We start from the raw sequence: 72089 nt of genomic DNA, 5'->3' as shown, positions 1-72089 counted from the left end.
GGGGTCAGGAACTGTCCACCCTGCCCCCTTTTCACGTTCTCCACCTTTGTTTTTCACCCCCTCAGACTGCGAGAGACAAAATGGCGGCCGACACTTCCTGGTTTCGACCGATTTGAATGTTTACTGAGATCTAACAACCAATCAGAATCGCGCTTGTGCACGGCGGCGTGCGCGTACTGTAAGCTTACGGTACGCGCTCAGAGCGCGCCTATAGATATATATATATATTGATTTAAATGCTATTTTCTCAGGAAATACTGAACAGATTTACACGAGACCTTCAAAAGGCACATCCCTGACCTGAGGGCTACCTCTCTGCCAAATTTCAAGTAATTCTGTTCACGGTTCGGGCTGTAGCTCGGACTAAAGGTCCTATGGAAAAATGCATGGGGAAAACGCGTTTTGGGACCCCCCCTTTTTCTCAGTCCCCGCTTGACGAATCCCCCCGAGACTTTCAGGGAAGGAGCGGAACGGAGCGCCCCACCTATTTTGAGAATTTCGCGAGGATTCGTCAATCGGCGCCAAAGTTATTCCAAATAGAATGTTGCGGATTTCCTATGGAAACACGGTCCTAACTATAACTATCTACTGGCGACCGCCAGTAGATAATATATATATGTTTCCAAAAAGTCCCCCAGATATGAGGCCGCACTCCAGAGCAGGTAAGTGTCACCACTTTAATGAAAACAGACTGATTCTCACCCCGTAATGGTGCCCCCCTGGCATGACGCGTTTCGAGGCTTCCAACCTCTTCCTCAGATGCCAGACACACAAGCAGTCAATATCGCGTTCATCTGCACTGTCCTCACACGCTATTTCTTCAAGTGCTTCAATTTCTAATTGGCCTCTGGTGTGCCGTTTCACCGATGCATGCTGGGACCTGCAGTTTGATTACGTCTCACTCGGGGGCTCATTGGAGAGTCGAGGATTGGCCCCTTCATTTTGCACAAGCACTCGACCCACCAGAGGGATGAAAGCGACGTAATCAAACTGCAGGTCCCAGCATGCATCGGTGAAACGGCATACCAGAGGCCAATTAGAAATTGAAGCACTTGAAGAAATAGCGTGCGAGGACAGTGCAGATGAACGCGATATTGACTGCTTGTGTGTCTGGCATCTGAGGAAGAGGTTGGAAGCCTCGAAACGCGTCATGCCAGGGGGGCACCACTACGGGGTGAGAATCAGTCTGTTTTCATTAAAGTGGTGACACTTACCTGCTCTGGAGTGCGGCCTCATATCTGGGGGACTTTTTGGAAACATATATATATATATATATATTCACTGAATAAACCATAGGTTTCAAGGCACGTTATAGTTAGGAATTAGCATTTAAAAAACCTTAGAAAGTCACTGAAAAAACCATAGGTTTCAGGGGCGTTATAGTTAGCTAGACTCAGTGATGTCATGAGTGATGTCACTGACCATGTCATGAGTGATGTAATAGGTGACGTCATCAGCAGTGCATTGCGGGCGCGCGAGTTATAGTTAGCTGAACTAACTATAACGGGGGAATTTCAATGGTTTTGTACGAGTGAAAAGTCCAGTTAAATATAACGCCCCTGAAACCTATGGTTTTTTCAGTGAATTTCTAAGGTTTTTTAAATGCTAATTCCTAACTATAACAAGCCTGAAACCTATGGTTTTTTCAGTGAATTTCAAAGGTTTTTTAAATGCTAATTTCTAACTATGCCTACAGAGATAGGACATGTGAAGAAAGAAGAAAAAACGCACAGAAAGAAAAAAAAGAAATGCAGAAAGAAGCAACAGAAGTCTTCAAAGACGAAGAAAAGTGCAGGAAGAAGGATAACGTGCAGAAAGAACAAACAGAAGAGCAGAAAGAAGCCTTGTTGCAAAATCATCCTGTACCCTCAACTTTTTCAGACGGATACTGGTGGTAACTGAGTCTGACTAACCAGTCCTAGAGCCAGTGCTATGTTAAAAGACACTCAGAATACAGTGAAAACACTATACGTTGGGGTCCCACTGTGATCAGCATGACCTCCTCTGTAAGCCCCTAGTATATAATAGGGCAGGGGATTAAAACTACCCACAGGGCGTGTTTGCACACGTCACCTCAGGCCCGTCCCCTCACTTCCCCACTGTGTAAACACGCCCTGTGGCCGTTTTTAGTTGGGAGATTGAGTTCATTTGAATCCTGAGGGTCCCTAGGGTCCAACTAGCCCACTAGGTACCTCCAGTAAGTGCCACAGAGCTGCGTTGCAGAGAGGTGTAAAAAGTGGCACAGCCTGGACCACCTCTCTGCAACGCAGCTCAGTGGCGCTTACTTGAAGCACCTGGTGGGCTAGTTAGCCCCCAGGGGCCATCAGGATTGAAGGGGAATTATTTCCCCAACTTAAAACGCGCCATAGGGCGTGTTTGCAGACGTCACCTCAGGCCCCGTCCCCTCCCTTCCCCACTGTGTAAACACGCCCTGTGGCCGTTTTTTAAGTTGGGAGATTAAGTCCCCTTGAATCCTGAGGATCCCTAGTGGCAAAATAGCCCACTAGGTACGTCCAGTAAACGCCATTGCAGAGTGGTGTAAAAAGGGCACGGCCTGCACCACCTCTCTGCAACGCAGAGCAGTGGCGCTTACTGGAAGTACCTGGTGGGCTAGTTGGCCCCCAGGGTCCCTCAGGATTGAAAGGGAATTATTTCCCCAACTTAAAACGCGTCACAGGGCGTGTTTGCACACGTCACCTCAGGCCCCGTCTCCTCCCTTCACCAGTGTGTAAACGCGCCCTGTGGCCGTTCTAAGTTGAGAGATTAAGTCCCCTTGAATCCTAAGGGTCCCTAGGGTCAAACTAGCCCACTAGGTACCTCCAGTAAGCACCACAGAGCTGCGTTGCATAGAGGTGTAAAAAGGGGTGTGGCCTCAGAACACCTGTCTGCAACGCAGCTCCCTGGCGCATACTGGAGATACCTGTTGGGCTAGTTGGCCCTCAAGGACCCTCAGAATTGAAGGGGAAATAATTCCCCAACTTACAACTGGCCAGGGGGCGCATTTGCGGAGTGCTGAAAGGAGGAGGCGTGGCCTCCGGCGCGATGCCGGTCTTTTATTTATTTTATTTTTTTAAGAAGGAGGGCTGTGTGGCCCACCTTCTTTTTCTAATTTACTGGCCCTGGGGACACTATCCCCCAGGGCCTGCACCCTAATTTTTTTTGTTGAAAAAAAGAAATTTGGCCCTCCCAAGGCCTTAATCGGCCCCGGGGTCCCCAACCCCCGGGTCACGGCCTTTGTTTTAAAAAAAAATCTTTAGGAGGGGGCTGCGTTGCCCCCTCCTCAAGCCACTTATGGCCCCGGGGCCCCATCCCCCGGGGCCGGCCTTTGTTTTTTATTATTTAAAAAATATATATATTTATAGAAACACCTAGGACATGCTGGACAAACCGTATGTACCTATCACCATAACGATTTGCGTGATATTCATTAAAAGGCGACTATGCATAGAATGAATCCACATGGAATGTATTTACACCGCTAGTGAAGCTCTGACGTGTCTGACGCCCTACCATGCCTAATACCGGCACCCCCGCCGGTGGGTACTCTCCAAGTAAACACCCTTGTCGTTTATTTATACAAACATGGGTAGCTATTAACAAGCACATTTAATATACACGCACACCAAGCCATTCAAAGGGGATTCGACAAAAATTCGACCAAACTATGCAAGAAACGCCCCTCACGGTTAATAAAATACACATCCACCGCCGGATGTGTAATACTTTTTTATTTTACTCTCTGGAAAGGAGACAAACCTCACTTGAGAGTCACAGCGTGCTCCGCGCTGATCCCAATGCTGTGTTACACCCACCAGTGCCCGCCGAGTGCCTCACACCTCTGTGTTGTATTACACCAGCTAGTGCGTATGCTATGACACTCTCTAGCCCATGTGCACTGTAACACCACCCCGTGAATATGTCATGCCACACTTGCCTTCGCATGGGTTATATTGCCCCATCTAACGTGCCTTCCTTGATGCCTATGTTATAACGCACAGCGATATGCCATACATATTACAATCTGGGATCCATATCTTTGTCACAGTGCATATGCAACATTACACTCCCCAGCACATATTTTATATTACAACTTTAGAGACTAGTTAGGTTACACAACACTGCCCTGTGCATATTACACTCCAAGGCGCATATCGCATAGCATGCGCTAGTGCCTGTGCTATCTCGCGCTCTCCAATGAATCTGTCATTGCGCACAATGTATTGCATATTATATTTCACGCCCCGGTTCATCTTATATCACACTTTTTGGTGCATAGTTTATACCATATACTATATCTAGTTTTCATTTTCAATCGTGCTCTCAGGACTATGTTCTATATAACACTGCGTCCACCTACCCTTTTGTCGTGTTTGCCTCGGGTTTCCTCTCCTCAGGATGGCGCTGGTGCTCTATAGGGGTCCACCTCCCATCTGCCCCTAGTCCGGAGAAGGTATAACGCACTCGGACTAAGGAGACAGGTGAGCGAGGGAAGGAAGGGTAGGAACGGCAGGGAGAGAGACCTGTAACGAGACAAGCAAACTATGAGGCAAATGACTCTCCCACCATCTCCCCGCTTAACACCCACTCTTTGTTTTCTCCCACTTTACCTGTTGTCTCCTCCAGCAACCTATGTCCTCTCTGGACGATGCCGCCTGTTGCCCCTATACAGTTACACAACACTGGTGGGTGGCCTTGAGCGGAGTGTGTAGTTGAGAGAGGAACAGTTGAAAACACAAGGAGCGAGTTTCTCTGAGCAAAGAGCAGCTCAATCCTGCTTGAGCTTCATGCCCCGATGTCTCTGCTTCGTGGTGTAAGTAACGCACCACTTTTTCTTCCCTCTAGTCGAGTAGCAGCGCGAGCACCACCTCAGGCGGAGGTGGTGCTCGCGCTGCTACTCGATGCTCAAGGGGTAGGAGAGCAGAGGAGCGCGCACTCGGTGGTCTGGGGGCCCGGAAATCCTTGGGCAACGAAGGTTGGCGTTCGCGCTGCCACTCTATGCTCCTGGGGGGTTGTGAGCAGAGGAGCGCTTACGCGGTGGTCTGGGGGCCTGGAAATCCTGGGGCAATGAAGGTGGGCGTTCGCGCTGCCACTCTATGCTCCTGGGGGGTTGTGAGCAGAGGAGCGCTTACGCGGTGGTCTGGGGGCCCGGAAATCCTGGGGCAACGAAGGTGGGCGTTTGCGCTACCACTCTATGCTCCTGGGGGGTTGTGAGCAGAGGAGCGCTTACGCGGTGGTCTGGGGGCCCGTAAATCCTGGGGCAACACGGGAAGCCGATGGACGAAGAAACAGCCGAAGGGAACCAGCAAGAACGCTGTATGCCGAAAGCAGGAAAACATCCGGGAATATTCGGCGACGCCCCCTAGGCGTCTCGGCCTATATCCGCTCTTCCGAGGGTTACGTCCATCACGTGGAGCGTGCTCCACTCGGGCATCATGGGAATTGAAATTTGAGCGGGGTTCGAGCTGCTGCTCGGGAGTCCGTTTCTTTGGTGCTCAGCGCATTCCCGGGCTGCGATCATGACACCTTTTCACGGGCATTACATTTTGCGATGGGGGGTGAAGGGTCAGGGGGTGTGTCTGCCAAGTGAGCCCGGAGTCACAGTCACAAGCGTCCTCTTCTTCCTGAGTGATGGTGAGATTATGCTGTGTTGGACCCGGCCTCGTAGAATGGCCCTCCGTGCCCCCGCACCCCCGAAACCTGGTGCCCGCAGCCCAAGCACGCGACCCAGCCGACCTTTCCCACCAGGACACCTGCACCAACCCCGGACATCCCCGTCCATGGCCTCTCTCCTTTCGGCCACCCCGGGCCCGCGTGCCCACTCCCTGCAACAAGATGGCCGCCCGGCTCCAGCGCGACCCGGGCCTCGAGGCGCCACTCTGGCTGGAGGACATCACGCTTCCAGGGGATGAGAGAGGGAGGAGCAGTTTCTATCGCACCTCTGAACTCCCCTGGGACGATGGGTTTCGATCGGCCCTCCGGCCTCCCTGCGGGCTGGCTCCGTGCCTGCTGGGTGTCTGAGACTCCTCCCGACCCGGCCCTGAAAGGATCAAAAGACAATAGCAGGAAACCCCGACAAACGGCCCCCAGGTGACAAGACCCCTGCCTGCGCAGACTCCGGACATCAAAGCGGGGTCGACCTATAACAAGGGGTGCTCTGAGACTGTCCGGCAGATTCGACGCTGGAACAACGAGAGCCTGCTGACGTGGTCGCGGCTCCTGGAACTGGAACCCACCTGAGCCCTGCTGAGTGACTCGCGGCTCCCTGAAGATCGTAAGACCTCCGAACTTGTACCTGAGCCCTGCTGAGTGACTCGCGGCTCCCTGAAGATCGTAAGACCTCCGAACTTGTACCTGAGCCCTGCTGAGTGACTCGCGGCTCCCTGAAGATCGTAAGACCTCCGAACTTGTACCTGAGCCCTGCTGAGTGACTCGCGGCTCCCCCAGACTCTCACGGTCCCGCCGGACCCCGACTCCGACCACGTATCCCCCAGCTCGAGGATTGTGAGCTGTGCGCCGGATACGTCCCTGCTGGGAACCGTTACCAGAGACAGTCCCGCTACCCCCTACCTTTCCGAGACTCTTGAGCCCGTGCTCACCTTGTACATATTTGCAGTGATACCTATTTGATAAAGCTTGTTTCTGAGAATACCCAGTGTGGTCTCTCTGTGTCGTGTGGCGCCAGAAGTACGATCCTAGTTCCGAGATTCCTCCCCCTGGGGAATCTCTCGCCAGTGCCCGGCTACAATACTACGCGGGTGGGACTCAGGGAAGTCAGGACCCCTTTCCGGGCTCCTCTGAGGTCGCCGTCTAACATTGGTGGCAAGCGACGGGATTCGGGCCCATCACCTAGAGATCGTACAGTGAACAACGGACGCACGACCAACAAAGATGGCAGAAGGAAGCGCCATGAGCTCCGCAGAAACCAACACCAACAGAAAGTTCCAGGTGGAGCATCTGGAAGAATACACACACAAAGAGCTAAAACAATTTTGCAAAGAACTTAAAATAGCTACCACTGGCCTCAACACTAAGGAAGACTTGCAGAAAGCACTGAAAACGTGGGTGGAGACCGGGGCATCCCGCCCGGAAGGCACGGAGGAGCGCCCCGACGAAACCGAACCCCCTCCAAGTGAAAGCAGCGACAATCAGGTGCAAGGCATTGTACCAGACGGGGGCCTATCCCCGGGAGAACTCGCGGACAGAGAGAGACGCCGCAGTCATGAACTCGAGTTAGCCAAACTCAAAATCGAGGGCGAATTGAAGTTAGCGGAGAAAAAGCTAGCGGTAGAGCAAATGCGCGTACAAGGCGAACTAGAAGAAAAGAAGCTCCAACGGGAGCACGAAGGAAGAAAGCTCCAACTGGAGCACGAACGCAGCTTAAAAGAACTCGAGCTCAAGGCCCGAAATGAGGACGGGAGGCCCTCGGGGAACCGAGAGACGGCCCCCCCAGCGGAACAGAAGGTCCACATCCCCAAGGATGTGGTCAAAGAATATTATAAAAACGATGACATTCAGCAATGGTTTCGGGCCTACGAGGTCGCCATGACCTCCCATCGGATTCCACAGAAGGACTGGGGGGGCGGGGTTGTGGGGGCGGTTTCTGAGCGAAGGAAGGGACACCCTGCTCGACCTACCCCTCTCCCTGCAGACCTCCTACAGCCACATGAAAGAGGCTCTCCTCACAAGATACGGCCTCACCCCAGAAATGTATCGCCAACGGTTCCGGGACTGCAGGAAGATCCCGGGCACCACCTGGGTGGAGTATGTAAACTTTTTTAGTCGGGCCTTCGATGGGTGGGTCAAGGGCAGCAAGGTCACCACCCTTGCCGAACTCACTGACCTCATGTTATGGGAACATCTGGCGGTGAACTGCTTCGTAGAGCTACGTCAACATCTGCTGGATAGCAAGCTCACAGATCCCCGGAAGCTGGCTGTGGAGGCCGACCGCTGGACCAACACCCGGGTCTCCCGGGGCATGGTAGGAGAGTACCCCCGAACCAGTCAGGGACCACCCCGCCAGAGAGGGGGAGGGAACCAGGGAGGGCCGAGAGAGTCCCAGCCTAGCCCCCCGAAGACACCACCTCCACCTTTCCCGGCGCCCCCCCGCCAGTAACAGGGCCCCCTGGGAGACGAGGACACCGGGTGAACGTCACATGTTTTCGTTGCCAGAAACCCGGGCACTACGCCAATGACCCACAGTGCCCCATGGCCACCCAAGTCACCCCTGCGAGACAGATAGCCAACGTAGCCCTGGGGGAGGAGGTTGAGGAAGCCGAGGAGTGGGAACCCGCCGCTATGGCCCTAGTATCCCTGGGAGATAGGGAAATGATCCCTGGTAGCCTCCTACCGTCCAACACACAGAAATATGGGCAGCTCGTTAAGATCAATGGCCACCAGGTAGAGGCCCTGCGGGACACCGGGGGCAGTATCACCGGTGTCCTCAGGCACCTAGTTCCCGAGAGCAGATCATCCCCAATGTCTTTTGCCCCGTAATCTCTGCGGACAATAGGGAAAGTATGTGTCAGGTAGCCCTGGTGCCATTTGAGTGGGGAGGGGTGATAGGTAAACTCAAGGTGGCCGTAAGAACCTCCCAGCCGGTCGACTGCCTCTTAGGGAACGACCTGGAGAGTTCTCCCTGGAAGCACGTAGAGCGCAAGGCCCACCTAGGAATGATGGGACTCCCCGAGTAGGTGTGTGCCACCACCCGATCCATGACAGCCCGACTCACTCCCCGGAGAGAAGTCGAGAGCACCCCGGTCGAGGAAACCCGTACCGTCCCCGCCGAGGGTCCTCCCGTTCCCCAATCGGAAGGGTCCGTCGCCAGCGACGAACCCGCACCATCCGACCCCGCCCCGGTCCCCGAGTTGGGGGATCTACCCGAGTTGGCCCATTGGCGCCCCGAGGGCGGGCCCACCCGGGAAGAATTTTGCCGGGAGCAAGCCACCTGTCCTTCCCTGGTCGGGCTGCGGCGCCAGGCCGAGGGCCAAGCCGCAGGTGACCAGACCGGAACGCACCGAATCTATTGGGAGAATAACATCCTGTATAGTGAGCAGAAATCAGTGGAGCTGGGATCCGGACGGGTACTGGTGGTACCCCTCCGCTTCCGGGATTTCCTCCTGGGCTTAGCCCACGATGTCCCCCTCGCCGGTCACCTGGGTCAGGACAAGACCTACAGCCGTCTCGTGACCCATTTTTATTGGCCTAAGATGAAAGCAGCGGTAGAGGCACACTGCAAGTCCTGCCCCACGTGCCAAGCCAGTGGGAAGAGTGGGGGGAAGCGCAAGGCTCCCCTCCAACCCTTCCCGGTCGTCAGTACCCCCTTCGAACGAGTCGGAATCGACATCGTGGGGCCACTGGACCCCCCCACCTCCCAAGGTCACCGCTTCATCTTGGTCCTAGTAGACCACGCCACCCGCTATCCAGAGGCTATTCCCCTGCGCACCATTACGGCCCCCGTGGTGGGCCGGGCCCTGATGGGGATCTTTTCCAGGGTGGGTTTCCCCCGCGAGGTCGTGAGCGATCGCGGCACTAATTTTATATCAAGGTATATGACGTCCCTGTGGCAACAATGTGGGGTGTCCTATAAGTTCACCACCCCGTACCATCCCCAAGGGAACGGCCTAGTAGAGAGGTTTAATAGGACTTTGAAAGGGATGATCGCTGGCCTAGAAGAGCCCCTCCGGCGTAAGTGGGACGTCCTGCTCCCCTGCCTCTTGTTCGCTTACCGGGAGGTCCCCCAGAAGTCCTTAGGGTTCAGCCCGTTTGAATGACTCTATGGGCACCCCGTCCGAGGTCCCCTCAGTTTGGTTAAGGAAGGGTGGGAGGCAGCACCCCAGACCACCCCCCGAGATGTGTTCCAATATGTCCTGGCCCTCCGGAACCAGACCAGCAGGTTCCGAGAACTGGCCGAGGCCAACCTGGAGGCGAGTCAAGAAGAAATGAAGCGCTGGTACGACCAGAATGCTACTCTGGTCGAGTTCCAGCCGGGCCAGCAGGTGTGGGTCATGGCCCCCGTGAAGCCTGGCGCTCTCCAGGACCGATGGACTGGGCCCTACAAAGTGGTTGAGAGGAAGAGCCAAGTCACCTACTTGGTGGACGTCCAGTCGCCTCGGGATCCCCTCCGGGTCCTGCACGTGAACCGCCTCAAGCCTCACTTCGTGCGGACAGAACTGAGCCTCCTGCTGGCCACCGATGACAGGGCCGAAGATGAGTCGGATCCCCTCCCGGACCTCCTGTGTGTCAAGGAGCAGGATGGCTCCGTGGAGGGAGTGGACCTCTCCCCAGCCCTCACTGCCCAGCAACAAGCGGACTGCCGCCAGCTCCTCAGACAATTTTCTGACCTCTTCTCCCTGACCCCCCGGGTCACCAACTGGTGTGTTCACGATGTGGACACCGGGGACAGCCCTCCGGTGAGACACCGAGCCTACCGGGTTCCTGACCGGGTCCGGTCCTGTATTCAAGCCGAAGTCTCGAAGATGTTGACCCTGGGGGTGATCGAGCCCTCTGACAGTCCCTGGGCCAGCCCCGTGGTCCTGGTCCCGAAGGCAGCAGCCCCCGGTGTCGCCCCCGAGCTCCGGTTCTGCGTGGATTACCGGGGGCTCAATGACGTTACCCGAGCCGATGCCCACCCCATTCCACGAGCCGACGAGCTCATTGACCGACTAGGGGCCACCCGGTTCCTCAGCACTTTCGACCTCACCTGCGGCTACTGGCAGATTGCGCTCACCGAAGGGGCCAAGGAGAGGTCTGCTTTCTCCACCCCCGATGGGCACTACCGCTTCCGCGTGATGCCCTTCGGGATGAAAAATGCCCCGGCCACTTTCCAGAGACTGGTAAATAGGGTCCTGGCCGGGCTAGAACAGTTCAGCGCGGCCTATCTGGACGACATCGCTGTCTTCAGTTCAGAGTGGAGTGAGCACCTCCAGCACCTCCGGAGAGTGCTAACCGCCCTGCGCCAGGCAGGCCTCACCGTAAAAGCCAGCAAGTGCCAGATCGGGCAAGGATCCGTAGTCTACCTGGGGCACCAAGTCGGGAGTGGCCAGGTCGCTCCTCTACAGCCAAAGATCGACGCCATCCTGGCCTGGGACCCACCCATCACCCAAACGGAAGTCCGAGCCTTTCTGGGACTCACGGGCTACTACCGCCGATTCATTCGGGGGTATGGCAGCCTGGTCGGCCCTCTCACTGAACTCACGTCTAAAAAACAGCCAAAGAAGGTGCAATGGACGGCTGCCTGCCAGGAAGCTTTCGATGCTCTAAAAAAGGCCATGTGCACGGCCCCCGTCCTCCAGGCTCCCGACTACACCAAGGAGTTCATAGTCCAGACCGATGCCTCCGAGCATGGCATTGGGGCCGTCCTGTCCCAAGTGAATGATCAAGGCCTAGACCAGCCCGTCGCCTTCCTCAGTCGGCGGCTGCTACCCCGAGAACAGAAGTGGAGCACCATAGAGCGCGAAGCCTTTGCCGTGGTCTGGGCACTCAAAAAACTACGACCCTACCTGTTCGGCACTCATTTCAGGGTCCAAACTGACCATCGGCCCTTGCGATGGCTCATGCAGATGCGAGGAGAAAACCCCAAGCTACTGCGGTGGTCAATCTCCCTCCAGGGAATGGACTTTGCCGTAGAACACCGCCCTGGTACGGACCACGCCAACGCTGATGGCCTCTCCCGGTTCTTCCGCCTCAGCGAAGAGAACCCCCCAAGGTGATGGGCAGTTCTCTCCGGCTTTCAGCTGGGGGGGACGCGTGTTGGACCCGGCCTCGTAGAATGGCCCTCCGTGCCCCCGCACCCCCGAAACCTGGTGCCCGCAGCCCAAGCACGCGGCCCAGCCGACCTTTCCCACCAGGACACCTGCACCAACCCCGGACATCCCCGTCCATGGCCTCTCTACTTTCGGCCACCCCGGGCCCGCGTGCCCCCTCCCTGCAACAAGATGGCCGCCCGGCTCCAGCGCGACCCGGGCCTCGAGGCGCCACTCTGGCTGGAGGACATCACGCTTCCAGGGGATGAGAGAGGGAGGAGCAGTTTCTATCGCACCTCTGAACTCCCCTGGGACGATGGGTTTCGATCGGCCCTCCGGCCTCCCTGCGGGCTGGCTCCGTGCCTGCTGGGTGTCTGAGACTCCTCCCGACCCGGCCCTGAAAGGATCAAAAGACAATAGCAGGAAACCCCGACAAACGGCCCCCAGGTGACAAGACCCCTGCCTGCGCAGACTCCGGACATCAAAGCGGGGTCGACCTATAACAAGGGGTGCTCTGAGACTGTCCGGCAGATTCGACGCTGGAACAACGAGAGCCTGCTGACGTGGTCGCGGCTCCTGGAACTGGAACCCACCTGAGCCCTGCTGAGTGACTCGCGGCTCCCTGAAGATCGTAAGACCTCCGAACTTGTACCTGAGCCCTGCTGAGTGACTCGCGGCTCCCTGAAGATCGTAAGACCTCCGAACTTGTACCTGAGCCCTGCTGAGTGACTCGCGGCTCCCTGAAGATCGTAAGACCTCCGAACTTGTACCTGAGCCCTGCTGAGTGACTCGCGGCTCCCCCAGACTCTCACGGTCCCGCCGGACCCCGACTCCGACCACGTATCCCCCAGCTCGAGGATTGTGAGCTGTGCGCCGGATACGTCCCTGCTGGGAACCGTTACCAGAGACAGTCCCGCTACCCCCTACCTTTCCGAGACTCTTGAGCCCGTGCTCACCTTGTACATATTTGCAGTGATACCTATTTGATAAAGCTTGTTTCTGAGAATACCCAGTGTGGTCTCTCTGTGTCGTGTGGCGCCAGAAGTACGATCCTAGTTCCGAGATTCCTCCCCCTGGGGAATCTCTCGCCAGTGCCCGGCTACAATACTACGCGGGTGGGACTCAGGGAAGTCAGGACCCCTTTCCGGGCTCCTCTGAGGTCGCCGTCTAACATGCTGCATACTTGTTCATATTTTAAGTAGTTCGTACAGACACATATTTTAAAAACAATAAAGTTCCTAATACCCACCTTCTCTGAACAGTTAGCTTGCTGCCCCATCCACCTCCTCCCTATCCTCTGTTGTCTGAATCCATGGACTAGCCTCCTCCCTCCTGCCATGCATGGTCTGATGTGCTGCCACTGCCCTCCATTTAGCATGATGTACCAGTCGACTCCTCCTGCCCTCCATTGCCCAATTCTATGGCCCATCATTGACCTCCTGCTTAGCCTCTGTGCTTAGCTTGCTGCTCCTATTCTCCTTTCCCCTGCCCTCCGATGTCTTTGTGCATGCCCCTGCTCCATTCTTTTTGCCCACCAAGTTCCATGGACCTGCCACTCCTATCTACTCTGAGTGTTCTGTTGAGCTGCCACTCCCCTCCCACCTGCCTAGCATTGCCAGATGACTGTAACCTGTATCTGCCACCTCCACCCTGCCTGTCCACATGCCATGCCCCTATCCCCTTCCTCCTGTTCTCCGTGGTCCATTTTACTGCCACACCCTTCTGCCCTCCCTGGTCTGTTGTGCTGAAACTGCTCCTCCTGCCTGCCCAGCGCGGTCTATTGTGAGGCACCTTCCCCTGAACTCTCTTTTCTGTGCCCAGGTCCTGACCCTCCCTTCTATCCTCCATGGTCCTTTGTGCATGCCCCTGCACCCTCCTTCTTGCCCATCATAGCCATTGTGCTGCGACTAACCCTCCTGCTTGCCATGCATGGTCTTCTGTGCTGCCATGGCCCCTCCCACCTTCCCTGTGTGGTCAGCTAGCTGCCCCTGACCCCCTCCCACCTTCCCTCCATGGTCTGTGTGTATGCCATCATAGTCTCATTGTTGCTCTCCATGGTGTGTCTTGTTTCTAGTGCCCATCCTGCCTGACCTCCATGGTCATCTTGCTGCTCCTGCCCTGCCCCCTTGCCCCCAGCCTCTGTTTCCATGTGCAGACCCCTATTCCCTCCCTCCTGGCTTGTCTGTTCCATTGTAATGCCCCTGATCCGTCCCTCCTGCTATGGTCTGTTATGCTGCAGCTTTCTCTCCTGTCTGTCCATTATGGTCAGCTAGCTACCATTGCCTCTTTCCCCTCTGTTCTCTGTTGTCCATGTGCATGGTCCTGTCCCCTCCCTATTGCTTTCTATGGATTGTTGTGCTGCACTCCCGTCCCGCATGCGCTGTGTGGTGTATTGTGCTACTGTAAATCCTGATGCCTGCCCTGTAGGGTCAGTTTGGTGCACCTCTCCATGTCCCTCCTGTCCTCTGTTATCTGAGTCCATGTCCCTACCCCAACTCCTCCTGCCTACCATGATCCAATGTACCATACTTGCGAACATTTTGAACTTGGTAAGAGGGAGATTTTGAAAAAAAACTGGGGTATTGATTTTCCCCTTTAAGTTACATTGAAAAAGAGGAGATTGTAGACAGGAGGCGGGTTCCGATATTGGACGTTTCCTGGCTGAAACGGGTCTGTTGGCATGTATGGTTGTACTACCACTGCCTCTTCCTTCTGCCCACAATGGTCTATTATATTGCCACAGCCTCTCCTGCCAGTCCTGTATTGTTGGTTTGTTGCCCCTGCCCCCCTTTCCACTGCCCTCCATAGTCTGTTGTGCTGCCACTGCCCTTCCTGCCTGCCCAGTGTGGTAAAATTGTTGCCTCTGCACTCTCCAACCTGCCTTCAATTTTCAGAGTCTGTGTCCCTGGCCTCTGCCTCTCAACAGTATCCCAATGAACAACTAGATTGCTAACATTCTATATTTATTACAAAATTGTGGAACGCCTGACGTCATCTTGATGTAATCAAAACTGTAATACCTAGAGTATTTCCATTAGAAATTACATATATGAAAGGGTCTTATTTGCATCAAAATTATGGTTAGTGCTCTAAAAAACTAAAACGAGGACATATTTTCTGAGTTTTCAAATAGCGACAAAGAACTTTTAAATTATTTGTAATCTTTATGTTTTTTTATCCAGTTGACCACTTGATTAAATGTTGCACCTAGGGGAGAGGATGTGGTGTTACTTCCAGAGCTGCAGACTTTGCAACTGGAGAACCAGGTTGGAGTTTCTGCTTCAGCTCAACATTCTGTGATTCTGGTCAAATCACTTGATCTCCCCATGTCTACAACCAAAATGAATCTGATCTTGTGTGATGTAACAAATGCGCATGTAAAGCACTCCAATACCTGACAATTCTGCACTATATAAAACTGCAAATACACAAAAAACAAGTGTTTTGCACACTTCTGTCATTGGGCTACATGTGGGCTACATCTGGGTGATATTTGTGCTGCATTTGGGCTCTTTTGTCTCTGGTGGCCATCTTGGGAGATTTATTTGTTATGAAGTTTCCTAATTTCCTCATTTACTGCAGTCTCCTCAGTAGGAAATGCTTTCAGTTTTTTACTTTGATTCCATCAAGAAGGTATTCAGATATGTCACACATTTGCCATAAATTCTGAATGTTAGCACTCTAGTTGCTCATTAGATCACTGTAGTAAAGCTACTGCTCACCACGGAAGTCTGGTGCTGGCATTAAAAGTGCATGTTTCAGTCTGCATATCAGAATTTGTTAATGAAATAGAAGAGAATTTGAGAAGTCACTCAAACTGTGCCCTAAATTTTCTTTCTTCAGCACTAATCATAATTTCTATGGCAAAATGAACCCCCTCATTGTGTTCCTTTTTAAATTAAATGTTTTAAGTGTTACCAGTTTATTCCAATCAAGATGGCTTCAGGTGTGCCATACTTTTGTCATAAGTAAGACAGTAAGCGCTCTAGTTGTTCGTTAGAACACTCTGGGACATTCTGTCATTGGGCTATACTTGGGCTACATCTGGGTGATATTTGGGCTACATTTTGGCTCTTTTGTCTCTGGTGGCCATCTTGGGAGATTTATTTGTTATGAAGTTTCCTAATTTCCTCATTTACTACAGTCTCCTCAGTGGGAATACTTTCAGTTTTTTATTTTGGTTCCATCAAGAAGGCATTCAGATGTGTCACACATTTGCCATAAATTCTGAATGTTAGCACTTTAGTTGCTCATTAGATCACTATAGTAAAATACTGCTCACCAGGGAAGGCTGCAGCTGGTATTCAAAGTCCATGTTTCAGTCTGCATGTCAGAATTTGTTTATGAAATAAAAGAGGATTTGAGAAGTCAAAATGTGCCCTAATTTTTCTTTCTGCAGAACTAATCATAATTTCTATGGCAAAATTAACCCCCTCATTTTGTTCCTTTGTAAATTAAATGTTTTAAGTGTTAGTGGCCATTTTGGGAGACTTATTTGTTATGATGTTTCCTAATTTCCTCATTTACTACAGTCTCCTCAGTAGGGAATACTTTCAGTTTTTTACTTTGATTCCATCAAGAAGGCATTCAGATGAGTCACACATTTGCCATCAATTCAGAATGTTAGCACTCTAGTTGCTTATTAGATCACTGTAGTAAAGCTACTGCTCACCAGGGAAGTCTGCTTCTGGTATTGAAAGTGCATGTTTCAGTCTGCATGTCAGAATTTTTTAATGAAATAGAAGAGGATTTGAGAAGTCACTCAAAATGTGCCCTAAACTTTCTTTCTGCAGCACTAATCATACTTTCTATGGCAAAATGAGCCCCCTCATTTTGTTCCTTTTTAAATTAAATGTGTTAAGAGTTACCACTTTATTCCAACCAAGATGGCTTCAGGTGTGCCATACGTTTGTCATAAGTAGGACTGTTAGCGCTCTAGTTGTTCTTAAGAACACTCTGGGAAGCTGCAGTAGAACACAAAGGAAACAACTGACAGTCTCTGCCCTTGTTGGATGTACATGTTTTACTGAGAATGTCAGACTTCATTCTCAAATGACTGAGAAAGAAAATGTGAATTTACAGAAAATATGCTCTTAGTTTAGCTTATAGATCACCTTCCAAATCTCTGTGGGAAAAGCATGAGAAAATAGTTTTCTCTCAAACATGATTCATGATATCACAGCAGAAGGCTTTTTCACATGGTAAAATCACCTTAGAAAACACCACAATTCCTAAAATGAGTATGGTACCATCAACAAATGATTTAGAGTGTAACTAAAGTCTTAAAACCTTCTATTAACTGCAATGCTTTTTAATGAGGTGCTATCATGTACATTGGTCCCAAGATGGCTGCCAACACTTCTTGGATGAAGTGCTGACAGCCAATCAGATCTCACGATGAGATGTGTGGTTAGGCTCCGCCCAGATATATATGTGATTTTACTTTTGATTTTCTCAGGAACTACTGAACGGATTTACACCATTTAAGCAAAAGGCACGAGTCTGTACTGAGGACTACCTCTTTGCCAAATTTGGTGTAATTCTGTTCAGCACTGTAGCTGCGTCAACAGGTCCTGTAGGAAAATGCATGGTGAAAACGCGTTTTGGGAACCCCCTTTTTTCTCGGCCCCCCTTTACGAATCACCATGAAATTTTCAGGAGAGGAGCGGACCGGAGCTGGCCAAAACTTTCGCGAAGATTCATCAGTCAACGCCAACGTTATTCCAAATAGAATGTTGCGGATTTCCTATGGAAAATAGGTCCTAACTATAACTACCTACTGGCGACTGCCAGTAGGTAATATATTTATTTATTTATTTATTTATGGTATTTGTAGAGCGCATCACTCATCCCGAGGGATATCACGGCGCTTAAGCCAGATGGACACAGCTGATAGCTATAACAGAAGGATATTAGTAGTAAGAGGGAAAAAGGTGCGTTTTCAGCTTTTTACGGAACAGGAGGTAATTGGTGGTGTGTCTGAGATCATCTGGAAGCTCGTTCCATCTCTTGGCCACTAAGTAAGAAAAGGAGCGTCCGCCCGTTCTGGCTTTATATATGCGTTTCGTCCTTGCTAATGCTGATTGAGTGGAGCGTAAGTTTCTGGTAGGTACATAGAATTCCATTTTGTCCTGGAGCATGATGGGACCTGTCCTGTGCAGGGCTCTGTGGGCATGGCAGAGAAGTTTGAATGCGGCCCTCTGGCGCACAGGGAGCCAGTGAAGGGTTTTCAGGCATTCTGATGCCGAGTCTAACTTGCCTTTATGGCAAATCAGTTTGGCGGCCGCATTTTGCAGTACCTGTAGGCGAGAAAAAAGGTGTTCATTCATCCCTACAAATAGTGCATTCCCGTAATCAAGACGACTAACCAGTAAGGCTTGGGTGACTGAGCGTCTGCAGTTCAACGGTCTCCATGGAAATAGCCTCACTAGAAGTTTCAAGATGGCGAAACCCTTGCCACAAAGGGATCGCACATGATCTTTCATGGATAGCTCATCATCCATGATAATTCCCAGATTCCTAGCGTGTTGTTTGGGGGTAGGGGCCAAGCCCAACGTGGGAGGCCACCACGTGGCATGCCAGATTCGCTTGGCTCCCCCGAATAAGAGAATCTCCGATTTTCCAGCATTTAGCTTCAGGCAGTGAGAGTCCATCCATTGAGCCATTTCCGCAAGGCAGCCTTGTAATTTAGTTTTAATAATTTCAGGTTTTTCGTTTAGGGCCACCACTAAATGTTGTAGACTTGTAAAGCGCACAGCTGCCCCAGCAGCGGGGCGTCCCGGCGCTGTAGACCGCTGGGGAACCCGTCCTGGCTATCCCTGTGAGATGGTCCCTTTCTGGGTATCTCCAAGGTGAAACCAGGCATCCCTGGCGTCTGTGGGGGGCCGTTGTAGAGATGAGGCAAGCTTAATGTCCAGAGTTGCCGAGTGTGTTCCTGGTTAGCGTAGGTACCGAGGCGAGAATTATCGAGTCCGTTTTGACCCTGGTCCACGACCCTGCGTGTCGTCCGCATATGAGCACATGCCGATGCCCCACTTCCTTCCAATGTCAGCCAAAGATGACATATAAACATTGAAGAGGGTGGGGCTCAGCAATGCGCCCTGAGGGACCCCGCAGTCAATGGAGGTAGAGCTAGAATGAGATTGGCCCATATGTACAGTCTGGGTGCGGTTACTCAAGAAGGAATGCAACCAATTCAGAGCATTGGACTGCACTCCTTTGTGGCGAAGTATGTTCAACAGACATTGATGGGAGACCGTATAAAATGCTGCTGACAGATCGAGCAGTATTAGTGCCACTGATCCTCCTTGATCTATGGAGGACCTAATACTGTCCGAAACTGCCTGCAACGTGGCCTCAGTGCTGTTGTTAGTTCTAAAGCCTGTCTGGGTAGGATCTAGGAGAAAATTAGTTTCCAAGTATTTGGTCAATTGGACATTGACCAATTTTTCTAGGACTTTAGAAAGATATGGGAGCTGAGAAATGGGTCTATAGTTCTCAGGGTTGGCAATATCGGAACCCGCTTTCTTCAGGAGAGGGATCACAGCTGCATGCTTCCAGACATTAGGAATATGGCAGTTTTGAGAGATTTGTTAAAAAGTTGAGTGACCAAGGGGCAAAGTGTGAGTGCAATCTTGGAGAACACAAAATAAGGGCAGGGGTCCAAAGGAGAGCCCGATTTAACTGATTGCATAGCTGTTGAAACGTCTTCCACTAAGAGTGGTTCAAAATCAGCTAGACAGGGGATAGTTCCCATATCTGGGGTATCTGAATCTAGTATGGTATTAGGGGATTTTACTATATTAGTATTAACAGATCGGGGGGAGAAATTTGAGTAAATTTTCTTGATTTTCTCTGAGAAAAAGGTACTAATGCGGTTACAGGCCTCAACCGTGGGGGTAAGTGTTTGAGAGATGCTGGCAGGTTTACTCAGTTCTTTCACTATCTTATATAGTTCCTTCGCGGAGTTACTGTTCTCCTCTATGCGCTGAGTAAAATGATCTCTCTTAGCGTGCTTGATGGCTAGAATATACTTTTTCCGATTGTGGATATAGTTAAGTTTAAGTTTGGCTCTCTTGTCCTTGGATTGCCTCCAGAGATGTTCAAGCTTTTGGCATTCCCTTTTAAGACGTTTAAGATAGGGGGTATACCATTTTTCTGTTGGGGCCTTTTTCCTAGTTACCCGTGTAGGGGCTATTTTATTTAAGGTTTGTAGTATACCGGCATCGAGGGAAGCGATGTCCGTACATACGGGAGAGTCGATAGGGAATTCAAGTTCGACCTCCTGAAAATGTGTGTCGAAATTCGATTCCTCGACTAGTCTCCATGCTCGTTTGGAGATTCTTTGAGCTTTATTGGGTTTCTGGGGTTTACAAGGGACATCAAGTAGAAAGGATATAAGAAAGTGGTCTGACCAAGACAGAGGCTGAACCTCGGATACATGAGTTGATTCAATGTTGGTAAACAATAGGTCCAATGTGTGGCCAGCTGTATGAGTGGAGCCTACAACCCATTGCTTCAGGTTGTTTTAATTGGGAGGTTCCCAATGCCTCCGCTTTTTCGTAGTGAATGTTAAAATCGCCAACAATGAGGTAATTCTTAAATTTTAGGCAGAGTGGCAGGAATTGATTGAGCAGTTTGGCTCCCAGATTGGTTTGTTGTCCTGGGGGGTTGTATATTACAGCTCCAGCCAGTATGGTAAGGCCCTCGTGGAGGACTCTGAAAGATTGAGTCTGATGTTCACTATAGGAGACTATTGGTTCCACTAGGCAAGTTAACTGCTCTTTAAATATCACTGCCACCCCTCCTCCTCTCTTACCAGATCTATCTTGTGTGATAATTTTATAGTTAACAGGGAGAGCATTGGCTAGATCTGGGGCATTATGGTCGGACAGCCAAGTTTCAGTGATGAAGAGTAGGACCGGAGTTTTAGAAGTAAGTAGGTCCCAAACATCTAAAGCGTGTTTGGGTAGAGATCTAGCATTGAGATATAAACAACTAAGAGCCATGTTACTGGTGGCGTGAGTTGAATGAGTGCCCAGTGGAGAAATACCCATACTAGACCAATGGCAGGCATGGCAAGAGAAGGGCCCATAGGATAGGCCTGGTTCCGCTCTAAAACAAGGCCTTCCGGTATTACCCACTTTGCCTGCATATGCCAGTAGGTCATGGCGAGAATAATGAATAGGTGGGGAAGGGATTTGGTTATGTCCCGAAAGAGATATGGCCCCTTGCCCCGGCCGGTCGCGGACGGGCGCAGACGGGCTTGCCTTTGGCGCGCCTTCGGCGCGCTGGCGGCGCGCCCGCTGCGCTCATCCGCTGCGCGTCCGGTGAGTGCACATGTTATATCAGAGAAGGAGGCGAGGGGGCGTGGCCAGATGCAGTGGGCGTCGCCTGGTCTGCCGAAATGGCGCCAAGTTCGAACCCTCAGCAGCGCTCAATTCAGCTGCGCAGGAAAGCCCTGGTCGAGAAGGTAAGGGGGCGCAGAGAGGGGATTACAGATCCAACAATATCACAACAATAATTTTTAAAACGTTTAAAAATGAGTATGTGCAAAATACAAGCGTGCTCCCGGCTGTGCCTCAGGAGTTCTAGTGTCCACTGTCTGATTCGCGCTAGCAGTTAGCGCTCTTTCGTAACGTCGGTGGGGGGCGTGGCCAGATGCAGTGGGCATCGCCTGGTCTGCCGAAATGGCGCCAAGTTCGAACCCTCAGCAGCGCTCAATTCAGCTGCGCGGGAAAGCCCTGGTCGAGAAGGTAAGGGGGCGCAGAGAGGGGATTACAGATCCAACAATATCACAACAATAATTTTTAAAAAGTTTAAAAACGAGTATGTGCAAAATACAAGCGTGCTCCCGGCTGTGCCTCAGGAGTTCTAGTGTCACTGTCTCTCTCTCTCTCTCTCACTCTCTCTCTCTCTCTCTCTCTATATATATATATATATATATTACCTACTGGCGGTCGCCAGTAGGTAGTTATAGTTAGGACCCCTTTTCCATAGGAAATCCGCAACATTCTATTTTGAATAACTTTGGCGCCGGTTGACGAATCCTCGCGAATTTCTCAAAATAGGTGGGGCGCTACGCTCCGCTCCTACCCTGAAAGTCTCGGGGGGATTCGTCAAGCGGGGGCTGAGATAAAAGGGGGGTCCCAAAACGCGTTTTTCCCATGCATTTTTCCATAGGACCTTTAGACAGGGCTACAGCCCGAACGGCTGAACAGAATTACTAGAAATTTGGCAGAGAGGTAGTCCCTAGGTCAAGGAAGTGCCTTTTGTAGGTTTGGTGTAAATCTGTTCAGTAGATTCTGAGAAAATAGCCTTTAAATCAATATATATATCTGAGCCAGCTTACGGTACGCTTACCGTAAGCTTACCGTACGCGTACGGTGGCGTGCGCGAGCGCGATTCTGATTGGCTGTTACATCTAAGTAAACATTCGAATCGGTCGAAACCAGGAAGCGGCGGCCGCCATTTTCTCTCTCGCACTCTGAGGGGGGGCTGTAAACAAAGGCAAAAAACATATAAAGGGGCTGTTTAGACAGCGCCCATGCACATAGCCATGTTAGTTGAGTCCTCAAAGATCCCCTAAGGCCAAAAACGGTAAATTTTTATTTTTTGAAAATTTCGCCGATTACGCTTACCGTACGCGTACAGTGCGCTTACGCTAAAAATTTTAATAATAAAAAAAAAACACTCTCTGTGCATGGCGTATTATTGTCATCACTTACAAATTAAATTTAACAGATTACCTATCACAAGGAAGCGCATAATATGTCCTCCATGTGCGCACGGTGTGCTACGCGCACCGCGTGCCGACCTTGCGTGTACGGCACTAACTACGTAAAGTGGGCGCGCGGTGCGCGAAGCAAGGTTTTTTAAATGCTAATTCCTAACTATAACGTGTGTGAAACCTTTGGTTTTTTCAGTGAATATATATATATATATATATATATATATATATATATATATATATATATATATATATATATATATTCACTGAAAAAACCATAGGTTTCACTCACGTTATAGTTAGGAATTAGCATTTAAAAAACCTTGCAAATTCACTGAAAAAACCATAGGTTTCACACATGTTATAGTTAGCGGAAATTTTACTGATAAAAAACCAATGAAATTCCCCCGTTATAGTTAGTGCAGGAAACTATAACTCACGCGACCGCAATCCTCTGCTGATGCTTATACTGTATTTAGACACTTATTTGCCCATGTCTTCTTCCATAAAATTACAAATATTTTTTTTTCATAAAGACACATATGTCATCAGCAGAAGATTGCGGTCGCGTGAGTTATAGTTTCCTGCACTAACTATAACGGGGGAATTTCATTGGTTTTTTATCAGTAAAATTTCCGCTAACTATAACATGTGTGAAATCTATGGTTTTTTCAGTGAATTTGCAAGGTTTTTTAAATGCTAATTCCTAACTATAACGTGAGTGAAACCTATGGTTTTTTCAGTGAATTTGTACGGTTTTTTAAATGCTAAGTTACTTTACGCCATTCGTGGCGTGCGCGCCCACTTAACGCAGTTCGTTCCGTGCGCCGCGCACCGCGCACTGCGCGCCCACTTTACGCAGTTAGTGCCGTGCACGCACGGTGGGCACGCGGTGCGCTACGCGCAACGCGTGCCCACGTTACGCTAGATGGGCCATGTACGCACGATGCGCTTCGCGCACCGTGCGCACATGGAGGACATATCATGCGCTTCCTTGTGATAGGTAATCTGTTGAAATTTTTTGGGGAAATGCTGTGTGCTTATACGCCATGCACAAATGGTGCACACGGGGGGGAGAGAGTGTGGATTTTTTTGTAAAAAGTTTTTTTACCGTACGCGTACGGTAAGCGTACGGTAAGCGTAAAATAAAAAATTACCGTTTTTTGCCTTGGGGGATCTTTGAAGACTCAACTAATATGGTTATGTGCATGGGCGCTGTCTAAACAGCCCCTTTATATGTTTTTGGCATTTGTTTATCAGCTACCCCCTCAGAGTGCGAGAGAGAAAATGGCGGCTGCCGCTTCCTGGTTTCGACCGATTCGAATGTTTAATAAGATCTAAGGGCCAATCAGAATCGCACTCGCGCACGCCACCGTACGCGTACGGTAAGCGCACCGTAAGCGCACCGTAAGCTGGCTCAGATATATATATTGATTTAAAGGCTATTTTCTCAGAATCTACTGAACAGATTTACACCAAACCTACAAAAGGCACTTCCTTGACCTGAGGACTACCTCTCTGCCAAATTTCAAGTAATTCTGTTCAGCCGTTCGGGCTGTAGCTGTGTCTAAAGGTCCTATGGAAAAATGCATGGGAAAAACGCGTTTTGGGACCCCCCTTTTATCTCAGCCCCTGCTTGACGAATCCCCCCGAGACTTTCAGGGTAGGAGCGGAGCGTAGCGCCCCACCTATTTTGAAAAATTTGCGAGGATTCGTCAACCGGCGCCAAAGTTATTCAAAATAGAATGTTGCGGATTTCCTATGGAAACGTGGTCCTAACTATAACTACCTACTGGCGACCGCCAGTAGGTAATTCACTGAAAAAACCATAGGTTTCAGGGGCGTCATAGTTAGCTGGACATTTCCCTCGTACAAAGCCCTAGAAATTCCCCTGTTATAGTTAGTTCAGCTAACTATAACTCGCGCCCCCGCAATGCACTGCTGATGACGTCACATATTACATCACTCATGACATGGTCAGTGACATCACTGATGACATCACTGATGACATCTCAAATGACATCACTGATGAAATTAACGGATGACATCATCCATTGAGTATGTGTTTCTGAACAGTTTTAATATGTTTAATATATATAGGGAAAGGCCTGTTGAAGAATAAGTGGGTGTACAAGTGTGTGAATGGATGATTTTCTAGGTGCGTAACTGACTCTATAAGTGAGTCATTAAATGTATCTTACTGCAGACTAGTGACTAAACTGTGTGAATGTCTGTATGTGTCTGTGTGTTGGTGTATAAGTGGCTGCATGGTTTTGAGAATAGCTATATGAGTGTCTATATGGGTTATTGATTGGTTGTCTGAGTATCTGTATGGGTGCCTGAGTGTTTGTGTGGGTAGGGTGTGTGTGACTCTGTGAGTGGGTGATTCAGTGGGTGCATGGTTTTAAGAGTGCATCTGTGATGGACTGTATGGTTGGGTGACTGTATGTAAGGGTGTGTTAGTGATTGAATGTATATCTCAGTTGTACATGTGTCAGTAACTACATATGTGAAACGCAGTGTATATGTGTGTAAGAGTATATAACTATCTATATGTGAGAGTGTGTGATTTTGGGAGTGGCTATATGCGCCATAGTGCAAGGATATCTGTGTCATGTGCTGTTTGTTTTTCTGCAGGAAGACACATAATTTGTTAGTATTTTTATGAGTAAGTGAACTTGAGTTTGTTTAACTGTATAGGTGAGTAAATTGGACTGTGATTAATTATTTGCATGAATGACTAGATGAGTCAGTACCTCAATGGATGATTGGCGGTGTGTGAGTGTCTATATTGGTGTATAAATGCACAGAGTGACTGTAAGTATGAGTGACTGTACAGGTGAGTGAGTGGACATGTATGTACACCTAAAAGTCAATGAGTGGGTGTGTAGTTATTGGTATTGGAGTATCTATGGTTGTCAAAATGGCCTTCTGAGTCGGTGTATCAAAGGTTATATTAGGGTGTGAGAAGGTGCACTAATTTGTCACATGGATGACGTCATCAGTGATGTCATCAGTGATGTCATCAGTGATGTCACTGACCATGTCATGAGTGATGTAATATGTGACGTCATCAGCAGTGCATTGCGGGGGCGCGAGTTATAGTTAGCTTAACTAACTATAACAGGGGAATTTCTAGGGTTTTGTACGAGGGAAATGTCCAGCTAACTATAACGCCCCTGAAACCTATGGTTTTTTCAGTGAATTTCTAAGGTTTTTTAAATGCTAATTCCTAACTATAATGTGCTTGAAACCTATGTTTTTTTAGTGAAAATATATATATATATATATATTCACTGAAAAACCCATAGGGTTCAGGCCTGATATAGTTAGGAATTAGCATTTAAAAAACCTTAGAAATTCACTGAAAAAACAATAGGTTTTAGGGGTGTTATAGTTAGCTGGACATTTCACTCGAACAAAACCATTGAAATTCCTCTGATATAGTTAGTTGTACTAACTACATCTCGCGTGCCCGCAATCCACTGCTGATGATGTCACATATTACATGGTCAGTGACATCACTGATGACATCTCAAATGACATCACTGATGACATCACTGATGACGTCATCCAGTGAATGTGGTTTGGTTCGTTATTTAAATATGTATTATATACATATATCAATTTGCATTGAAGAATGAGTGGATATATAAATATAAATATCTGGATGGAGGATTTAGTAGCAGTGTGATTGACTGTTTACTTGACTAATTTATAGTGTCTCACTAAATATATTGGGTAGTGACTAAACTGTGTGAATATCTGTATCACTTTGTCAGTTGTTGTATAAACTGCTGCACTAGTTGGTTACTAGCTACGTGAAAGTCTATATTATTTCTTGATTAGTTAACTGAGTATTTGTATGGGAGAGTGAATGTGTGTGTGGTTCGGTGTGGGGTGTGTGACTGCCCAAAGATGTGTGAATAGTTGATTCAGTAGGTATTTGAAGTTAAAACTACATGTTATAACAGTTGTTTGGGTGAGTGAATATCTTTATGGGTGTGGCGATGAGCAAATATATGTCTCAATGGTACATGTCCAACAAACTAGAAAAATAAAAGCCAGTGTATGTGTCAGTTGGTGTATATAAATAAGTATACATAAGGCTCAGTGATTGTATGAGTGACTGTATGGATAACTGTATAGTTGTAATAGTGATTTTATAACACACTAGGTATGAGCTATTATCTATATGAATAGATGAAGTGGTGTTTTTATAAGTGTATAGCTAAGTAAAAGTAAGTATGAACCATTGTTTGTATAAGTGAGTAGGATGACTTCATAAGTGATTAGGATGTGTGCTGGTGTGTAATGTCGATATAGGTGTATAAGTATATTTGATAGTGTTCTATTGATCATTGACAGCATGTATAGGTAAGTGATTAGATGTGTGTATAGATCTAGGAATCACTGAGTGGGTGTTTAGAAACTTGTATTGGTGTGTCAATGGTTTTAAATCTGGCACTCTGTATTTTACAGTGAGTGATGAAAGGTTATACTAGTGTATGATGAGGTGTATCTGATTGTCACGTGGATGATGTCATCAGTGATGTCATCAGTGATGTCATTTGAGATGTCATCAGTGATGTCCCTGACCATGTCATGAATGATGTAATATGTGACATCATCAGCAGTGGATTGCGGGCGCGCGAGATGTAGTTAGTACAACTAACTATATCGGAGGAATTTCAATGGTTTCGTTCGAGTGAAATGTCCAGCTAACTATAACACCCCTAAAACCTATTGTTTTTTCAGTGAATACACACATACACACATATATACACACACACATACACACATATATACACACACATACACACATATACACACACACATACACACATATACACACACACATACACACATATATACACATACACAGATATACACACATACACACACATACATACACATACATATATATATACACACACATATATACACACATATATATACACACACACACATATATATACACACACACATATACACACACATATCTATATACACACACATACACACACACATATATATATATACACACACATATATATACACACACATATATATATACACACATACACACACACATATATATACACACATACACACACACATATATATACACACATACACATATATACACACATATATACACACACACATATATATACACACACACACATATACACACACACACATATACACACACACATATATACACACACATATATATATATATACACACACATATATATATACACACACACATATATATGCACACACATATACACACACACATATATATATACACACACACATACACACACACACATACACACACACATACACACACATTATATATATATATTCACTTAAAAAACCATAGGTTTCACACATGTTATAGTTAGGTGGATATTTCACTCGTAAAAAACCAATGAAATTCCCCCGTTATAGTTAGTTCAGATAACTATAACTCGCGCGCCCGCAATCCACTGCTCATGACGTCACATATTACATCACTCATGACATGGTCAGTGGCATCACTCATGACATCAATGATGACATCATCCTTGTGATAGAGTGGCGGTCGCGCGAGTTATAGTTATCTGAACTAACTATAACAGGGGAATTTCATTGGTTTTTTACGAGTGAAATATCCACCTAACTATAACATGTGTGAAACCTATGGTTTTTTAAGTGAATTTGCAAGGTTTTTTAAATGCTAATTCCTAACTATAACGTGTGTGAAACCTATGGTTTCTTCACTGAATTTCTAAGGTTTTTTAAATGCTAATTCCTAACTATAACGTGTGTGAAACCCATGGTTTTTTCAGTGAATTTGCAAGGTTTTTTAAATGCTAATTCCTAACTATAACGTGTGTGAAACCCATGGTTTTTTCAGTGAATTTGCAAGGTTTTTTAAATGCTAATTTTTTTTTTTTCTTCTATTTTTTTAAACATATTTTTAATTTAATGTTCTAACCTTTTATAAAGACTATGGTTAAATTTTTAAAATTCTTTAATATGTTTTTTTAAATATATTTCATAAAATAAACATGTAAAATTTATTTGCTGTACATTTTTTCCTTTTTTTTTTTTTTTTTTAGTACGCGTACCGTAAGCTTACGGTAAGCGTACGGTTAACGCAATGTCCGTAATTTATCTACGCTGTTTGCGTATATTTACGCAATTTGCTTAGCCGCGCGTACTATGCGTGGGTCGTGTACGCGTATACGCTACACGCGCACGTTACGCGGAAGTGTCGGGGAGTGACTGTTAAGCGCATGCGCGCAAGCGTGTGTCTTTTTTACGCGCATGCGTACTTTTGCCGTAAGCGTACCGTAAGCGTACCGTAAGCGTACGGTAGGTCATGTGATCATGAAACACAACTTTTGATTGGTTGAAACTACTTTCAGTTCTAGAACTCTCCTACACCACACCCATTCCCCTCATTTCTGCTTGTGATCCCTTAGGAGAAGGAGCTGGGTTGTCTTTGTGATACGATGGCAGAACAGCAGAGCTCTTCTGAGAGTGAGGCTAGCACTAGCAGCACTACCTTGAGGCAGAGAGCGAGGAAACAAAAGACCTCTTATGTATGGGATTATTTTACTTTTCCTGAAGGCCAGCAAAAGGTAAATGCACCCTTAGTGACTTGTAAGCTGTGTAAGCGTGTACTTTCAAGAGGTAATCCTGACAGGAAGTATTCCTTTGGGAATCATACCATGATGAGGCACCTCAGGGATGTACACAGAAGGACACATGCTCGACTTACTGGAGGTAACCCTTCAGTAAGTCATCCAAGCACATCCACAGCAGCTCAGCCTGGACCATCATCTGCAGGGCTGACTCCTTCTTCTGCAGGTCAGGTGAGCCCTTCATCTGTGGGGGGAGCATCTCCTTTTGCTGGCCCTCTGGAAATTAACCCTCGATTTCTGAGGGTTGATATTCGATGTGCCTCTTGTCATGATCTAATTTGTCATAGGGAGACCAGTGTTTCCCTAGTGAACCTCAAAATAGATCAGCACACTTGTCACAGAGACTAATTTTCCCATTCTTTCTTTCCTCTCTCCCTGCATGAACACAACGGCTCTTTTAAGAGCCAACCTTATCTTTCATCTTTTTTTTATATATGTTTTTAAAAACTTTTTTTTTTTTTTTTTTTACCGTACGCGGTAATTTTTTTTTTTTTTTTAAAAAAAACACTAAAAATCAATTATCACATTACAAGGTCTTTGAGACACTACAATTATTATTATTGACTTACCATACCCACTCAAAAAAATATTTATTCATTTGTTTTTAAAAAAAAAAATTGCTTTAAAAATGGTTCTAGTTTTCGAAAATTTTCTATATCAATCTGAAAAAAAAGAAAAAAATATTAATATTTTTCAAACATTTTAAAATACAGTACACGTATTTCGATATTTACCAAAAAATATTTGTGCCTTATTTTTGCTGTTTTCAGAATATATTGCATTTCACTATAAATTGTGAAAGCAATTGCATTCATCATTTAACAGCGGGCAAAAAAAAAATAACAATCTCAAAGATTGTATTAAAAAAGCCCAGAATCTCTTCTCACATGGAAAGGAGCTGGGTGTGTGCTAAGAGTCTGCTTCTGCACCAAAAAAATCGCTCCCCCTTTTTCCTACTAATGCAACTGTGAAATCACCAGAGCAAAACGCAATAAATCTCTGCCTGTAATTCCTATTTGCACACAGAGTCATGTTTTCACATTAGTCACAAAACGAAATTTCTTTGCCAATTTGAATGCACACTTACTGCTCTTTTTTTTTGGCAAGTGAAAATCACTTTTACAGACTGACACATTATGAAACAACTTTTCAGATTTTTTTAAAAGCCCATGTCCAGACTGCTTTTTCAGACCACCACCATGTGTATCCTGGGTGACTGCCTACACTCCAGCAAGGGCAACCAGCCTTAGTGATGCTGAATGTATTTGCATTACAGACTGAAACCTCAAACCCCACTAGCTTGTAAATACTGTGCATGATTATACATGGAAAGGAGCTGGGTGTGTGCTAAGAGTCTGCTTCAGCACCAAAAAATCGCTCCCCCTTTTTCCTACTAATGCAACTGTGAAATCACCAGAGCAAAACGCAATAAATCTCTGCCTGTAATTCCTATTTGCACACAGAGTCATGTTTTCACATTAGTCACAAAACGAAATTTCTTTGCCAATTTGAATGCACACTTACTGCTCTTTTTTTTTGGCAAGTGAAAATCACTTTTACAGACTGACACATTATGAAACCACTTTTCAGTTTTTTTTAAAAGCCCATGTCCAGACTGCTTTTTCAGACCACCACCATGTGTATCCTCGGTGACTGCCTACACTCCAGCAAGGGCAACCAGCCTTAGTGATGCTGAATGTATTTGCATTACAGACTGAAACCTCAAAACCCCACTCGCTTGTAAATACTGTGCATGATTATACATGGAAAGGAGCTAGGTGTGTGCTAAGAGTCTACTTCTGCACCAAAAAAATCGCTCCCCCTTTTTCCTACTAATGCAACTGTGAAATCACCAGAGCAAAACGCAATAAATCTCTGCCTGTAATTCCTATTTGCACACAGAGTCATGTTTTCACATTAGTCACAAAACGAAATTTCTTTGCCAATTTGAATGCACACTTACTGCTCTTTTTTTTTGGCAAGTGAAAATCACTTTTACAGACTGACACATTATGAAACCACTTTTCAGATTTTTTTAAAAGCCCATGTCCAGACTGCTTTTTCAGACCACCACCATGTGTATCCTCGGTGACTGCCTACACTCCAGCAAGGGCAACCAGCCTTAGTGATGCTGAATGTATTTGCATTACAGACTGAAACCTCAAAACCCCACTCGCTTGTAAATACTGTGCATGATTATACATGGAAAGGAGCTGGGTGTGTGCTAAGAGTCTGCTTCTGCACCAAAAAAATCGCTCCCCCTTTTTCCTACTAATGCAACTGTGAAATCACCAGAGCAAAACGCAATAAATCTCTGCCTGTAATTCCTATTTGCACACAGAGTCATGTTTTCACATTAGTCACAAAACGAAATTTCTTTGCCAATTTGAATGCACACTTACTGCTCTTTTTTTTGGCAAGTGAAAATCACTTTTACAGACTGACACATTATGAAACCACTTTTCAGTTTTTTTTAAAAGCCCATGTCCAGACTGCTTTTTCAGACCACCACCATGTGTATCCTCGGTGACTGCCTACACTCCAGCAAGGGCAACCAGCCTTAGTGATGCTGAATGTATTTGCATTACAGACTGAAACCTCAAAACCCCACTCGCTTGTAAATACTGTGCATGATTATACATGGAAAGGAGCTGGGTGTGTGCTAAGAGTCTGCTTCTGCACCAAAAAAATCGCTCCCCCTTTTTCCTACTAATGCAACTGTGAAATCACCAGAGCAAAACACAATAAATCTCTGCCTGTAATTCCTATTTGCACACAGAGTCATGTTTTCACATTAGTCACAAAACGAAATTTCTTTGCCAATTTGAATGCACACTTACTGCTCTTTTTTATTGGCAAGTGAAAATCACTTTTACAGACTGACACATTATGAAACCACTTTTCAGATTTTTTTAAAAGCCCATGTCCAGACTGCTTTTTCACACCACCACCATGTATATCCTCGGTGACTGCCTACACTCCAGCAAGGGCAACCAGCCTTAGTGATGCTGAATGTATTTGCATTACTGACTGCAACCTCAAACCCTTAAAGTATTCCTTATTTTTACCAGTACACCTTAATTTATCATGAAAAAATAGTCCATATTATTTTACATGTTCCTCACATTTAAATTTCTCCCAAAACAGAAAATAATAAACACAACTTCAACAAAAGGAATTCCAATTCTATTATTCATTTCTTAATTTACCATATACATCCCCTCTCAAACTCATAACTCACCTTTAAAATTAGTTAGTTGTGAAAGAAATGTGGCACTCAAACAGCAGATTATCAGAGCCAGGATCTCTGTTCTCTACACCTCTCTCCTCTCAGCAGAACCAGAAAATGGCAAAGTTTCCCTCTATTTTTCCACACATATACATGTAAGTTTCAAATCTCAGTGCTTCCCCCTTTTTTTCAAATGTAATCACACATTTCTATTGGTTGCAAACCAACCCTTTTCTTAAAGTACCCTTCCCCCAACTTGACTTCTGCCTGCTACCATAGCAACAGCTCATGGAACACTGCTGTGTGGAGTTAGGTCAGAAGTTCGCCAAACAGTGTTTCAATTCCACAGAGCAAGAGTGCTTGACTTTTCAAACCTTACAGCAAATCCATAGTACTGTTCTTTGGTAACACATTTTTCTGTACCAATACAAAACATGCTTCTATAAATTTACACATACAGCCTAGTTTTTAGTGTAGAATGGTATGAAACAGCCAATCAGTTCTTTTTTTTAATAAAAAAATATGTATGCCTCCATTTCCAAACTGTTTTTCATTTCTTTTTACCATTCTACTGAATTACACCTCCTGAGTGCACCCCGATCTCCTTGAAAGATGTTCACAGTGTGGATTGTAGGGCACAGCTATGTCTTCTGGAGTGAAAAGTATGCAGAGAAAACAGATATGGTGAGAGACCTTGCTTTACCAAATGTAGACATTAAATGGATTGGTCAGAGAGGGTTAAAGTGGCACCAATTGATGCCATTGGTGAAATCCTTCATGCAAATCCAACACCCTGACCTCATAATAGTGCACTGTGGTGGCAATGACCTAGGCACTTTGACTGGGGTAGGTCTGGAAATGCTTATGAAGGACACCTTTGCACAACTGTTTTCTCTTTTCCCTAAAACTGCCTTTGTGTTTTCCAACATATGCCAAAGGCAAAAATGGAACTGGTCCAATCATTTCTGTCCGCAAATTGACAAAGCAAGAAAGCACGTCAACAAATCTGTTTCTGCTTTCCTCCGTGACTATGGTATGGGTGCCATTTACCACAACAACTTGCGTTATGACATGCAAGACATTTATAGAGGAGATGGTGTGCACTTCAATGATGAAGGGAACAGAGTCTTCCTCTTGAACCTTAGACTCTGCATCGGTACTTACTTGTAGGTACCAATAAAAAATCACTTCATAAACACAACGGCTCTTTTTAGAGCCCCCTAATATCTAAACACTTAAATCTGCATTTCATTTCTTTTATTTTATTTTTTTACCGTACGCGTACGGTGAGCTTACCGTACGCGTACCCCGTGATTTTTTTAAAAATCAATAAATGTTTTCTTTGTACTTTTCTGTCCTTCTTTGACCCCCTCACAAATGTAAGGGGGTCTGTAACTCTCCTCCTTGCCCCCTTTTCTTGTTATCACTCTTTTTTTTCTGAGTGAAACACACAAAACGGCGGCCGCCGCTTCCTGGTTTCGGCCGATGTTTACTAAGATCTAAGAGCCAATCAGAATCGCGCTCGCGCACGCCACCGTACGCGTACGGTAAGCTTACGGTAAGCGTACCGTAAGCTGGCTCAGATATATATATTGATTTAAAGGCTATTTTCTCAGAATCTACTGAACAGATTTACACCAAACCTACAAAAGGCACTTCCTTGACCTAGGGACTACCTCTCTGCCAAATTTCTAGTAATTCTGTTCAGCCGTTCGGGCTGTAGCCCTGTCTAAAGGTCCTATGGAAAAATGCATGGGAAAAACGCGTTTTGGGACCCCCCTTTTATCTCAGCCCCCGCTTGACGAATCCCCCCGAGACTTTCAGGGTAGGAGCGGAGCGTAGCGCCCCACCTATTTTGAGAAATTCGCGAGGATTCGTCAACCGGCGCCAAAGTTATTCAAAATAGAATGTTGCGGATTTCCTATGGAAAAGGGGTCCTAACTATAACTACCTACTGGCGACCGCCAGTAGGTAATATATATATATATATATATATATATATGTATGTATATACCTACTGGCAGTCGCCAGTAGGTAGTTATAGTTAGGACCTAGTTTCCATAGGAAAAGCATTTTTTGTTTTCCCAATGACTCTGGCGCCGGTTGACGCATCTTCGCAAATTTTTCAAAACTAGTGGGGCGCTCTGGTAAGCTCCTGTCTTTGAAGTTTTGGGGTGATTCGTCAAGCGGGGGCCGAGAAAAAAGGGGCGTTCCAAAATGCGTTTTCCCCATGTCATTTTCCATAGGAAACTTTAGACCGTGGGTACTCACAAACTTTCTCTCGGGACCAAATTTACAGTGTGGTTTGTGGCCGAGGGCCGCACCGTGGGGGTGGGGTCATTGGGGGAGCGGGCGGGGCTAGAGCAACAAAAAAAAACGGTGACCATGAGGTGGAGCACAGGCCCCTGCAGCGGACGTCTTCGTCCACTGAGCCACCGGACCGGCATACACATATCTCTCTCTCTCTCTCCCTCTCTCTCTCACTCTCTCTCTCGCTCTCTCTCTCCCTCTCTCTATCTCCCTCCCTCTCTCTGTCTCCCTCCCTCTCTCTATCTCTATGTACCTCTCTGTCCCCCTCCCTCTCTCTGTCTCTCTCCCTCTGTCTCCCTCCCTCTGTCACCCTCCATCTGTCTCCTTCTATCTGTCCCCCTCTCTTTCTGTCTCCCTCTCTCTCCATCTCCCTCTCTCTCCGTCTCCCTCTCTCTTTGTCTCCCTCTCTCTCTGTATCCCTCTCTCTCTGTCCCCATCTCTCTCTGTCTCCCTCTCTGTCTCCCTCCCTCTGCCTGTCTCCCTCTGTCTCCCTCCCTCTGCCTCCCTCTGTCTGTCTCCCTCTGTCTGTCTCCCTCTCCCTCCCTCTGACTCCCCCAGACTCCCTCCCTCTGTCTGTCTCCCTCTGTCTCTCTCTGTCTGTCTCCCTCCCTTTGTCTGGTGCCTTCTGTCTCCCTCTCTGTCTCCCTCTCTGTATCCCTCTCTGTCTCCCTCCCTCTGTCTCCCTCCCTCCCTCTCTGTCTCCCTCCCTCTCTATCTCCCTCCCTCTGTCTCCCTCTCTCTCCATCTCCCTCTCTCTCTGTCTCCCTCTCTGTCTCCCTCCCTCTGTCTGTCTCCCTCTGTCTCCCTCCCTCTGCCTCCCTCCCTCTGTCTGTCTCCCTCTGTCTGTCTCCCTCTCCCTCCCTCTGTCTCCCTGTGCCTCCCTCCCTCTGTCTCCCTGTGCCTCCCTCCCTCTGTCTCCCTCTCTCTCTCTCCCTCTCTCTATCTCCCTCCCTCTCTCTGTCTCCCTCCCTCTCTCTATCTCTCTGTACCTCTCTGTCCCCCTCCCTCTCTCTGTCTCCCTCCCTCTGTCTCCCTCCCTCTGTCACCCTCCATCTGTCTCCTTCTATCTGTCCCCCTCTCCCTCTGTCTCCCTCTCTCTCTGTGTCCCTCCCTCTCTGTCTCCCTCCCTCTCCCTCCCTCTGTCTCCCTCTGTCTCCCTCCATCTTCCTCTCTGTCTCCCTCTCCATCTCTCTGGCTCTCTGTCTGTCTCTGTCTCTATCTGTATGTCCCTGTCTCTGCCTCTATCTGTCTCTGTCTGTCCCTGTTTGTCCCTGTCTCTGCCTTCTCCCTCTGTCTCCCTTTCCGTCTCTGTCTGTCTCTGTCTCTATCTGTCTGCCCCGTCCCTGTCTCTGCCTCTATCTGTCTCTTTCTGTCCCTGTCTTTGTCTGTCTCTATCTCTGTCTGTCTCTATCTCTGTCTGTTTCTGCCTCTATCTATCTATTTCTGTCTGTCCCTGTCCCTGTCTCTGCCTCTATCTAGCTCTGTCAGCCCCTGTCTCTATCCGTCTCCCTTTCCGTCTCTGTCTCTGTCTGTCTCTGCCTCTATCTGTCTGCCCCGTCCCTGTCTCTGCCTCTATCTGTCTCTGTCTGTCTCTATCTCTGTCTGTTTCTGCCTCTATCTGTCTCTGTCTCTGCCTCTATCTGTCTCTGCCTCTATATGTCCCTGCCTCTATCTTTGTCTCTCTCTCTGTCTCTCTCTCTGTCTGTCTCTGTCTGTCTCTACCTCTATCCGTCTCTGCCTCTATCTGTCCCTGTCTCTGCCTCTATCTAGCTCTGTCTGCCCCTGTCTCTATCTGTCTCTGCCTCTATCTGGCTCGCCTCTATCTGTCTCTGTCTCTATCTGTCTCTGTCTCTAACTGTCTCTGCCTCTATCTGTTTCTGTCTCTATCTGTCAGTCTGTCCCTGTCTCTGTCTGTCTCTGTCTCTATCTCTGTCTCTGTCTGTTTCTGTCTCTCCCTACTGACCTCTGTCACCCTCTGTCACCTCACCGACTCTCACACCCTGCTGTCCTCTGGCATTCTTTGTCACCTCACCCCCGCTTGTATGGCAGCTGAGGCAGCTTCCCTTCCCGGTCACACACACAGCCCCACCCGAGTACTTCACAGGTCTTTAAGAGACCATTTGCATGATAATGAGGCTTTGTTGTATTTCACCTCTTCTTAGCGCCCCTACAGCTCCACTCGGACTATCATTTGAAGCGCCCGGCCCCCACAGAGCAGAGTCTGTGTTTGCTGTTTGCAAGGTCCGCGGGCCGCCACGAAAGACTTGCCGGGCCGCTGGCGGCCCACGGTCCATACTATGAGTACCCGTGCTTTAGACAAAGCTACAGCCCGAACTGCTGAACGGAATGACAACAAATGTGGCAAAAGGTAGCCTTTGGTCCAGAAAGAGTCCTTTTTAGGTCTCGCTGGGCCCAGCGCATGCGCTGGCTCGGAGAGACATTTTGTAAGGGACTTTTCAAAGTGCTACCGCTGGCATAGAGCTACAGTGCACGAGGCGTGCACACGCGCAAAGCAGCCATATGGCTTTACGTCGCTCTCCCTCATAGCCTCCTCTCCGCCCCCTTCCCTGCTGCTATTTCACACCAGTTATTCTATCCCCTCCCCTCCACCCCCCCACAGATTGCGTCTCATGGCCAATGCTTGTTTAGCGTGTCATCGCGATCACTTTCGCTTTCACAGAGATCGTGATGACTTTCGGGGCCAATGCTGGTCGATCACCCACGTCTTTTCAGATAACTTATTTCATCTCTCAAAAAGGCCACGCATGTACGTACTATGTAATGAAAAAGAGGTTTAAACCATCTACCCTGTCAACTATTTTCCCTAGTACCGTACAGCAAGACTTGTTTAGCCTTTCTATTATGACGCAAAGCGGAATTTATAACCCTGGTATGAAAAGAGGCTCGGGCCCTTTCTCGCGCTGCAAGAATAGACGGCAGATGCCCTGACAGTGTCTATATTCGTGGTACCCATGGCGGCCGCAAGTCACAGACCATCACAACTATGGGAGATGCTCTCTCTTCCTGCCCACCGACTCACTCATCCTGGTAGCAGGTGACTTGAATTGCACCTATGAACCCCTGGCCTCCGAAGACGTGCTGGAAATAGAGGTTGAGGATGCACATTGGGGCATACCTTCTCTATCATTATCCCCAATCAAGAAATGGACCCAAATGGCAATCCAACTGAATGCATTAACACTCGAATATGGCTTGAGAGCCGCTAATGGCCGATTACCATCCGACATACATGGCGCTACTACTTTTAATAGAGTCTCCAGCCCAACTCGAATTGATTATATTCTGATTGACCGTAGATTGTGGCCATACACAGTGGACTTGGTCATAATCCCCACCGTTGACAGTGATCATAACCCTTTGAATCTGACCATAAAGAACCCCCGGTGTCCCGACTTACTGAGTTCTGACACAAGACCCATCATGTCCACTAAGGAAGTTATTCCATCAAACTCCAAGAGACACCTTAAATGGTCTAAAATCTCCTCCGATGATCAGAAACTTTTGGCTATTAACGAGATCTTATTAAATAAAATTACGGAACTCCAGGGAGTAAGCGATGATATGGATGGGTATCTTAGGGCTGGGAACATCTATAAAGACACACAAAAGCCCGTTCTAGCCAAGAGCGTGTCACTCGAATTGCACTCCGGTGGAGAAATTACTCAAGCGAGGTTAAATTTCTGTGGTTCGTTGGTTTATTCAAGTGAATAAATTGAGTAAATCCTTTGAAAAGTATAATTTTCACAAAGTTCCAACATCACAAACGAGTATATTAAAGTTCATAACTCGATGTAGCCCAATGCATTTCGGGCCAATGTGGCCCTTCGTCAGGGGCGGCACTATAATAGGATCATACAAGGAAGCAGCTTTAATCAATACATTTATGTATGTCATACATCAATCCATCAAAAAAACAATAAGAGAAAACTTAAGTCAATGGGTTAAAAGGTGTTAGAGTGGCTGTAAGTGAAATAAACCTGAATAGAAACGTATGACAATGGTGCTGTTAAATGAAAAGAGATGGTGTTGTTTAATAAGGGATCGGTCCTGTTAAGTGAGTGTTTGAACAGTAACATGGAGTAACGAACAATAAGAAGGTGAATCCTAAAGAGTGGATAAGAGGCGGTGAAGAGCGAATACATGCAAGAAATAAAAAGAAAAAGAAACTGCCAGGTGGTTGTCAAGGTCTAGTTGCGTGAATATCCGTAAAAAGCCTTCGGAAATGTACGTACTCAAAAAATACATCAGGAAATTAGACAAGAACATGGAAAGTGATAGCGAGTGAACAGTGCGTTAGATGTAGAAAGTGAAATCTGTGATGAGGATTAATTACCGGGTAGCAGAGAGGTCAAGAGTACGTAAGTTAGCGAAGTGAAAGGAAAAACAAACGGAAAAACGAATAAGCAAATTTTCAAGAGCATGATGGTATTTAATCTAACGCAAAACACTTACGTGATATGGATCATTCAAATCAGTCAAGGCTATGGCCACAAAGTGTCGGCGTTTCAGCGGGTGAAACAATTGTTTAACGCGCGTAGTATTTAAAGGATGTCACGTGAGCATCGTGGCGAATCAGAATAGCGTGAAGCCTAACAACCAGTCATAAGGGATTATGCTGGTCAGTGTGCCGTCAAAGCGTGTAGGGAGCGAATGAGTGCGTCATGGGACGGTAAAAACCAATCAAAAGGGGAGAATACAAGTCAGATACAATGTATCAGCGATTGTTCGTGTATGTTTCATGGCGATCTGAAAAGAAAGTGAAAAAAACATATATAAACTACGGAGAAAGTAAATACGTGGTACCAAAAATAATAAAACCAATGTATGAGTGTAACGGGCGGGTGAAGAGTCGTATGGAATAGGAAATGTGAAAAAGGTAACCATAAAACATAAGAGAAGTGTGTATAAGGTGCCGGCGTGCCAAAATGTTAGTATCGTAAAAGTGCGCTACGCTAAGACTGTAATAAAGATAGCAGGAAGCGTTTATGTTAGAGTACTGGAAAGTGTGTGACAGAAGAAACAAGAGTCTATCAAAGTATGATATGTAAGGTAACAGGACCTGTCTGTGGTAAAACGAAATAAAGTGAGTAACAAACATGGTAAAAAACAATACTGTTCTGTCTCAGTCTATAGGGTATACATGTTAAACATCAGGAAAACATGAGATTGTAGGGTCCCGGGTCTCATGGGATGATATCCTTAACAATTGTACATGAATATGTTCTAAAAGCTGAAAGTCGTATGGGAATCAAAGACCATTACAAAAAACAACCAAGATCGTAACGTTCATTAAGTCCTTTGGGATGAATCGAATCTAATTTATTGATCCAGAAAACTTCGCGCTGTAATAGAAATTGCGTGTTGTTGCGTCCTTTTATGAGAGGAACTTGTTCAAGAATCAAGAAGCGCAATTGGCAAATATTGTGTTGTAGAAGATCAAAGTGATTGGCAATAGGGGATTTTATCTGATGGGTATGTATATTGCTTTTGTGCTCATTAAGTCTGATTCTTATTTTTCTCTCTGTCTTCCCAACGTAGACAAGCCCACAGGGACATTTGAGCAAGTAAATTACATTTTGAGTGTTGCACGTGGCTGTTACCATTAGTTTGATGGGAAAACCTTTGTGAGGATGTGAAATGCTGTTACCTTTAATAATAGAGTTGCAATTCCCACAATTCAAGCAGGGGATGGTGCCTTTGAAATCCGTAATGATTTGATTTTTGGAGGTAGACAAGAGTTGTTTCAAGTTGCGAGATCTTTGGTAAGCAAATCTAGGTTGTAAATCAAACATGTGTTGAAAATCTGGTTCATTACTGAGTATCGGCCAGTACCTTAAGATAGTCTTTTTGATTTGATAGCTTCTTGTAGAGAATTTAGAGATAAACACAGATCTGGTTTCCTGCGTGGCTCGCGATTTAGGTTGAAGCAAATCCTGTCGAGTGGAAGTGTCTGCTTTGATAATGGCACTTTTCAGAATGGTAGGTGGATAATTGCGTTTTTTAAATTTGTCAATGCAAGCAGTTTTGCTGGATTCGTAGAGGTCATCTGAGCTGGCAATCCTTTTTAATCTTAGCAATTGAGAGTATGGTAGATGTTTTTTTAGAGAAGGCTGGTGAAAACTGTCATAATGTAACAGGTTGTTCCGGTCAGTCGGTTTGGTGTATACTTGTGTAGTTAAATGATCTCCAGTATTCGTAACAAGAGTATCCAGAAAAGTAACTGAATCATGGCTGATGGTATGGGTAAATTCAATTCGGTGATCAACTGCGTTGAGTGTATCCATGAGTTGATCCAATAAACTTGGTGGTCCTTTCCAGATGATAAAGATATCATCTATGTATCTTTTGTATAGGATCAGGTTGTTTATCCAGTCCTGTTTGCTGAGAATGTGATCTAATTCAAAACGGTACATGTATAGATTAGCATACGTGGGTGCGGCACAATTACCCATAGATGTGCCCGAACATTGCATGTAGTATGTTCCAGACCATTCAAAATAACTGTGGTAGAGTGTAAAATGAATAAGTTCCATGAGAAAGATTTTCACTTTAATATACTCGTTTGTGATGTTGGAACTTTGTGAAAATTATACTTTTCAAAGGATTTACTCAATTTATTCACTTGAATAAACCAACGAACCACAGAAATTTAACCTCGCTTGATTAATTTCTCCACTGGAGTGCAATTCGAGTGACACGCTCTTGGCTAGAACGTGCTTTTGTGTGATTTGTATCCCTACTGAGGGGGATCTACTCGTCTGCACCCATAATTCGTTATACTTGAATTACCTTGTTTGAACCAGAGTGCGCTTCCTCTCTCTGCAACATCTATAAAGACACAGTTGAGATGATTGGGTCCCTCTTCTGGGTACCTACTCCTCATAGAAATTCCATCAAGCATAAAGCCCCAGTCTCTTGGTATAACACCGAGTGTAGGCAAAAAAAGAATAACCTAATACTCGCTGTTAAAAATCGTGATTGTCACCAAGTCCGAATTGCCAGGAAAGAACATAGAAAGGCCGTTCTGGGAGCCAAGCAAGCCTGGGATGAATCCAGTTGGTCGGCTCTCAAGGCTGCGAGCCTGGCTAAAGACGGAAATGCCTTTGGAACTTCTGTAGACACTCCAGAGGTTGTGACCCTGATGCCATCCCAAACCATATCACGAGCCAGGAGTGGTTAGATCATTTCATGAATCTTTACTCTGGGGAGGACATCCAAAGCCCCTGGATTATTGTACCCATCACAACGACTATTTCTATTTCTGAGGGATATGATCCTTTCACAGAGGCGGGAGTTGAGATTGCTATCAACAAAATAGTCCCAGCAAAGGCTCCTGGACCCGATGGTCTCCCCGGCGACTTGTATAGATCGGACCCCAAATACTGGGCAAAGTATTTTGCCATCTTTTTTAACGCCCTTTCTAAGGGGTCCTTTATCCCAGAATCCTGGAAAGGAGCCGAGGTGATCCCAATATTTAAAAAGGGTTCCAGGGAGGACCCTGCCAATTACCGACCCATCAGCCTTATTGACGCTGGCCAGAAGGTCATTGGCAGGGTCCTCCTAGAAAGAATCCTTTTATGGGTCAACGAGAATGATATCCTCTCCCATTACCAAGCAGGTTTTAGACCTAACATAAGTACAATCGATCAGGTCTTTAGACTCCTTCTTTTATATTGGAAGGTGGATTTGATTGGCAGGGGTAGCCTTCATCTGGCGTTTATAGATGTAAAGACCGCCTTCGACCTAGTCCCTCGGGATCGCTTATGGCAGGTCTTGAGGGATTTGGGTTTGTCTCCCCCTGTCCTTGACCTCTTGGTTCGGTTACACGAAGGCAATTATGCCCAGGTGAGGAGGGGGTACCCAGGCCCAGAAGACTGCAAAGACTCCTGTAAACAGGGGAGTTCGGCAGGGCTGTGTACTGGCTCACACCCTTTTTTCTTTGTTTGTAAATGGGGTGGTGAAGTTTCTACAAGATGTCCCTGCTGACGTCCCGACATTGGCTGGTGATCGAGTCCCCACATTATTATTCGCCGACGACACCTTGCTAATCTCTAAAACCCCAGTAGGATTGCAAAAACTCCTTGATAGATTTTATTTGTTTTGTACCCAGAGAGGCTTGAGCATCAATACCCTAAAAACCAAGCTTCTCTCATTTAACTCACGAAAACCATCTAATGTTATTCTTAAGCTTGATGGTGTACCCCTGGAGTTTGTCAAAACATTCGACTATCTCGGCATAAGAATTTCCGATAGATTGAGTTGGAGACCCCATATAGACAAAATGCTGTTAAACCACAAACGGGTAGCGGGAACAATCAGCAAAGAACATCGCACCTCAAATAGTAGACCAATCGCTCCCGCGTTGGTGATTTACCAGGCTAAAGCTGTAGGTTCGGCACTGTATGGAGCCGAACTTTGGGGCTTCGACAACCTCGAGGACATCTCCAGATCTGAAAACAAATTTATGAGAGAGCTGGTTTCACTCCCGAGGGGAACGCCACTCAAGCCCCTTTTTAGAGATCTGGGTAGACATACTATAAAAGATATGGCAAGATTACGTCCTCTTCTTTTCTGGGTTCGATTATGGCGTACCCCTGAACTAGCGAAATATACAGAGGGTCTAAGAGAAATAATACATTTCCCGGGATCCCATAAAATCCCCTGGTTACGCTCCATTAAGAAGTCCTTTTTGTCACTAGGCCTTAGTGAAGTTTGGGACCAAGGCGCAACTTTGAGCAAGACAGTTTTGAAGAAAGCGTATTGGGCATGGATAGACGCTCAGGAATCCAGTAGTACTAATCGAGGCAGCCTGACTGAAGCTTTCTTTATGCACAAACTGGTTGTTAGCTTCTAGCCGTATTTAGACTTTGTACAGAAGCCTAGAGATAGATCTCTGTACATCCAATTTAGACTTGATATGCTGCCAACCCGCACGCACATGAACAAATGGAAGCCACCCTATCAAACTCCGCCCACTTGTTTGAGTTGCAGTGGGTTGGTGGAAAATACGGCACATATTATGTTCGAATGCCCAGCCTATACAAAACCAAGAAGTCGATGGTTAGGACCTGTATGTCGATTGCTGGGCACGTCGAACTATCGGGTTGCATTGAGAATATTACGTTCCGACACCAGCCCAGTATTAGTCTGTGGTGTGGCAAAATTTCTTGGGTGGTCCTGGAACATTAGGGCTAAATGTTTACACTTACAATCACGAATCCTTTTTTAATAAGCTTTTATTGCATAAATGTTTTAATGAATATATTTTAAATTGATTTTTAAAATGCAAATTTTTTTAAATTCTCATATTTTGTATCTTGGTGTCAACAAGCTTTTCCCCTTTTCCTGCTGTATTGCACTTTATGTGCTCGTATATTAATGCTTTTATGATATTATTTTATCGAAATAAAGCTTTTTGACTTAACTTGACTTGATTATTGTCCGCAGGAAAAAAAAACCAGCACATCTCCCCCGAAAGCACCCCCCAACAGCAGCCACGTCCATGCAAACCACGGCGAGAGCGGCACACACGCTCACTCCCATAATTTTTCATGTATAGCGAGAAGGTCGGTATATCATCCGTACTGACTCCTGGCTGGCGTAGGGTCGCAGAGTAGGAAGCAAAGGGTGCGATTTATCAAGCATATGACAGCTAAGTTCATTAAAGAATAGAACTCACTAAATAAAGTAAAAAATCTTTAGGTTCCGAGATGCTGCTATCAAAGAGACAGGAGCGCCACAAATAGAGCCGGCTAACCCTTTGTATATTATATTCTTGGGATCTCCTCAGGTCTCCAGTCTGATAGAGTCCTTTTTGCTTGGCAGATTAATGACGACGCTGTGTTTCTTAAGGGACGTGCTAAATTAATTATTTCGCCAATCACGTGGGCCAGGACTTGTAGAAATCTACTCCTACCATCTTCCTGCCCCTCCGAGATGCTGCAAGTTATGAATATTTCTAGGGCGGCTTGTTTGGGGGCTGTGTGCTTACAACATCGGTGGCGAAGGCTCGCAAACATGGTCGTGTGCAGGAGGCACTCTCTGCTGCAGGTGCAGCGCCACACTTGCCACACTGTACACGCCCCCCCGCCCCTTCACCCGCCCCGCACTGTAAGGCCTTACCACTATTGCTGATATAACACATAGCCTTTTATTGATGAATCGGTGTTGCATAGGAGGAGCCAGCGAAGGCAAACCGGGCAGAAAGGACTTGGAGAGACACATACACTTCCACATACACACACGTACACAATCAAACAAACGCTGATATCCTCTCACATACACACACACACAATCAAACAAACAATGATATTCTCTCACATACTCACACACACAATCAAACAAACGCTAATATTCTCTCACACACTAGTACACAATGAAGCTAACGCAGATATTACACACACATACACCGGCACACATTCAGACATACACAAAAATGAATACAGACATATATACCAACTCACGCCCCAAAGAAACAAACACACATAAACATGCACATAATACACACCCAAAGACACACTAATACATACACCTACCTTCTACTACACGCAGATACGCACAAACGTCCTCACACTGACACACACATACAATAATACACAATCACACAAACGCAGATATTCCAACATATACACACACACAAATACACACTCAGACAAATACACAGACGCACACTCATAGCTCTCACAAACTCAAACACAGATATAAACACGCACTTACATACACACCCAAAGACACACACACACACTTACACACACACACATTCTTACATTTCTATACTATGCCCCTAACAGACAAGCACACATATACAGACCAACACCACACAAGCACACACTGACCTCTCCCACAATTGCCACTGTTTACGTTTATACAGCAGCCGTCATGTAATGTATGTTTCGCCCTTAAAATAAAACAAAATGTACTGAGTTTGATCAAATATAGGAACCTTCAAAGCACAAATGCATAAAGACAATGAAACAAACATTTCCCACAACACAAAGAGATGTCTGTTAGCTGTCCCCGTCTATCATGGGTAATGTGTATGCACTGTCTAGATAAGTGCAGATAACCGATATGTTATTAATGGTTTCTTATCTCAACGGAGACGCTACTGTTCGTATATGATATATAAGCATCAGTGACGCGCGTTGTGCACGCAGCTTTTGTCCGTCTGTCGCTCCAGCCCTATTTCTGAGTTATTCGTAGAATGTACAACGCATCTGACAGGGCCACATGAGCCCGGGACTCGGCGGAGGGAGTCTGAGTGGGGCAGGTACATTGAGGGTCGAGGGCGGGGTGTGCACGTCCTTCACACGCCCTCAGGTGTGAGGAGGACCGTGCTACACCCTGTGCACTGGGCCTCCTTATTCTAGGCCCTGTTGTCTGAATTGCAAGAGTGTACTTATGTAATAACAATGGTCATAGCAATAAGCCCTATTTATTCTAACTAATGTGGTAAAGGGCCACAATCTTTCTACACATTAGTTATTTCTTTTCTATATGCAACTTTTCATGATGAATATGGAATGAAATGGTAGTGTCAAAGTGAACCATTTTGGACAGTTTGAACATTGAGCAATATACTAATGGTTGTGCGGGTAAGCAGTTAGTCTAATGAATCATATTGCTCCACACAACACATGTGTAATATTTTTGCTGACCAAGGTACTATATGAACTTACTTCTACACTTTCACACACACACACACTTCAGGCTCTCTAGTTTGTACCGTAGAACTCAACACAAAAGCACACAAACATACATATAAGTACACACACATTGTTACGCGTCCATGCAAATACACTAAGAGACGCAGAAGAGGCATCATGTATACAGACACATATACATGCGCGAACATGTATATCGATCTAATGCACACACACTCTTAAGACACACCACATGATTTATGAGGGCCCCGCCCCCCCACACATATATATATACCGAGAAAGAGGCCTCATGTTCATAAACAGTGAAACAAATGTAAACACACCTCCATATGCAGTCACATAATGATCCCTCATGCACTCTGCGCACACATGGACAGACAAGTATATGTATTTACACAGCACAGAAATGATACACATACACCCACCCTCTTACATAAAAATATGCTCATAGACGTAATCAACCATGCTCCCATACATCTGCAGCGACACACAGGCACATAGTGACACATTAATATATCCTCCCCCTACACGCACTAACAGACACACAACATATATATTTAGATGGATGCAGCCACACAACCCCTAGCTCCGGAGATAAAAAATAATGTCCACAAATACATAAAACGGGACACATTGGTAAACATGTATGCACACACACGAACACACCATGATTCATCATGCACTTACTTGCACACACTCTAGCAAGCACCTTTGGAAAAATACACACTCATGCGCACAGGCTCATAGACTTGCGACAGACACACACTTATATCTTACCAACACAGATAAACACATGCACACACGCGGTTATGCATATAAAACACGTTCGCACGAGCACGGAGTGACATGTATATATAGCCTCCCCAATTATCTCCATCTCTCTCTCTCACAGACACTCTAAGAGACACACCACATTCACATTCAAAGCAACACAGGCCATCTGGCTCTCACAGCACCCAGGCATAGATTCTGAAATATAGACGAGACACCAAACAAATACACAGGCACACATTTGCATACTCGTACACACAGATACGCAATGACACCTCTCTGCCTCACACACACCAGCACACACCCACATACAAGCCCAGACCTAAGAGATGCAACAGAGATAAACACACACAGTTACACAACTGGACACAACTGGATTGGCATCTGTTCTCTGCCATTTAGTATTCGTGGCACATTTTGACAGACCTTCAGCCAACACAACCATGCACACCACTATCAATACCCATAATAAAATCGTAACAATTAAACTACATGTCCCACAATGCAAAAGGCCAGAGCTGGCTACCTGAGATGTGGATCCACTTGCTAGCCATGACCGAGTGTAGTATGCAAAACAGGCTCATTGGTTAAATGTAGGAATCTACCTTTAGAAACACAAATAAATTGGGGGTGGGGGCACATTAAACCCGTACTGCAAAGGGTCGGAAATATCTCGCCACCAAGACCGGGAGGACTGCTGCACTTGGGACTTTCCTGTGCAGACTGCTCTCCTTCCCCTTGAATCACATAATCTAATTTTGTCTGCAGGAAAAAGAAAATAAGCATTAAAAATGCAATAGGTCTCGCCTTTCATTCCGATAAAGCCATTTGCTTTGCTATACAATACCATTAGCAAAGCAAATGATTTTAACTTAATCAAAGGCGAGACCTATTACATTTTCAATGCTTGTTGTTAAATGGTGTAAATCCGTTTAGTAGTTCCTGAGAAATTAGAAAAAGAAAAAATATCGATATCTAGGGCAGCAGTGGGTTCGCGAACCCTCCTGACCACGAGCTTCATTCTAATTGGCTGACACAACTCAAAACCAGGAAGTGTTGGCAGCCATCTTCTGACGGTAGAAGCAAGTTAGAAGAAAACAGTAGAAAAAAGATTTAAAAACAAGAAAAGGGGGCAGGGTAGAAACACCCAGACCCCCTAGGACTGCTCAGGGAGTCCCACAATGACAACCAGGCACAAAAAATGCATTTTGTTTTAAACTTTCTGCGGAATTCGCGCTGAGCGAGGTCGCGAATCCCGCGGAAATTATTTTAAAAAATGAAGCACCGGCTCCCACGCTTCATTTAAATGATGCCCCTGGGTGGGCCAGGGCCCGGGGGCATTGCCCAATTCATAATTTAAAAACCCTGGGGCCCATGGGGGCCCCTGCAGCCCCGGGGACCGCCACCTCCCAGGGCTTGTTTTTTAATGTGTGGGGGTCTCCAAGGCCCCCGCAAGCCCCGGGGACCTGTGGCTTAAATATTTGCGGGGGGCACACAGCCCCCCACTGTCCCAGGGTCCGCCACCGCTGGGGCTTGCTTTGAAAAAAAAACCTGTGTGGGGGGGCTCCAGCCCACACACACGCCCCAGGGACTGCCACCTCACCGGGACACTAAAATGCAAATGCAGGGGTCCGTTACGGATCCCCAAGCCCCGGGGACCACCACCTACCCAGGGCTATGTAAATAAAGGTACAGGGGCTGCGCGGCCCCCCTTCTGGAGCCCTTGATGGCCCTGGGTACTGCCACCCACCAGTGCCTGCAGTGTCCCGGGGTGCACACCCCCGGGACACTGCTGTTTGCTATGACAGTGCGGGAGCATGGATCCTGCCCTGTCATAGCAAACTCTACTTTGGATTATGGAAGCGAGAGCAGGTTTCCTGCTCTCGCTTCCAAAATCCAAAGCAGATCGTTTTTCCACACAGGGAGCTGCATGTCAGCAGCTCCCCGTGTGGAAAAGCAATGCTGGCTCCCGTAGGAGGCGGGGGGGCCGGCGGGACCATGGGGGAATTGGTGCTCCCCCCACAGTCCCCAACGGACAGGCCAAGCCCCTGGGGGATGGGGTCCCCGAGGCTAGAAGTGGCCCGGGAGGGGGGCTGTGCAGCACCCCTGCCCAATAAAATAAAAAATACCAAAAAAATAAAATGAGGCAGAGCCCTGGAGGATGGGGTCCCCGGGGCTAATAGAGGCCTCAGGAGAAGGGCCACGCAGCCCCCCCTCCTTTGAAAATATTTTAAAAAAATGTTTTATATATGGCCATGCCTCGGGGGCCAATTTTTTTAATCAATAGGGGTCAAGCCCTGGGGGATAGGGTCCCTAGGGCTCCAAAAGTGCGAAAAGAAGGGGGGCCACACAGCCCCCCTTCTGGAAAAAAAAGAAAAACCAGCATTGCGCCAGAAGCCCCGCCCCCTCCCTGCAGCACTCTACAATCATGCCCCCTGTCGCTTTTTAAGTTGGGGAATGAATTCCCCTTGAATACTTAGGGTCCCTGGGGGACAACTAGCCCACCAGGTACCTCCAGTAAGCTCCAGGGAGCTGCGTTGCAGGGAGGTGGTCCAAGGCCACGCCCCCTTTTTACACCACTTTGCAATACAGATCTGTGGCGCTTACTGGAGGTACCTGGTGGACTAGTTGGCTCCCAGGGACCCTCAATTTTCAAGGGGACCTAATCCCCCAATTTACAACAATGTGAGAAGTGTGAAAACGTGCCCTGTGGTGCATTTTAAGTTGGGGGATTAGGTCCCCTTGAATACTAAGGGTCCCTGGGGGCCAACTAGCCCACCAGGTACCTCCAGTAAGCGCCACAGAGCTTTGTTGCAGAGTGGTGCAAAAAGGGGGTGTGGCCTTGGACCACCTCTCTGCAAGGCAGCCCTGCGGCACTTACTGGGGGTACCTGGTGGGCTTGTTGGACCCTAGGGACCCTCAGGATTGAAGGGGACTTAAACCCCAAATTAAAAGGCGCCAGAGGCCTTGCCCCCTCCCTTCACCACTGTGCAAACGTGCCCCGTGGTGCCTTTTAAGTTGGGGGATTAAGTCCCCTTCAATCCTGAGGGTCCCTGGAGACCAACTAGACCACCAGGTACCTGCAGAGAGGTGGTCCGAGGCCACACCCCTTTTTACACCTTTCTGCAACACAACTCTGTGACGCTTACTGAAGGTACCTGGTGGGCTAGTTGGACCCCTGGGACTTTCAGGATTTAAGGGGACTTAATCCCCCAACTTAAAAAGAGCAACGTGGCGCGTTTGCACAGTGGTGTAGGGAGGGGGCAAGGCCTGATGTGACACTGAGTACAACACAGGTCAACTTCCTAGATTTGAGGGTATTTGTAGAATCCAATGTAATACAGACAGCCCTCTACAGAAAGAAAACAGCAGGAATTTCAGTGCTACATGGGAAGAGCAGCCACCCTACTAATTTGATTCGCAGCATCCCCTATGGGGAATTACTGCAAATCAAAAGGAACAGCTCACGAGAGGAAGGCTATAGAAAAGCAGCGAAAGAGAGTCTCCAATGCTTTAGAGCAAGAGAATACTCAGAACAATCCCTCGGAAAAGCAGAAGAGAAGGTGGCAAGGAAGGAGAGGATGGAACTATTACAATTGGACAGTAAACAGAGGACAGGAGTAGGCGCGGATAACAAATTCAGAATGATTACTAGTTATTCTAATGCTGCTCACAAGATCAGAACTATTTTACTTAGGAATTGGAGGATCCGAAAATCCGACATTATATTAGAGAAAGATTTACCTACGGAACCTGGTATGACGTTCAGAAGAGCGAGGTTCATATGGGCTCAATTGCTGAAAAGCCACCTAGAAGTCAGAAGAGCAGAATCAGGCCTACAGAGCCTACATGGCTCTTTTCCATGTGAAAATTGTAGGGCTTGTGCCACAAGTAAAAGGGTTACTACATATAAAATAGGTAATACAGGCCTGGAAAGATCAATCACTAAGTTTGTGACATGTAGCACCCCATATGTAGATTATTGCTTGGTCTGTCCATGCGATCTTCGATACGTGGGCAGCACTATAAATCCAGTAACGATGAGGATTCTGGAACATCAAAGAGCTATAATGGGCTGTCTCGGTGCTGTGGTTTCTTTGAATCCGGACTGGGATGGGTCCAGGATGTTGTTGTCTTCAAGGTATCGGGTCAGTTGTGTATTGACGATTTTCTCGATGACCTTCGCCGGGAACGGGAGCAGGGAGATGGGCCGGAAGTTCTTGAGGTCCTTGGGGTTCGCCTTGGGTTTTCTGAGGAGGGCGTTGATCTCGGCATGCTTCCGGCTTTCCGGGAATGTGGCTGCCTCGAAGGAGGTGTTGATCACTTTCTGAAATTGGGGTGCGATGGCTGCGTCGGCTTTGTTGAATATGTATGAGGGCAGGGATCAGACGGTGATCCTGAGTGGATGGAGTTCATTGTCTTGCGGGTTTCGTCGTCATTGACGTTGGTCCAGGAGGTCAGGCTGTTGAGGCGGGTGGGGTTCGCAGGTGGTGTGGGGACTGGAGTTGTCGGGCTGGTCGTTGTGTTGAGGCTGTCGTGGATGTCGGCGATCTTGCGGTGGAAGAAGGTGGCCAGTGAGTCGCACAGTTCCTGGGAGGGTGGGATGTCATTGGCATTGGCGCAAGGGTTGGAGAGTTCCTTCACGATGCTGAAGAGCTCTTTGCTGTCGTGTGCGTTGTTGTCCAGGTGGGTTTTGAAGGAAGATTTCTTGGCGAGTCGAATGAGGTGATGGTGTCTGCGGGTGGCGTCTTTGTGGGCTGTGTGGCTGTCTGGTGTTCGTTCGTGGATCCATTTCTTCTCCAGTTTCCGGCAGGTGCGTTTGAAGGTCTGGAGTCCTTCGGTGAACCAGGTGGCTATCTTGCTGGTGCGGCTAGCTGCGGGTTTCTTGAGTGGGGCGAGGGTGTTGGCGCAGTTGTCGATCCAATGTCTGAAGTTGCGAGTGGCGGCATCTGGGTCGGTGGGTTCGGTGGGTGGGTTCAGGACGAGGGTGGCAGCCAGCTGGCCCTCAGTGACTTTTCTCCAGCAGCAGCGGGGCAGCTGTTGGGCGCGGTGGTGCGTTGTGGCCTTCTTGTAGGTGAAGTGGATGCAGTGGTGGTCGATCCAGTGAAGTTCGGTGGTGTTGTTGAAGGAGACGTGGTTGCTAGCGAAGAAGATAGGGTCAAGCGTGTGGCCGGTGGCGTGTGTAGGGTCGGTGACGAGCTGTCTGAGGCCAAGGTTGGTGAGGTTGTCGCTCAGAGTGGCGGAGTTGGCGTCGTTGTTGTTCTCAAACTGGAAGTTCAGGTCCCCGAGGAGGATGTAGTCCGTGGAGGCATGGGTGCTGACGAGGTCGGCGATGGCGTCGCTGAACTGTGGCCGGGGTCCGGGGGGTCTGTAGTTTGTTCTTTGTTAGAAGGGGGCTGTGTGGCCCACCTTCGTTAATCTATTTTTGGGCCCCGGGGCATGGCCTTGCTTTTTTTATTGTTATATGGGAGGGGGGCCCCATCACCCCCCTTCCCTTGGCTACTTTTGGCCCCGGTGACCCCATCCCCCGGGGCCCAGCCATTTAAAAAAATAAAATAAAGGGGAGGGGGCCACACAGCCCCCCTCCCGTGCCACTTCTGGCCCCGGGGACCCCATCCCCTGGGGCTGGCCCTTTGTGTTGGGGACCGTGGTAGGACTCCCAATGCCCCAATGGTCCCGCTGGCTCCGCACCTCCTGCGGGAGCTGGCATTGCTTTTGAGCAAGGGGAGCTGCTGACATGCAGCTCCCCTTTCTCAAAAGCAATTCTGCTTTGCTTCATTGAAGCGAGAGCAGGTTTTCCTGCTCTCGCTTCAATGAAGCAAAGCATTCTTTCTATGGCGGGGCGGGAGACTCAGGGCTCCCACCCTGCCATAGCAAATGGCAGTGTCCCGGGGGTGGGCACCCCGGGACATTGAAGGAGCCGGCCCTGGGTGTGATGGTCCCCAGGCCATCAAGGGCTCCAGGAAGGGGGCCACGCGGCCTCCCTCCCTTTGTCAAAATAGACCCGGGAGATGGTGGTCCCTGGGGCTAGGTGTCCGCTATGGACCCCTGAATTTAAATAAGTATGTGCCCCGGGGAGGTGGTCGTCCCCAGGGCGTTTTTTTTTTTTTTTTTTTTTTAAAACAAGAGCCCCAGGGAGGTGGCAGTCCCCGGGGCTCTGGGGGGGGGGCGCATGCCCTCCCATATCCAATTACTAATGTCCCAGGGAGGTGGCGGTCTCTGGGGCAGCATGGGGGGCTGGGACCCCCCACGCATTCATTTAGCAGGAAGCCCAGGGGAGGTGGCGGTCCCAGGGGCTGCGGGGGCCCCTGGTATTTCATACTGGCATTGCCCCCGGGACCTGGCCCACCCAGGGGCCTCATTAAAATGAGGCGCGGGAGCCAGCGCTTCATTATTTTTTTTTTAATTCGGTGGGATTTGGGACCCCAACGCGAATTCCGCCTAAAATATTTTTTAAAAAATGCTTTTTTTGGGCCCTGGGGTTCCTAGTGTGTTTCTACCCTGCCCTCTTTCTTCTTTTTTACCCTCTTTTTCATTGTTTTCTTGTGACTTGGTTCTACCGAGTCACAAGATGGCTGTCAACAGTTCCTGGTTTGAGAGGGAACGCAAACCCTCCTTGGTGCTCAGATATCAAACTTTTCTTTTTCTAGTTTCTGAGGAACTACTGAACGGATTTACACCATTTAAAAAAAGGTCTCTTTCTGAACCAAGGGCTATCTTTTTGCCAAATTTGGTGTAATTCCGTTCAGCAGTTCGGGCTGTAGCCTGATCCATTTTTTCCTACGGAAATTAACATGGGGAAAACGTGTTTTGGGACCCCCCTTTTTTCTCGGCCCCTGCTTGACGAATCACCCTGAAATTTTCAAGACAGGAGCTGACCTGACCGGGCCATTAATTTTGAGAATTTCGCAAAGATTCGTCAAACGACGCCAGAGATATTGGCAAAAGAAAAAACTATTTTTGAATAGAAATGAGATCCTGCCGCCCGTAGGTAATATGATTTGGATATATATAAAAATATATATATATCCAAATCAATCCCGCTAACACAAAGAATCAAAGAAGGCACCGGCAACAGGAAGCTGGAAAGGATGTTTATTCGGCAGAGATGAACGCTGGACGATTGGACGATGCGTTTTGATGGACACAGCCACCTTGATTACATTATATATATATATATATATATATATATATATATATATATATATATATATATATATATATATATATATATATATATATATTTTTTTTTTTTTTGTAACAAGAGACGCCGCACTCTGGAACCAGTGATTTTCAAAATTTTATTCAGACAAAGCCCAGTCTGTCGTACCGACGCGTTTCGGCCATGACGGCCTTTCTCACGGTAGGTGATACTACTATCAGCTGGTGTTATGTGTCATTTCCTGTTAAACCATTGCTCCCATTGACTTCTGGGAGTTGAAGTTCAATTAATTTACAGATCACCTAATGACAGAAACAATAATTTGTGTACCTTGTTAATGCAATGCTCACATTCATCAATGCATTCGTGATTATGTTCTATTGTTATGAGTGAATCATAAGAGGAACAAGCAATATACAACATAGCGGTTTATGGAGGGTAATACCGTCAAAATGTATAGTACCAATTATTAGCTGTAAACTGCTGTATCTTTGTGGATATATAGATGCATATGTGTCTGATCAGTAAGAGGGCAAAATAGATGTATAGTACGTTTTTTGTGCATCTATTGTCTTAATGGAACTATAAGGTGAGTTAACCATATTGACTATATCCTGTTATACGTGCTATGGGTATATGGATGCATATATATAAAAATAAATATAAAATGAGGAAGCACACGTGATAGTCTAGTACAAATGACTCTGTATCAACCGTCACTTATGAAGCTGTAAAGCAAATTAGGCACATTATTACAGATAGTAATTTATAGTCCATGTTTATAAGTGAACATAGAATTCCTCATCAATGTTCATCCCTTTCGGATTTTTTGTGCGCAATCTGATGATGTATTTAGACTCAAGCTGTCGGAGTTTTTTCTTGCGATCTCCCAAACGTTCACTTTCTTCTACTGAGTCTATAGCATAGAAGTTCATATTGTGCCAATCTCCATTCTGACATGAGAGAAGATGTTTGGCGGTTGCATATGTTGAGTCTCGATTTTTTACAGCTCTTATGTGTTCGAGAATCCTCTTTTTCAACATGCAAATCGTACTGCCAATGTATCTCATCCCACAATTGCATTCAATGCAGTACACTACAAACTTGGTGGTACATGTAATTCTCTGTGTAATTTCAATCTGTCTACCATCTGGATCTCTGATGATTTTCTTGTTAGTTCTGATTTTGCAGGCTTTGCAGTTGTTGCATTTCCTGAACCCAATTTGCTGTTGTGCGATCCAGTTCGTAGCTGTGTTTTTAGATTGAAAATGACTTTGGACTATTGTGTCCTTGATTGATGGTGCTTTGCGGAAAGTAATTAGAGGTCTAGGTCCAATGATTTGGGCCAGATCTCGATCCCGTTGGAGTAATGGCCAATATTTTTGGACGCTTTGTTATCTACCATGATTTTAACCTCTCTTGAAAACAATTTCTTTTTATTCAACAATCAGATTTTTAATCAAATCAGAGGCGTTGCAATGGGGGCCTGTTTTTCTCCCAGTTATGCGTGCCTCCATATGGGATACTGGGAGGAACAGGTCCTGAGAACTGAATATTTGGAGATTGTAACAGACCAGGTTTTATGTTGGTATAGATTCATTGATGACATTTTTTTAATATGGAAGGGAACAGAAGTTAATGCCCAGAAGTTTGTGGAAAACAGCAACTGTAATAATTTTAATCTTGGTTTTACAGCACAAATAAGTAAGAACACAATTAGTTTTCTTGATGTAGAAATATACATTGTAGAAAATAAGGTGGAAACAAGATTACATAGAAAAGCAACCGCGGGAAACACAATTTTACATGCCACCAGTCACCACCCTGTGCATCTGATCAACAGCATCCCCTATGGGGTGATGCTTCGCATTCGCAGGGTATGTAGCAATGATAATGAGTGCAACGCCCCATACACGCACCCTCCCCGAACCGAGCGCGCACCCTCCCGATCGCGCGCTGAATGCTAATTGGCTGTCGAGTGTCTCTCTACATTCGAAACCAGGAACTGTTGGCGGCCATTTTCTGCCTCGGTAGAAGCGAGGCTGAAGAAGCAAGGGGAATAAGTGTGTAAAACATATAAAGGGGGCAGAGTGGAAATACCCTCTAGAGGTGATTAGGGGGTCCCAGAAGGACCCCCTGGGGTCCCCCTTTTTAAAAAAAAAAACGGCGTTGGATGCACGGATCCTCTCGCGGTGGGTTCGCGGATCCAAAGGAAAAAAAATGAAATTGTTGGGAGGTAAAGATTAAGCTTAAGTGTTTTGTTCTTGAGTGGCTCTAAAAAGAGCCGTTGTGTTCATTGAGAGTTTTTGGTACTTATAAGTAAGTACCTATACAGAGTCTAAAGTTGTTGAGGAAGACTCTGTTTCCTTCATCAGTAAAGTGTACTCCATCTCTCCTATACATCTCTTGCATATGAAAACGCAGATTGTTATTGTAAATGGACCCCATTCTGTAGTCTCGGAGAAAAGCAGAAACAGATTTATTCACATGTTTCCTAGCTTTCTCAATCTGTGGACAAAAATGATCGGACCAGTTCTATTTCTGCCTTTGGCATGTGTTAGAGTACACAAAGGCAGTTTTAGGGAAAAGTGAAATCAGTTCTGCAAAGGTGTCCTTCATAAGAATTTCCACACCTACCCCAGTCAAAGTGCCTAGGTCATTGCCACCACAGTGCACTATTATGAGGTCAGGGTGTTGGATTTGCATGAAGGATTTCACCAATGGCATCAATTGGTGCCACTTTAATCCTCTCTGTCCAATCCATGTAATGTCTACATTTGGCAAACCTAGGTCTTTGTGAATACCTTTGTTTTCTGCATACCTTTGGCTCCAGAAAATGTAGGCAGTTTGGAAAGTAAGATGTTTCTAAAAGGGTGGCTAAGATGCAATTTTGAAAAAAGACAAGAAATCATTGGTTGTTTAACAACCTTCTACTCTGAAAGGTAGGGTGCATGTTTCTGTTTTTTAAACGCATGATTCTTATTGGTTAACAAAAAGTGCGTGTAAGGAACATTATATATGATAAGCTGATATGTTGAGAAGTCAAGCACACTTGCTGTTTTGATTAGCAACATTGTGTGTGCTGAACTTGTGACCTGTGTGCTCAGTACAGTGTTCCATGACCTGTTTCTATGGTAACGGGCAGAAGGCAGATTGAGGGAAGGGTTGAAGTTTATGTCATTTGGAAAGGGTTGAAATGTTTAACCAATAGAAATGTGTGTTTCCTTTTGAATTTATGTGGGAAGGAATGTGATTTGATGATTACATGTATATGTGTGGAAAATGAGGGGACATTTTGCCATTCTTTGGTTCTGCTGACAGGTGCACAGTGCAGAGATTCTGTATAAGAAAATCTGGTGTGTGACTGATATCTGGTGTGTGACTGATATACTTCTTAATCTACAAAACATCTTGAAAGGTGAGTTATTTAATTGTGAGGGGATGTATGTAGACTATTTTTATTTTAATCAGACTAATGTATTTCTTCTGCTAAAGTGTAGGGAGTACTTTTTTTTCTCTACAATCTTATTGACAGTGTGTGTGCATGTAGAAACCATTTTGTGATAAGGATTTGTTTTTTTCATGTGTTTGTCGACAGATAACTATGCAGTTTTTATATTTTGGTAGAATTAGAAACCAGTCATTGTTTATGAATTTGTGAAATGAGTTATGTTTCTGCAGTAAAATGTTGTACTCCTTGTAGATGAAGAAATGTGTTTTGGTATAGTGCAAGGGATAGTGTTGTTTGTCTAGAATCACACAGAGAGCCTGTGTGCACTTGGGAACCAATGTGAGAGAAGCGTTTGGTAACATCGTGTATTTGCTGACGGATAACTGTTTTAAAACCTGTCATGTTGTCAAGTTTTAGTAGCATTAGAAGCCAGTCTTTGCTTATGCGTTGATTAAAAGAGTCAGGCATTGACACTAAAGTGCAGTTGGGAAATATGTAGATTGTGTGCAGTTCTCTTACCTCTTCCACTGTAGTGAATGAGTTTTGGTAAACTCCTAAGGATAGTGGTGCTTGTCTAGAATCACACTGTCATTCTGTGTGCATTTGGGAACCACTGTGAGAGAAGCGTTTGGTAACATTGTGTATTTGCTGACAGATAACTGTTTTGAAACCTGTCATGTTGTCAAGTTTTAGTAGCATTAGAAGCCAGTCTTTGCTTATGCGTTGATTAAATTAGTCAGGCATTGACATTAAAGTGCAGTCGTGAAATATGTAGATTGTGTGCAGTTCCTTTACCACTTCCACTGTAGTGAATGAGTTTTGGTAACGTCCTAGGGATAGTGGTGCTTGTCTAGAATCACACTGTGAGTCTGTTTGCATTTGGGAACCACTGTGAGAGAAGCGTTTGGTAACATCGTGTATTTGCTGACAGATAACTGTTTTAAAACCTGTCATGTTGTCAAGTTTTAGTAGCATTAGAAGCCAGTCTTTGCTTATGTGTTGATTAAATGAGTCAGGCACTGACACTAAAGTGCACTCGTGAAATATGTAGATTGTGTGTAGTTCCCTTACCTCTTCCACTTTAGTGAATTAGTTTTGGTAAACTCCAAGGGATAGTGGTGCTTGTCTAGAATCACACTGTGAGTCTGTGTACATTTGGGAACCACTGTGAGAGAAGCGTTTGGTAACATTGTTTATTTGCTGACAGATAACTGTTTTAAAACATGTCATGTTCTCAAGTTTTAGTAGCATTAGAAGACAGTTATGGCTTATGCTTCCATTAAATGAGTTAGGTATTGACAGTAAAGTGTAGTCGTGAAATATGTAGATTGTGTGCAGTTCCCTTACCACTTCCAGTGTAGTGAATGAGTTTTGGTAAACTCCTAGGGATAGTGGTGCTTGTCTAGAATCACACTGTGAGTCTGTGTGCATTTGGGAACCACTGTGAGAGAAGCGTTTGGTAACATTGTGTATTTGCTGACAGATAAATGTTTTAAAACCTGTCATGTTGTCAAGTTTAAGTAGCATTAGAAGCCAGTCTTTGCTTATGCGTTGATTACATTAGTCAGGCATTGACATTAAAGTACAGTCGTGAAATATGTAGATTGTGTGCAGTTCCTTTACCACTTCCACTGTAGTGAATGAGTTTTGGTAAAGTCCTAGGGATAGTGGTGCTTGTCTAGAATCACACTGTGAGTCTGTGTACATTTGGGAACCACTGTGAGAGAAGCGTTTGGTAACATCGTGTATTTGCTGACAGATAACTGTTTTAAAACATGTCATGTTGTGAAGTTTTAGTAGCATTAGAAGACAGTTATGGCTTATGCTTCCATTAAATGAGTTAGGTATTGACAGTAAATTGTAGACGTGAAATATGTAGATTGTGTGCAGTTCCCTTACCACTTCCAGTGTAGTGAATGAGTTTTGGTAAACTCCTAGGGATAGTGCTGCTTGTCTAGAATCACATTGTGAGTCTGTGTGCATTTGGGAACCACTGTGAGAGAAGCGTTTGGTAACATTGTGTATTTTCTGACAGATAACTGTTATAAAACCTGTCATGTTGTCAAGTTTTAGTAGCATTAGAAGCCAGTGTTTGCTTATGCATTGATAAAATGAGTCATGATTTGACACTAAAGTGCAGTACCATGTAGTATTGTCTTCACTGCACCAGAGCTGAAAATTTAAAATTTTTACCCAGGCACTGTCCTAGAAGTAGTCTGATGATTTAGTCAGTTTCTAAGTACTTATGCTGTGAACCATTCATTACCAAATAGACTGCTTCAAATGTCTATGCATTATGCATGTAGTTCTCTAACCACCTACACAGTTGTTTTCACACCTTCAATTCCCTAGTCAGTATCCATACACTTCTAGGAAACACCCTGTCAGTCCCTTTGCAGTCTTCTAGTGACCCATTCAGCACCATGTAGTAATCCATTCACTGTGCCAAAACCCAAACACTTATAAATTCACTAAGACACTCTCTTTACAGTACTATAATGATTCAATCACTGTCTAAGTATTCATGCACTGAGCCAGGCCTTAGCACATTGACTGCTTCAAACCCCTATGCACTATGCATGCAGTCTTCTATCCACCTACAGACTTGTATTTTACACTTCAATTCCCTAGTCAGTATCCATATAGTCCAGCAAACATCCTGTCACTCCCTTTGCACTCTTCTAGTGACCCATTCAGTACCAAGTACTAATCCATTCCCTGTGCGAAAAGCCTACCACTTATAAATTCATCCAGGCAGTCTCCTTGCTGTAGTCTAATCATTCAGTCAGTACCCAAGTACTCATGCAGTGAGCCGGGCCTTAGCACATGGACTGCTTTAAATGCCTATCCAGTATGCATTCAGTTCTCTAATCAGCTACACAGTTGTCTTTCGCATCTTCAATTCCCCAGTTAGTATTCATATACTTCTAGCAAACACCCTGTTACTCACCCAGTGTGTCTCCTTTTACTACTGTAATCATTCAGTCACTTAGCATGTAGTATTTTAGGGCCTCATGTAGGTAAATAAAAATTACCGATTCTTAAATACCGAACCGTACCGAATCGGTATTTAAGAATCGGTAAGTTATATGTAGGTAATAATTCGGTAATATTTACCGAATCGGTAACATTCGGTAATCAAGAATCGGAATTTACCGAATCGGTAAATACCGAGGTGGTATTTACCGAATCGGTAAATACCGAAGTGTAATTTACCGAATCGGTAAATACCGAATCGGTATTTACCGAATCGGGAAAAAAAAATCACATGACTGGATGAAACCTATCCTGTGCAACCACACCCCACCCAACCAGGAAGTGGCCACACCCAGGCAGGTGCACACAATTAACAGACTCTGGAGAGGCTTGGAGTGCAGAGTGCAGAGGAGAGGCAGGGAGTCAGTGCCTGTTTGTGCAGCACAAAAACATCATGTCAACGCAGAGGACAGTGAGAGATGGAGGGGAAAGGAGGAGGAAGATGAAATTCAGCCCCAAGGAACTCCAGGTGCTGGTGGAGGAGGTGGTGAAGCAGCACCAGAAGCTGTTTGGGAGGCAGTCCCTGCAAGTGCCTGAGGCAGAAAAGCGCAATATTTGGCTGGCCATCCAGGCGCAGGTCAATGCTGTGGGAGTGACCCACAGGGACATAGAGGTCCTCAAAAAGCGCTGGTATGGCCTGAGGATTGTAACCAAGAGGAAGATGGGGGAAATCCAGAAGGAGGCCAGCCAGACTGGAGGTGGAACCAACAGGGCACCTGCCCTCACCGAACTGGAGGAGCTGGTGGGGGCCACAATCAAGCAAGAGAGCGTCGTGGGCTTTGGGGATGCCGACAGCTCTGCCAGAGCCGCCACCCAACAAGGTAAGACGAATGCACAGCAATGTAGCCCCCCCTACCCCTATCCCACATCCCCCATTGTGAAATGAGTATCCCACTCCAGTCCATGTGTTAGTGCAGACAGGCAATGCATTCTGGGAGATGTAGTCAGGGAAACCCCAACCATGAAGTAAATAGCACAGGACAACAAGGCATGTTACACACATTAGCCACAAGCAGGCAGAGGACAATGTGAGAGTGTAACATGATTTTATTGTGATGCTTGCAATGCAGCCCTTCAGGTACACTGAGCCGATGTTGCATTTCTGTCCACAGATGTGACATCGCGCAGGACAGGACATGCTGCAGGAGAGAGGGCACACCGGCCACACAGATCAGCTCTGGCCAGCACAAGTTCAGCCCAGGGAGCAGTGCCACAGGCAGCCGCACCACTAACACAGGCAGCCTCGCCTCAACCAGAGCCAGCCTCACCTCAACCAGAGCCAGCCTCACCTCAACCAGAGCCAGCATCACCTCACCCAGAGCCAGCATCGCCACTCATGTTTGAGTCACCGGCCACATCACCGCCTGCATGTGTGAGAATGAGGAGGCGTGCTGCCGCCAGGCTGCGAGCCTTAGACACCTCGTCTGACGACAGCAGGGGCCCTGAGCAAATTACTATGCCCCAGGATGGGAGCCATGCCACTGTGCCCTACACCTCACAGGCAGAACAGACGGGTGCAAGAGGGTGCCGCAGGTCGCGTGTCCAGAGTCCACCAGCAAACATTGACAGCCATGGTGTCTTCTCGGGGCTCGAGGGCAAAATGTTAAAACAACAGCGCCTGCAAACAAAGGCAGTCATGTCAGTCCAGAGGCATATACGGTGCATGAAATCAACATTTGTCAACATGGACAAGAACATCAGCACAATGGCAGTGGGGATGGGTGAAATGGCAGCGGGCATTCGGGACATGTCCCAGTCAATCCAGCAGTTGTGCAGCAAATTAGATGCTGACATAGATGCACGGCGCCGGGAATGGCAGAGGAGGGACACTAACACCAGGGCACTCAACCGTCTGGCAACTGCCACTTCTCTACTCTGCCGGCGCTCTGTGTCGATGCAGGAGGGCCTGACACACTGCTGCAGCGACGTGTCTCGGGGGATGGTGCAGGTCACAAGTGCACTTGAGGTGCTATTAACAAGTCAGGCGGCCACAACTGCTGCAGGGGATGCTGCGGAGAGCATCGACTCCAGCAGCAGGAGCAGCATCACACCCCCCGTCCCAGAAGCACGCAGGAGCAGCAGGCGGCTTGGGGTTGGCAGTAGTGAGGATGCTCAATCCGTGCCATCCCACACTGCAGCGCGTGTGCGCAAACATTGATGCAGCCCTGCGTAGCCAATTCCCAATGGGTGACGTAACCCTGGACTTACCCCTTGTAAATATGCTATGTTGCCAGATTGGCTTGATCTTGTTGTAATGGCGTAGTGCCGCATTAAAACTACGTCATGACATACCACAACTGGCTGTGTCCCCTTACTTACTCAGAAATAGTTGCATGTGATCTCTGCCCGTCTCTCTCTCCCATCTATTGCAGTTGGCACTCCAGCTGCGTTGCCCTCTGGCTGGCCTGACTCATCCTCATTGTCCTCAAAATCTGTTAGTTCCACCTCTGTACCTCTCTTCGTGGCAAGGTTGTGCAGCATTGCACAAGTGGCAATGATCTTGCAGCAGTTGATCGGTGTGTACTGGCGTGCGCCTCCGCTCTTGTGGAGGCAGCGGAACCTGCTTTTCAGTAGTCCAAACGTGCGCTCCACCACATTGCGTGTAGATTTATGTGCCACGTTATATCGTCTCTCACTCTGGGTTGATGGGTGTAGGTAGGGAGTGAGGATGAATGACCGGCAGGCATATGCACTGTCGCCTAGGTGAGTAAAAGGGAACCATCAGTCACATGCCTCTATACACTATGATCTGCAGGTTTCATGGGGCGTCACTGTTACTTACCTAGCAGGTATCCCTCTCCAAATTCTCCGGCAATCAGTCATGTGTAGATCCCACTGTTCTGGAAGATGTAAGAGTCGTGGGTGCTCCCAGGAAACTTCGCTACAATATCAGTGATGATGTTCCCTGCATCACAGATTACCTGCACATTGATGGAGTGGGTGGACTTTCTGTTCCTGTAGATGTGCTCAGTGTCAGCTGGTGGGCAGATTGGGATGTGTGTGCCATCAATGCAGCCAATGACATGGGGGAACTGTGCCATGTGATAAAAGTCTGTTTTAGTTTTCTGCAGTTCAGCCTGTGTGTTTGAGAAGCTGATGTAGTGGTGCATTCTCTGCATCATGGCATCCAGGAACTTCCTGAAGAAACGGGACAGGCAACTCTGGGATACACCGCCCACCACAGCTATCACCCCCTGGTAACTGCCAGATGCCAGTAGATGTAGGCTGCAGAGCACCTGCACATGTGGTGGTATGGCATGCGCCCTTCTTGTTGGCTGGTCCAGGAGTGGGTGCAGGTCCCTTATCAGGTCCATGATGGTTTGGGGGTGTAGCCTGTACCTTTCATGTATCTCTGCGTCAGTCAGTTGGAAGAGTGTGATGCGCTGTCTGTAGATGCGTTCCTCCCGTCTCCATATCCTCAGACCTGCTGCCTGTAGACGTAGGCGCCTTGCAATGACATACAGAGCGGCCATGTTGTCCACGCTGTTGCATTTTGGGATTGCTTATATGCTCTGTTGATGGTTACCACCTGCTTTCACTCAGTGTTAATTACCGACTCTTAATTACCGAATTTCATGGATTTCTTAATTACCGAATTTTCCTACATGTCTTTTTCAGTTTTACCACTTCATATTTACCACTTCATATTTACCGATTCATATTTACCACTTCATATTTACCGATTCGGTAAATATGTATTCGGTAAATATGAATCGGTATTTTAGAATTCGGTAATTATGAATCGGTATTTACCGCTTCATATTTACCGAAAACTGGTTTTTGGCCTCCTACATCTCACTTGTCTAAATACCGGTCGGTAACGGCATATTTACCGAATTTCGGCCGTTACCGACCGGTATTTAGCTACCTACATGAGGCCCTTAGTGAGGTAGGCTTTAGGACATGAAACGCTTCAAAGTAGTATGCACTATGTATGTAGTGTTTTAATCATCGTCACACTTGTGGTTCAGGGCTATAGTTTCTTAGTCTGTTTTTATATAACATGTGTTTGTACAGTAATGGAATACTGTAAATTTGAAAGTTATTAATATACATTTATTTGTGATTCTTTTTTGCAGATACTGTTTTTCAACGTTAAAATCGAGAAATTATGCCAGAAAAAAAAAGAAAAAGAAAAGAACAGAGACAGGAGGATTATTTGAAGAAACATCAACCACAAGTATTGAATGAACAAGATAATGTGACTAAAAGGAAAAAAAATTCTGGTAAGATCACGAAGCAATTTATTAAATATGTTTGTAGGAGTAGACAGAATGTAGAGAATGCTGCAACTTCAGAAATTGTTTTTAGTTAGAAAAAAAAATCAAAAATAAGAGGAAAAGTAAAAAAGCAAATGTTCAGTCAAAGGAGATAAAGTATGGTAAAAGAAGACAAAATCAGTATAAGGAATTACGCAAAAAAATATTTTACAAGAGAGTAGTGCATAATTTGCTGAAAGATGTGAAGAAATATAAAAAGAGAGCTTTATTTTATAAAAAAGAAGAAGCATATTGAAAGCATTGTGGAAAAGGTTTTTGAAGTAAAAAGGAAACTGTTTACTTCACTGTTAAACAGAATTTGATCACTAGATAAACCAATATATGTAATGAAGGCCAAAAGTAGGAAGAAAAGAGTTATTAATAAAAAAACATTTTGTGATTTTTTTGGGGAGAATGGAAACACAGTTCTAGTTCAGAGCCTTTTTTTAATGAAGAGAGTTATTCACTAAGTGAAAAATTATTGTATGCAGTTGACACCAGTGGTAGAGGTTATGAGGTTAGTGATGGTTGTCCAATGGAGAAAGAGAAAATGGTTGAAAGAAATGCAGAAGAAGTGATAGCTGATGAAGTTTTAGGGAGACGTGCTAAAAACCCTGTGTACACTTGGGATTGCAGTAGTGTTTGTAGTGTACGACAGAAATCTATTGAAAAATTATGTAGTTTTTTACGAGTCTATACTAAAAAAAGTGTAAAACAAAAGATTAAGCTGTTGCAAGGACTAGACCCTTGCAGAGTGAGAAAACATACTGGTTTGCAAGGTCATTCTCTGGCTTGTCTTTCTAGGAAAGTTTGTGAAAGTGTTTTTCACCATTTCAGAATGCTGGCAATACATCAAACTCAAATGCGGAAGTTAGTGAGAAGGTTGTATTATGCAAAAAGTCCAGCACTAAAGTTAAGTGAGTTGAACAGTGCTCTTTTACGTGGGTCAGTTTCAGATGTGAAGCAGGTCTGTGAGGATATTGAGTTTTGTTACTTTGGGCCTCAGCAAGAGAGTGAAGAAACTGACACATTAGTAGAACAAAATGTTGAAGACAATGTAGAACCTGTAATTACAGAAAATTTTGAGGATGAAATCACAAAGTTTAAGGTAATTTCAGGTGAAAGACCAAATGTTTCTTGTATTTGTTGTCGGCGAAGTCACTATAAAAATCAGACTAGGGGTGTCAATCTGTATTTAAAAAGTGAAATAAAAGATAATGATAAGTGGATGGAATTTGCCACTTATTTATTGGTAGAGGATTTTTTTGATTTGGGATGTGAGCAGCATATTTGCAAATATTGTTATAATAAATTAGATGAGAATAAAATGCCTGATAGAGCTGTTCATAATAATCTAGAGTTGGTTGCTATTCCTCCGGAGCTGATTGATTTAAATACGTGTGAGTCTATTCTGATACAATGTGTTCACCCGTTTCAGGCTATTGTTCGTATGGAGCCCAAAACAAGTAAATTACCTCCATCAGAGTTGCAAAGAGGATTGAAAGGAAGAGTTGTGTATTTACCATTAGATTTAAGGAAAAATGTTGAAACTATTGGTGTAGATCATGCAGAAAACGAGCCACTAGTCATTCTAGTTAATGGTGTTCCTACTAAGAATAAGAAAATCTGGCAAGAGTTAGTGGATGTTAGAAAAGTGCAAAAGGCATCATTGTATCTGTTAAAAAATAATGAGTACTATAGAAATGTGTTTGTTGGAGAAGAAGAAATAGATTTAGCAAAGATAGTGAAACATTAAGTGGACAAATTGAAAAAGTGGACATGTCCAGATGTGAAGAGATCTATGAACATTACAGTGTTCATCCACTTCATTCCAAAGAGGTGATAAGAATACAATTGAGTTGTTTCAAATGAAAAAAGCAACAGGAAGTCCCATGAGTGTATGGGAAGAGAGCTTGGAAGTTCGTTGTTTCCCGCAGTTGTTTGCAACAGGAAAAGGTGGACGATATGATGAACGTCCTGTGCAGATTACTGCATCTGAATATCGGACAACAAGATTATATGCAGAAGATCCAAGATTTCGACAATGTATCCCTTATATGTTTCATCTTCTGTTTGAAAGTGACTTGTCTGGACTTTCATATGCAGTAAATCACATTTTAAAAACTGGAATGCATCTTCAAAATGTAACTGCAAAGGATTTTATGGATAAAGTCCATCAGAGAGATGATCATTTAGAATCTCAGTTGATTAATCTGATGGCATGTCAGCGTGGGACTAATGAATATTGGTACCGTCGACATGGAGAACTGAAATTCATGCTACGGAACTTGGGAACTCCTACATGGTTTGTTACACTAAGCTGTGCTAAGTATGCTTGGGATGATTTACTTGAATTTCTTCGAGAGGCAAATTCCAATATAAAAAATTTTGAATACAAGACACCTGGAGAATTGTGCTCTTTGGATCCTGTCAATGTATGCAGATATTTCAATCATAGATTTGAAGCTATGATGTCTTTCATCTGCAATAAAAAGAATCCTCCTCTTGGAGAAGTTGTGGATTTCTTTTGGAGAAAGGAGTATCAAGCAAGAGGTGCTTCTCACATAAATATGTTGTTATGGGTGAAGGACGCCCCCAAATTTGGAACAGATTCAGATGAAACTGTTTAGTCGTTCATTGAAGATTATGCTACATGTGCTCTTCCAAATAGCAGAGAAGAGAAAAACTTAAAACAACAAGTCTTACGATTTCAAAGCCATAGGTGTGGAAAATACTGTCGACGAAAGTACAAGTCAAAGGATAAGTTCTATACCAAATGTTGTTTTGGATTTCCACGTCCTGTATTAGCCAAAGGAAGAGTGAACAGTTTTATGTCAGCTGTACGACATACCATCACAAGAAAGTCTCCGAAAAACACCTACAACTTAAGAAGAAGCGAAGAATCAAAATACATAAATGACTACAATCCAGTTATTTTATCCATGTGGAACGCTAACATGGATATTCAGTATGTAGCGGACAATTCCATTGCTGTTGCTCGATATGTAACGTCTTACATTACTAGATCAGAAAAGACTGAATTGAACAAAATGTGGGAAGAGATTTCTCACGAGAAGACTCTAAGTAAGAAATTATACAGTTTCAGTTTGAAGATGTCATCGCATCGTGAAATTGGAGCATATAAATGTTCAGATCGGTTATCATCTGCAAGTCTATATTCCAAAAGTAGAAGAATCATTTGGGTGAGTCTAGGTCTTGCAGGAATGCGAAATCGGGTACTGAAATCTGTTCAAGAAATTGAATATTTAGCAGAAAATGACCCTGAAAGTACAGATGTTTTGAATACCAATATGTTGGACACATACTATCCAAAGAGAAGTCATCATCTTGAGAACATGTGTCTCTATGAAGTGCTGCAAAACTACACTTTTAAACGGAATATTACAAAGAACATCAACGATGGAAAATATGGAGTGATTGGTTCTGAAGGATGTCTGGTGAAACAAAGGAAAGGAAATTTAATTAATCACAGAATACTGAGTTGCGACACTGCTGACAAAAGGGAATTTGACTATTTAGCCCTTTTGCAAATGTTCAAACCATGGCGTTCTGAACTGGAATTACTTGGAGATTTTCCCAGCTATGAAGATTCATTTAATGCTTGTAAAGATAGCATACAATGCAGTGCTTTCGCAAATTATGTGAAAATGTTGAATGATGAAATTGATCAAGAAGCTACAATTGCAGCTGAGATTGCTAGAGACAGTTCTCAAGACAGTCAAAGTTCTGCTGCACTGAGTCAAGATCCACTAGGACAACCAATTGTTGAAAATGAAGCAGCGATTGCAATGAATGAGGTGGAAACAGCAATGTATCAAGCACAAGAAGATGCAATACAGTTAGGAAACTTGGAAGAGCAGCTAAATGTTGAACAGAAACAAATATATCAGCATGTGAAAGAGCAGATTGACCATGGATTACTTCATGAAAAGAGAGTGTGCTCATGGACATCATTTCAACCTATCCGAATGTATGTGAGTGGTCAAGCTGGAACAGGAAAGAGTTTCTTAATTAAAGTAATTACAAGATATCTGCAAAAAACAACTGAGTCGCATTTGTCTTGTGTTGTCACTGCTCCAACTGGGTTGGCAGCACATAACATTAAAGGAATTACTTTACATTGTTTACTAATGCCTCCAGTAGAGCATGAGAACACATTGGAATACCACAAGCTATCTGGAGAAGCTTGTTGTGAAGTTTCAAGAGTGCTGAAGAAAATGAAACTTCTCATTATTGATGAGGTGAGCATGGTTTCAAACTTGATGCTTGCCTTTGTGCATTTAAGAATGCAGCAAATTCTTAAAACAGAGTATGACGTGTTATTTGGAGGAAAACACGTCATAGTTTTTGGAGATCTACTGCAACTGACACCGGTAAAAGGACAACCGGTATTTAAAACACTTGCCCATGAAGATACCAGAAAGTTTCTTGGCAGTGTTGGTAATGTGAACATTTGGAGTAATTTTTAATACAAAGAACTGACAACAAATATGCGACAGGCAAATGATGCTGAATATGGAAGTATTCTTCAAGATATAAGAATTGGAATTCTTTCAAAAATAGGGAAAGAAGCTTTGGAGAGTCGATTACTTTGCAATGTCTTTCCAAATGAAAATGCAGTTGTTGCAAAAGTGTACGTGGAAATTGCTAAAAATAAGTCAGTGATTTGCTTAATGCCAACACTGCGTGAGTGTTCAATATTCAACGAAGAATTATTAAAATTGGAAAATGAAGAAATTGTTAAAATGGAAGCCATCGATAAAATACTACATGAAGGAATCACTATTATTTTGATGGGTAAGTTGAGATCAAAACTAGATTGTTTAGAAAAAAAAATATCTAAAACTGCTGGTTTGGAAAAGACACTGTATGTGTGTGTAAACTGTCGGGTAATTTTAAGGCATAATTTGGATGTAGAGAAAGGTTTAGTTAATGGTGCAATGGGTAAAGTGGTGGATTTTGTGAATTATCAGAAAAAAGAAGGAATTTAATTTCCAAAAATTACATTTGATCAGATTGATGAAGTTAAAGAAATTGGTCGTTGTTCAGTTAGTTTTTTGCTTGTTAAAGATTTATATGTCCGTAGGAAACAATTTCCATTTTCTCTGGCATATGCAGTGACTATTCATACATCTCAAGGATTAAGTGTAGACAGTGCATTGGTGAACATTGGATCTACTGTATTTAAAGAGGGTATGGCTTATGTTGCTTTGTCGCGAGTCAGAACATTATCTGCTTTGTTTTTGATTAATTTTGGTGAGACAAAGGTTACTGCAGATGCAAACTGTGTAAAAGAGTATAATAGGTTAAGAAGGTGTATGCTCCAAATTTAGGTCAATATCCTGTATTTGAAAAGTGTGTGGTTGGTCGAAAAAGAAGGTTAGAGAATATCTGTACTGAAGATGTCAAGAAGGGAAAAGAACAAGATAATGTTGCGATTGCAGGTAAAAAGAAATTGGACACTGTTGAAGAGATTGTTGGTTATCAGTTTGAAAATAGTTCTGGTGTCAACTGCTATGCTAATGTAGTGGTCAATGTTGTTTTATATCTGGAAGGTTTGCAAGCACAAATTATGCAGAATCGGGAAAAAGATTTTGTTCTCTGTTGCATTCCGTTTATGAAAAATTGACAACAGATAGAAGTAAAATACAATCTGTTTCAGATGTTCGTAATCTTTTGGATGTGTGTTCTGGTTCCACACAATTTACACAAAATATCCAACAAGATGCTCAGGAAGTTTTAATGTATATGCTTACAATTTTTGAAAATGAAGGTGTAGAAATAGAAAATATTTTTGGCCTTTCTTACAAATGGGAACCTTATTGTGAAAATTGCATGTATACATGTAGCACCAATGTAGACACTGAGAGATGTCTGTATTTAACATTACCAGACTGTAAATCAGTGTCTTTCAATAAATTAGTGAAAGGTGCAATTCAAAACATGGAGTGTAGCCAATGTAAATCAGAAATGTTATCCACATTATTCTTGACAAAATATGGAAAATCCATAATTTTAATGATGCAACGTTGTACAGCTGACGGAAGAAAATTGGATACTTTAATAAAACAATTTGTAGCAGCTCAACTATCAATATCAGGAAGGACTTTTGTAGCAATTGCAATAATTTTCCATGATGGTCCTTCCACCACATCTGGACATTACACTGCCTATCTAAAATGTGACAAAGGCTGGACACTTTGTATGATGCCCAGTTGGCTTTCAAACAACGTTTGCCTAGGGAATTACAAAATTCCTACCTAATATTTTGAAAGCCAAAGTTTAAGGAAGATAATTCCCTCTCTGAGGAATTTATTATTATAATTTAATAGGACTACCATTGGACAATTTACATAAAGAAAAAGTGCAAAAATACCATTCGGCCTGAAGGAAAGGTATATTTTTGAATTATGGACTTTTTAGTGGTCATTTATTCGGTGATTATTTTAATGCGGCAACATTTACAGTTTTTATAAGTTTAAGTTATAAAATGTTGTAATCTGTAAGCATTTCATATATGTATGATTTGTATTTTCTGGTATTTTACTGAGAATAGTATGTTGTTTTTTTTTTAACAATCTTTCTGATTGTTTTTTTTTTGCCCGCTGTTAAGTGATGAGTACCATTGAAATCACTATTTTTAGTGAAATTCATTAAATTCTGAGAACAGCAAAGAAGGCAAACAAATTACTTTGTGGAAATTATGTTGTGTTGTAAAAATGTATTATTATATGTTATAATTTTTTTTTCTTTTCTTTCACAGATCCAAATTTTAAAATAAGCAATTTTTAAGAATTAATATTTGAATGAAAAACAGCAAAAAATGAATACCATTTTTTATTCCTATTACTGTGAAGGTAAGTTTAACTAAGTCTCAATATGCAGAATGAAGAGGCCTGCAAGAAGCTACAAAGTTGAAACACGTTTCTAAAAACACTCTGTTTATGTAGTTTTGAAATCTGACCATAATCAGATATCATGTGACCTGCAAAAAA

Source organism: Triturus cristatus, chromosome 5_1, assembly GCF_964204655.1.
Source record: "Triturus cristatus chromosome 5_1, aTriCri1.1, whole genome shotgun sequence".
Classification (NCBI taxonomy): domain Eukaryota; kingdom Metazoa; phylum Chordata; class Amphibia; order Caudata; family Salamandridae; genus Triturus; species Triturus cristatus.
Note: the sequence above shows the minus strand (reverse complement) of the source record.